The sequence below is a fragment of the Papaver somniferum genome, chromosome 10 (assembly GCF_003573695.1).
Source record: "Papaver somniferum cultivar HN1 chromosome 10, ASM357369v1, whole genome shotgun sequence".
Classification (NCBI taxonomy): domain Eukaryota; kingdom Viridiplantae; phylum Streptophyta; class Magnoliopsida; order Ranunculales; family Papaveraceae; genus Papaver; species Papaver somniferum.
In genome coordinates, this window is record NC_039367.1 from 87,064,767 (window position 1) to 87,136,855 (window position 72,089).

General features: G+C 37.9%; 1 protein-coding gene and 3 long non-coding RNA genes across 4 annotated transcripts; 2 read left to right on the top strand and 2 right to left on the bottom strand.

The window, feature by feature from the left end:
* Window positions 1-18,113: 18,113 nt before the first annotated feature.
* LOC113318592 lies at window positions 18,114-32,186 on the bottom strand. Its single transcript, XR_003344670.1, has 3 exons — window positions 31,932-32,186; window positions 31,338-31,489; window positions 18,114-18,331 (listed from the first exon to the last, which is right to left on the bottom strand). It is a non-coding gene; the product is annotated as an uncharacterized LOC113318592 (long non-coding RNA).
* On the top strand, window positions 23,157-28,629 carry LOC113318591 (phosphate transporter PHO1 homolog 8-like). The gene is made up of 14 exons (XM_026566777.1): window positions 23,157-23,322; window positions 23,890-24,560; window positions 24,729-25,047; window positions 25,138-25,186; window positions 25,383-25,454; window positions 25,900-26,029; window positions 26,126-26,246; window positions 26,386-26,644; window positions 26,747-26,851; window positions 26,933-26,977; window positions 27,063-27,212; window positions 27,556-27,834; window positions 27,929-28,065; window positions 28,346-28,629. Exons 2-14 carry the CDS (start codon window positions 23,975-23,977, stop codon window positions 28,467-28,469), a joined length of 2,376 nt encoding a protein of 791 aa, XP_026422562.1. The 5' UTR covers window positions 23,157-23,322; window positions 23,890-23,974; the 3' UTR covers window positions 28,470-28,629.
* Window positions 32,187-33,586: 1,400 nt separating the features above from the next.
* LOC113316912 lies at window positions 33,587-34,680 on the bottom strand. Its single transcript, XR_003343081.1, has 3 exons — window positions 34,625-34,680; window positions 34,001-34,069; window positions 33,587-33,733 (listed from the first exon to the last, which is right to left on the bottom strand). It is a non-coding gene; the product is annotated as an uncharacterized LOC113316912 (long non-coding RNA).
* A 30,392-nt stretch (window positions 34,681-65,072) lies between these two features.
* On the top strand, window positions 65,073-66,811 carry LOC113317382. Its single transcript, XR_003343482.1, has 3 exons — window positions 65,073-65,405; window positions 65,491-65,849; window positions 66,566-66,811. It is a non-coding gene; the product is annotated as an uncharacterized LOC113317382 (long non-coding RNA).
* The last annotated feature ends 5,278 nt before the right edge of the window (window positions 66,812-72,089 follow it).

Genomic DNA, 72,089 nt, shown 5'->3' on the forward strand with positions numbered 1-72,089 from the left:
TTCAATCTCTAGAAGAAACCTACCAACAAATTCGAAGGGAGTATGAACGTGCAGTTAGTTCAAGAGAAGAGAGTACACAACGGTCTAAGATATTCAATGAGACTTGTGAACATATAAGTGTTACGCTCAGTGAAATTCAAGCACGTTTAGAGGCAGAAAATGAACAGTTAGCTAATGCTGCTCGAAATAATCTAAATTTCCAAAATAGTGTTTCCAATTCTACCCTTGATATCAATAGTGAATATTTTCCCAATCTAGAGGACGAGGTTAGAATAAAATACACTACTTATTTAGATAAGGTTCAATCATCTTTTTACTATTATGATGATGAGGATAGTAGTAATGAAGAATCTGAAATATGTAGGCATAGTGATCAGGAATCTATTAATACAATTGAGCTTTATAATGATTATATTATTTCTAGTTCAAATCCAAATAATTTTTATGATTATTCACTTATTCAAAAGAACGAGGATTTGATTAGGGATACCACCGTCTTAGACGATGTAGTTTTTCCTTTTGATCACGGAGCCGATAGTGGTTTAGAGGAACGGGTTCATTTCGAAAATACTGTTTTAGAGTCTAGCGACTTAGAAACAATAGTCTTGGAAGAAGAAGATAGACCCGTAGAGATGAGTAAAGATGCACTACCTGATAATAAATTAGAAGAATCAATTGACCATTTTCAAGAATCTAATGATCCAGAAATTAGGGAGATTGTAACTAGTCTATCTAGAGACACTAAAAACTCTAAGTTTGGGGGTGATTATCACCTTTATAGTTCCTTACCTTTAACTCTCAGAAAATCCCTTCACTTAGGACTTGATATCTCTGCCTCGAAAATTTTACAAGATTACCTTCATACTCGTTTTCCCGAACCTAATGATGTCCAGGAAGAAGTTCAGTCGTTAGAAACCCATCGTCTGGTTGATGTGGTTTGCCCAGGCTATGATCCCCAGATTGACTTTGTTTTCCCACCAAATAGTTTTCTTCCAACTGTGGGAACGTTTATATTCCAAATGTGTCGAATATTAAGTTGTGAGACTAAACCTAAATGCCTTAGGAAATTAGAATCGACACATTTGCTTAAGAATGACCACTACTCTCACTGTGGTCAATTATGTAATTCAAACCTGATTGACTTAGAGGATCCTCAGTTATTTAGGTTATTATTATTTTGTGATTCTAAGATCATATTTGAGTTTTTCCAGACTCTAGGACCTAATGATTCAAATCCCACCTATGAAGAAACGCAGCCAATGGAAATTTTCTATGTAGACCCTTTCATAGAACCTGAACCTGAACCACAATTAGATATAAATTTCTTAATCAGGAAACTAGGTAAGGGCTTGCTAGTCTTGTTCACTTTCTTGGTTCATTGCAGTTTCTTTTGGTCAGCTCTTTTTGGTTTTCAAGACCCACAGTTATTCCGACTGTTACTTTATGGTTCGAGTTGACTAATCCTTTCCTAAGTCTGGCTGAAGACTTTAAACTTAGCACTTCTTGGGAGGTAACCAATCTCATGCAACCCGGTAATATCCTTCCTTCACTCTTTTGCTTCAAATAATAACTGTCTCTCCTTGTGCATGCTTTTAATTTCATCTTTAGAACATTGAGGACAATTTTAATTTTAAGTTTGGGGGTATTATGGGAGAAACTTTTTAGTTGCATAATAAATAAACTCCAGAGCCCAGAAATTTATGTTTATTTAGGATGGCACTAACCAATCTAAGTGGATGGAAGCATTTTGGTTTTAGGAGTTGAGGGACCAATCTGACTAGATGGAAACATCTAAAGAGTCTATTCATAAAAGCACAGAGCTCAGGTGTTAGAAATAACATGATAGTTTCGCCATATCTCGTTGAGTCCTTTTCATTTCTGTTTTTATTTTTATTTTTAAACTATGTTTCTCTAGGTGATTAGGTGGGGATCACAACTCAAGATGTTACCACTGCTAAGGTAAAATAGAGTGACTGAGTATTAAAAAAAAAAAAAAAGTTATGAAAAAAAAAATGAAAAAAATGTAAAAAAAAAAAGTTTTAGACCAGACCATTTGACCAAACGGAATAAAATTCAATAAAGTTGGCCATTGGAACCCTTGTATATGCCAGTTGTGTTGACCTAGAGTTAGGATTATCGAACACTGGTTCCCTTGTATATACCAGTGATTTGATATTAGTCAGACTATCTCAGTCATTTAGGATAGGTTTATTTTGGCAGTGGCCTTCAGACAGATATGAGAAACATCGTTCACCTAGTTAACATCAAAACCATCTATATTTTTTCTATATCCATCTCTTAATCTATCCATATGATTAGTCTGACTCCGAGTATGATGTCCATCGTGAAACTATCTGAGTAGAGCTCTGTCACTTTATATGAATTTTAGTATGCTTGAGTGCAAACTCGTGTACAGCAATTGGAATTTCGCATCAGGGTACTTCCTCCTATAGTCAATAAGTATGCCAACCAAGGAGATTTTTTTGTGCCTTCCAAGGTTCTGCGTAGATAGCTAGGGTCTGGAGTATTGGTTTTTGTGGGTACACCTCTGATAAACCCACCCGAGATTAACTCGGTCACTTTTCAAGAATAAAATTTGCTCGAGGACTAGCAAATAATAAGTTGTATTTGATAGACGCATTTATGTGTCTAATTTGTCCTCAATGTTTCATATTGTTAGTACTCATTTTCGTCCTAATTTTGGTGTTTTATGTATTTGTAGGCATTTTTGGGAATAAAACATTTTTTGGAAAATTCGGCTCGAAAAGTTGATTTTGGCACCCGGAGGACACATGTTATGCGGACTCTCTGCTTTGGATAAGGGGAACCCACTTGATAAGGGATGACCACTTGATATTCGCATCCCTGAACTGGAAAGGGGGAGGTCATCTCTTTGTTTGAATTTTTTTTTTTTTTGGCGGGAAAGAAGTGTTTCACGTCTGACAGTTAAGAATCGAGATTTTGGGCTATCCATGAAGAGATTAAAGCTATGATTTCTCTTGGGCTTGTTTCTTAACCATCATCAAGCGAGTTAAGGGTCTTGGAATGGATCCAAATTGTCTGGATAAGACGATCAAGAGCTAAACAGGGTATACGTGAATATTCTGGGAGATATTCTCGAGAATTTGTTCACAACAGGGACAGGGAATATCTCTGGTGATTGGTTCGGATATATGGAATTTATTTGAGAATATATTCACTGCAACGTTGGATTCTATGTTTAGAATATATACAAGGAAATCTCGGTGATTCCTGTGAGAGTAAAGAGAAAATATTCTTGCATTCAACCGAGAGGATTCAGAGTTATGACGGGATATTTTCATCCCCTGTTGGCTATATAAAGAGGTTACGAGACTCAGAGAAGGTTGTCGAGAGTTTGGGGTCGAGAGGAGGTCCAGAGAAGCAGAAATCAAGAGTTGATGAAACTCTGTTACTGCTGCTGTTGCTGATGAAGAACACCAAGAACACGAAGAACGGACTCGCGAGGGCAGTCGTTTATTAACAGAGTTTAAGACGCACATCCGTGGGTCGCAGCGCAGTCTAAACAGCAGCAGCACTTGTTTTTTATCGTTCATTCTGTGACGCTTTCTGTGCGTCGCAGCTTACAGTTTTAACCATTTTCTCCTTTTCTCTCCATTGTAAACACCATTAGAGCTATAAAAAAAAATCTTTTGAGAGCATTTTTACTATGATGAGTTAAACCCCAACACTGGGACGACAGAGGAGGCCGAGCTTCATACATGGGTAATTTAATTAATTCTTTTTAAGACTTTTGCATTAAAAATTAATTGAAATATGATTTGATTAAATTGGGTGTTATTTGATTAGATGGGTCATGCTTAGCTTAGGTGATTTGATGTTCCATGCTTAACATTTACAATCAATTTTTTGAGAATCTACTTCGGCAAAATAAGAGTCCATATAACTTATGTTTTGAGCGATTATTGTCGAGACTAATTCATTGAGCCCTATTTATGAAGATTGGCCGAATCATTAGTCCCAGTACCTCTCACCCATTGTGACAAATATTGTGTATATATTTTTATTTTTAAATCTTTACAAGTCCGAGCAACGAACTTTTACTACCACTTTCAAAACTACAACAACTTACATCAGCATAAGAACCAACATCAGAATGATCCATTCATTTTAGCATCACAAGCCCGAAAAGTTTTCTATTCTCGAGAGTCAGATGCATCTAATTGGTTTGTGATGTTGAAACCACTACCTAGGCTTTCCATGAATTAGAGGAATACAATGAACACGAAGACACAAGTTTCCAACCAGTTGATCCTTCAACTCTTGGCTTACAAATGGATGACGAGACTCAGAGTTATACAAGAACCGATGCTGAACCTATCTTAGTGGTTTCGACAAAGAATAAGAACAAGAAGAATAAGAAAAAGAAGTGCCACTGATGGTGGGTTTACTCTTTTCATTTCTACTGAATTTGGGTTTTTTTTCTTTCATTTTTCTTCAGATTGTATTTTTGCTTTTAAAATGACATGTTATTTGTTTCTCTTTAATTATGACTTGCAATATTGTTGGTATGATATGTTATCTGTTTCGCTTGAGATGAACCCCCCCTTTTTAACTCCGCCATTGAAATGATATATCATTCTGTTTCCGGTCTCAAGCCCGGATAAAGATAAAAGGTGATTTATTGAGTTCTAAATGCATATTTTCTGAAGTAATGTGCAGAAATTGGTTACTGAGTCATACACTGGTCTCTAGTTCTGCAGTTGGCTTTTTGTTTTTTGCAGTCAATTTCTTGCTTTTATTGCAGTCAATATATTTCAGTACTTTGAACATTTGCAGCTTCTTCAGGACTGGTGTTTCACCAAAACTTGAATGTGATTGCAGGCCTTGTATAATTCAGAGAATGCCAAGTATGTTTCAGGCAAAGTGATGCATTTTTTTTTTTTTTGTAATGCTCAATTGAAATTTTTTATAATAAAGGAGTAAATGTAAAATATAATCACACATGTAAATGTGGAATAATGGTTTGAATCTTAGACTTGGACAGAGGAGGCTCAATTTCGACTCATCTGAGCTTCATTTTTTTTCAAAGTTAATTTTTCATTTTACAACTCTTATAAATGTTGCATAAGGTATATTTATACTCTTCTTATTATCTATTCAATCTCCCCATCAATTATTCTCCTCCACTTATTCTTTTTTTCCTTCATTTTTTCCTCCTTCATCTCCTGAACCACGAAATTTTAAAAACCCATCAATAAATCGAGCTTAATATTTCTTCACCACCAACACCTTCTCGATCTGTTAAGGAAAAAAAGGTCAATTTATTCACTTACACAAGTCTGATTCTATAATCCATTTTAGGGTTTTATTATTTTTTTGATTTTCCGTTCTGTTTAATTGTTAGTATACTGAGAATGATGATACAGTTAAAATTAGTCAAAGCTAACAAAATTAGCCAACACTGAATTAGGCTTTAAAAACACTTAGGCTTTTAAGTGAATCAGTGGGAACATGTGTAGATTTCAGAAAATTTCTTCAATTAGCCTTTAAAAACACTGAATTAGTCATGGGTGGAGGTGTAAAAGACTCTCCAAGTAGCAGTAGTAGCAGCAATAATAGCAACTGTAAGATGAGAATGAACAAAATCCTAACTGAGTGTGATATGTGTGAACAAGGGAATCATGAGACAAAAGTGTGTCCTTGGCTCTATTCTAGGTGCAAGCATGTTCCTTGTAATGGTGTGAGAGCATTTCTACAATCTAAAACAACTGAAACCTATGGAAAAATGTTTTTCTAGTGCACCATACCTACCTGCACCTACTTTGAATGGTTTAGTGATGCTTCTGACCCTTGCAAAGCCAAGTTGTTGTTGTTGCCATCAGAGAAAATTTGTTATGCTTGTGGAGAAGATGATTACTCTTATAAAATTGTCCACTGCACCATCAGTTGTGCTTCTCTTCAACCTGCAATTACAAACTTAACCTGAAAATATGCAACAATCAACACAATAAGCACATAACTTAGCTTGTATATGAAAAATGTGGAGATTTTACATGGGCTTCAGATGATATCTTCATTGCTGCAAAAGAAAAAGTTAGAGTTTCTACAAATAAAATGGATGATTTAGTTACAAATATAGGGAAATGTCTTCATATGTAATAACATTTCATTTTATATGTAAAACCTGATTTCATTTTATCTGTTTCAGATTCCATTTGTATGACTTATAATATTATTGGTATAATATGTTATCTGTTTCTCTTGAGATGATCCCCTCTTTTTAACTCCGCTATTGAAATGATATCTCATTTTATTGCTGGTCTTAAGCCCGGATAAAGGAGGAGAGAAAAGGTTATTGAGCTGGTCTCTAATTCTGCACTTAGCGAGAAAAACAGGTAACACATTCCTATAAAGTCTAAAACTTTGAGCATTTGCAGCTTCTTCATGATTGGTGTTTGCTTCACCAAAACTTGCATGAATCGGGTACTTTGGTCAAGATATAGATATACACCTCAACTTGTTTCATTAATTTAGATTTTACGATGTAAAATCTGATACTGTGTGTGTTGATTGAAATGTGATTGTAGGCCTTGTATAATTCAGATAATGCCTTGTATGTTTCAGGCAGAATGGCGCATTTGCTGGCCTTTTTTTAAGGCTCAGTTGAAATTTTTGTTGAATATAGATGCACATGTACAATATAATCATACATGTAACTGTGGAAGGGTGGTTGGAATCCTAGTCTTAGGCAGAGGAGGTTCAGGATCGATTCACCGTAGCCTTTTTTTTTTCAAAGTCAACTTTTCATTTTGCAACCCTTGTAAAGGTTGTGAATATTGATCAGATAAAAAAAAGCATAAATTTACCAATATTGTGAATCCGGAAGGATAGTTGATGACTTGTACTAACACATAGTAGGCTTAGGTTCGAATCTCTCTAAGAACATTTTTAAAAATAAATTTTTTTTGTATCTTCAACAACCTTTATGCGTGTTGTTATACATTTATTCACTACCTTTAAGATATGAGTTGTAAAGTCTAAAGGTGGTCACTTCTCTCTGCAACCCTTTTCACACAAAGCGTTATGGTTTTGATTCTCGTCACTACTCTTTGGTCCTCTCTGGTCCTAAGAGTTGGACGTTTTTTACTTTGACAACATTTTGTTTGGAAAAGGTTGTAAAACATGCCACCTTTTACAACTTTAAAAATACGAGTTGTCAATCTACAGTTGTAGATCACTATTTTTCCCGTAATGAGAGAATGATTGGTGTTATACCTATTCCACCAATAACTTCTTTGAATCTTGTCCATCTGATGAATAACAGACTCTGATAATTTAAACACCTACTCTTGGTGCATTCCCATTGTACTCAGCACAACATTTACTTGAGTTGTTCTATCTGCTTGGTCAACAATTTTACTCTTCCATCCTTGTAATCTGTCACTCATGTTATCAGTGATCCATTGAAAATTCTTTTGTCTTGATCTACGCATTAGTTAGAAGAATACACAAATATTTTTCCCTAAGATCTATCACTTACATGTTAATAATATCAGAAATACTAGTCTTGTAATTATTGGAAGTATGCTTACCAAAAAAGATAGTCGATTTATGCATGTTAATAACCTATCGATATGAAGTACGTAAATGTTGAAGATGCATCATTTACGAAGAAGTTGCATGGAAAAATAATAAACAATCATCTGAAAAAAACAGATGATTGATATCTAGGAGATATTGATTATTTTTATTCTTTTAAGATGTCTAGTATCAATATTATTCTGCAATAGTCTGGAAAAAGCTTCCATGCTGAAAAATAAATAAATACGGAGACAAAGGGTCTCCGTGGCGACGACCGCGGGTTGGAGAAAAGTGAACTAAGACTATCATTAATCAGAAGAGAAACATTGGTCGTAGAAATACATTGATCAATCATAGTAATCCACTCATTATGAAATCCTAGTTGATGAAAGATATATAACAAAAAAGACCATTCTACCATGTCGAAAGCTTTCGACATGTTTAATTTTAAACCTACAAGAGTCTGATTAATCTTTGAAGTTTCATAATATGCATGATATTATAATGGATATGTGTACCAGTAACAAAAGCAATTTTTGTGGGTAAAATAAGGTCAGACATAAGAGGTTTCAAACTGTTAGCTAAACTTTTTGAAGTAATTTTATAGATAACATTACAAAGGCTAATATGTCTATAATAAGATGGTGTTTGAGGGTATTGAACTTTAGGGATAAACAGTTGATAAGTATGGTTTATGGCTTTGAGCATATGTTTATTTGAAAAGTATTGAACCTTAGAAATTACATCATTGTTGATAATATCCCAACAATGCTGATAAAAGCCCGCTTGGAATCCATCATTGATCGAATTTTATATAGTGGTAAGAAGGTTGTCGTTCTCTCGGATTTTGATGAATTGATTCTAGGCTTAAATATAAAAATACTAAAAATACGAAATTATATACAAAATATGTTACATGATGAAGAATTTACTGGGACTCGGGATTCCACTTCTTTTCATGTTCATGGGGTTCATAAATTAATCTGAGACATTTATAGCTCAAAACAAAAGAAACAATAACTCCATTCTTTGCCAAAGTAGATTTCATAAAACATTAGTTGTAAGTTGTGAGAATGACGCATCAAAAGTGATTAAAACCAAGCATGCGACATCAAACAAAATAACAAATAATTAATAGAAATCATAAAACAATCAAATTCTATGCAAATAGTTATAAAAGAATTATTTTAATTACCACATGAACGAAACACAGCCTCCTCTATTGTCCCAGTGATGGGTCTAGCTCCGCATGGTGAAAACACACTCAAATGAATTTTTCATTTCTCAAAAAGGTGTTTACAAATGACGGAAAAGGTGAGAAATAATTAAAAACGGGTTTCTAACAATTATATTTGTTACAAACCAAACTGTTACAGAGAACGATAAATATGAAGTGTCGCTGGCACTATAGCAATACGACTGTCTTCTGTGGTCTAATGTTCTTCGTGTTCTTCTTCACCAGCAAAACTGGTTCATCTCTGCAACTTGATTTTTCTCCATCCCCAAACCTCTGTTCTCTCCCCTATCACTCCATATCTCCTCTGTTTGTCTACGTACACCTTAAATAGCCTCCCATAACCGAAAATAATCCTCCATAACTCCAGCAAATCTTCCATTACTTGGTATTGAAGAAAAATATTCTCGGGAATATTTTCTTCCCCTTTTTCACGAGATTCCGTGTATCTTCCTCTTTGATCGAATTAAAAGCACTTGCCAACCCTGTTGTAGTATAACAGGCTGGTATACATCCAAAACAAAAGAAAATCTGACCAAATATCCATGAGTTTAATGGAGAATATCTTCCCATGCACGTACGCCTCTGTCTTCTTCAACACGAGAATATAACCAATTTTATCCGACAAAATAAGCCATACCATGTCTGTTAAGACCAGTCACATCATCCCAACAATTCTCAGCCATTGAGTTTCTCTAAAATGTCCTCAAATCTCGAATAAAAAATTATGCAGGTGAGAAACAAGTTTCCCGCCAAAATTCAGTTTCAAATGAGAAAGATGATGGTTGCCCCTATCCAGAGTATGGGCGCCTTTAACAGCTGGGGGGTATGGGGGTTCCCTTATTCAAAATGAGGGTGCCTTTAGTATTTTTCCGGGGGTGCCCCGAGCAACTTTTCGAGCCGAATCTTCCAAAAATGTTTATTTCCCAAAAATACCTACAAACACATAAAACACCATAATAAGTACGAAATCGAGTACCAAGAATACAGAACATTAAGGACAAATTAGACACAAAAATGTGTCTATCAAATAACCCCAAACTTATTATTTGCTAGTCCTCGAGCAAAACTAATCTAGAAAAATAAAATCCTAATTCGCTAGGTGTCCCTAGCGACCGAGATATAGTCTCGGGAGGGTTTACCAGAGGTGTACCCACAAAACCATTACTCCAGTCCCTAGCTATATATGCAAAACCTTGGAAGGCACTAAATAATCTCCTTGGTTGACATACAAACATTGACTACAGGAGGAAGTACCCTGATGCGAAATTCCAATTATTGTACACGAGTTTGCACTCAGCATACTAAAATTCATATATAAGTGACATAACTCTACTCAGATAGTTTCTAGACATCATAACCGGAGTCAACCAATCACATGGAAAGATTAAGAAGATGGATAAAGAGAAAAATAGATGGGTTAAAGTGAACGGTGTTTCCCATATCTGTCTGAAGTCCTCTGCCAAGAAGAACCTATCCTAATGTACTGAGAAATCTGTCTGACTAATATCAACACAACTGGCATATACAAGGGGACCAGTGGTCGATAAACCTAATTTTAGGTCAACACAATTGGCATATACAAGGGTACCAGTGGTCGACTTTATTGAATTTATTCCGGTTGGTCTGATGGTCTGGTCTCAAATTTTTATTTTTTTATCTCAATCACCCTAATTCACCCTAGAAAAGGTAACAACTTGAATCGTGTGACCCACCAAATCACTTAAGAAATAAAAACAAAAGGGATTAGGATTCAACGAGATATGGCGAAACTACCATGTTTTTTTTAATTCTAACACCCGAGCTATGTGCTTTTATGAATAGACTTTTTAGATGTTTCCATCTAATCAAATTGGTTCCTCAACTCCTACAACCAAGATGTTCCCATCCACTTATATTGGTTAGTGCCATCCTTAATAAACATAAATTTCTAGGCTTTGGAGTTTATTTATTGCAACTAAAAAGTTTCTCCCATACCCCCAAACTTAAATCTAACATTGTCCTCAATGTTCTAAAGATAAAATTAAAAACATGAACAAGGAGAAATTGTTACCACTAGAAGCAAAAGAGTTAAGGAAAGATATTACCGTATTGTATGAGACTGGGTTACCTCCCAAAAAGTGCTAAGTTTAAAGTCTTCAGCCAGACATCGGAAGGAATTAATCACCTCATAGAATCATAAAGCAGTAGACGGAATAATTTTGGGTCATCTGGATCAAAAAGTGCTAACCACAATAAGAGGAAACTACAACAAACCAAGAAGACATCGAACATACCCTTGTTTAAGACAACTACATCTAGTTGTGGTTCAGGTTCAGGCTCTATAAAAGGGTCTAAATAAAAAGATTTCATCGGTTGGATTTCCTCAAAGGCATTTTGAAGATCAGGCTGAAGAGTCTGGAAATACTCAACTAAGAACTTAGTAGCGCATAACAAAAGCCTGAATAATTGGGGATCCTCTAAGTCAATCAGATTTGACTCACACAGCTGACCACAAGGAAAGAGGTGGTCTTCCTTAAGAAAATGTGTCGACCTACTTTCCTAAAGTAATTAGGTTTAGTCTCAAAACTTAATAACCGACACATCTGAAAATCATATGTTCCCACAATTGGAAGAAAATTTTTTGGTGGGAAAACAAAGTCAATCTTGGTATCATAGCCTGGGTTAACCATATCAACCAGAGGATGGGTTTCTAAAAACTGAGCTCTCTTATGGACTCAACTAGGTTCAGGAGAAAGTGTATGAAGATAATCTTGTAAGATGGTTGAGGCACAAATATCAAGTCCTACACGAGGGAACTTTCTAAGAGTTAAAGGTAAGGCACCATGAAAGTGATAATCACCCTCAAACTTAGAGTTTTCAGTGTCTCTAGGTAGACTAGTCACAATTTCCCTAATTTCTAAATCATTATATTCCTGAAAATGGTCAATTGATTCTTCTAAGTTGTAATCAGGTGCATCCTCACTCATTTTTACGAGTTCACTTTCTTTGTCTAAGACTGTTGTTTCTAAATCGCTAGACTCAAAATAAACTCGTTCCTCTAAACCATCATCACAATCATATAAAGTATTAGTAGATAAAGCTTCTAGTAAAGTCTCATTAACTAAGGTGTTAATCAAAGTTACTTCCTCCGATTCACTGATAGGCACATCTAATAATGGATTATCCAACACACTGCAGGCTAAAGGATCATGAACTACATCGTCTAAAACGGTGGTATCCCTAGTCAAACCCTTATCCTTTTGAATATGTGAATAATTATTAAAATTATTTGGATTTGTACTACAAACAAAACTATCATTATAAAGCTCAATCGGAGTAACAAATTCCTGATCAATATGCCTACATATTTCATGTTCTTCATCAATACTATCCTCATCATAATCATCATTATAATAACATGAAAATGATCGAACCTCATCTAAACAAGTAGTGTTACCAATTCTAACCTCTTCATCTTGATTATTATAAAAATTATCCTCACTTTCACGGGTGATATAGGAAAGAATGTATTGGCAATCACGAGTAATTCGAGCTTCTCTTTCTTCCGTCTCTAATTCAAGCCTACGTGTTGACTCAGAAAACTCACGTGTTGACTCAGTTAACTTACATGTTGACTCAGCTAACTTCCTGAGGTTATCTTCTAAAGAAGGTTCACTCATTGTTACAGTTCTTTCGTCTATAACTAAGTCATCTGTGTCCGCTGACTTATGTGTCGACTCATGTAACTTACGCGTTGACTCAAGTATCTTACGTGCCTCATCTAGAGAAAAGGAATTATAGGAATTTTGGACGTATGACCGGTATTCATGTGAATAGTAATCGGGCTCACCATGGTATGATCCTTAACCTTCAAAAGTTTGGTGTTCCCAACCACTATTCACACTATGGTCATAAAAAGAATAATGTTCATGTTTCTCAGTCGAATAATCATTGTATTGGCTATACCAGTTCAACATCCTAACTGCAAGGGAATTCTAAACAAACACAAAGAAGGCTGACTCGACCACAACAAGCCTATTTTATCTAGCAAAAAAAAGCATGATGGCTCCCTTAGATTGTTTCTAGACCATCTTTTATTCTTTCGAAAAAGAATTCGTTACAGTCTGAGCAAACCTCTTTGGAATCAATCCGAGTTAAAGTAAGTTGAATAGAGACGAGGGAAGCTCAGTGGAGCTTTGATACCCAAGGCCTCACCGGCGTTACAAGACGGCGTATTCAACTCACAGAAACCATCATGAACTTCAAAGTATGCTCAAAAGAGTAACCAATATTTTCCGAACGACTTCCTAATAAGCTCGTTACCCTATCGGTCTCGTTATAGTCAAAGTTTTAGGCTTAGTTTCGCGTTTGGTTTCGTTTTCCTAAGACGGGCAAGAAGGAAACAGTGATGAAATCCGAGTCCTTATCTTGATTTAGCCATGCCTTTCCCTTTACAAGAAAATTAAATCCGATGTCAGGTCCTCAACATATATGCATACGAAATCATCCAGTAAACCCGCTGATAGGGGATTCGCGGGTGTTTAGAATTCTTACCTCCCGTTGCAGGCGGGGGATGGACCGTTGAAGTCGACTCGGGCTACGACTCCTATGTCATGTATGAACCCGAGGGGCCGAGGAGATATCGTAATCGTCGTCCTTGTATGCAAACAGTTTATTTAAAACTACCCTTCCGTAGGGTTTTAAAAATAAAGTCCAATGTTCAATGTCCAAAAGAAAAGAAGAAAAAAAATGTCCAAAAATAAAATATTACAAAAGTAAAAACCTTAATTACAGTTTTTAAAAAAATAAAAATAAAATTATTTACAAAATCTTCTTCTTCACTCCTTTTGGACTTCTCTTTTCTTTCCTTTTTGGGCTTTTCCTTTCTTTTAAGAACTTTCTTTTTTACTTTAGCTTAGCTCCAAATCTGAAAGCAAACAAAATTACCAAAACGCGTGAAAAAGAACAAATAAAATAAAACCTAAAAACAAATCTATAAACAAATCCGCATCGGCGGCGCCAAAAATTGATCGAATTTTATATAGTGGTAAGAAGGTTGTCGTTCTCTCGGACTTTGTTGAATTGATTCTAGGCTTAAATATAAAAATACTAAAAATAAGAAATTATATACAAAATATGTCACGGGATGAAGAATGTACTGGGACTCGGGATTCCACTGCTTTTCATGTTCACGGGGTTCATAAATTAATCCTAGACATTTATAGCTCAAAACAAAAGAAACAATAACTCTATTCTTTGCCAAAGTAGATTTCATAAAACATTAGTTGTAAGTTGTGAGCATGACGCATCAAAAGTAATTAAAACCAAACATGCGACGTCAAACAAAATAAAAATTAATTAATAGAAATCATAAAACAATTAAATTCTATGAAAATAGTTATAAAAGAATTATTTTAATTACCATATGAACGAAACACAGCCTCCTCTGTCGTCCCAGTGATGAGTCTAGCTCCGCATGGTGAAAACACACTCAAAGGAATTTTTCATTGCTCAAAAAGGTGTTTACAAATGATGGAAAAGGTGAGAAATAATTAAAACCGGGTTTCTAACAATTATATTTGTTACAAACCAAACTGTTACAGAGAACGATAAATATGAAATGTCGCTGGCACTGTAGCAATACGACTGTCTTCTGTGGTCTAATGTTCTTCGTGTTCTTCTTCACCAGCAAAACTGGTTCATCTCTGCAACTTGATTTTTCTCCATCCTGAACCCTTTGTTCGCTCCCCTATCACTCCATATCGCCTCTGCTTCTCTATGTACACCTTAAATAGCCTCCCAGAACCGAAAATAATCCTCCATAACTCCATCAAATCTTTCATTACTCAGTATTGAAGAAAAACATTCTCGGGAATATTTTCTTCCCCTGTTTCACGAGATTCCGTGTATCTTCCTCTTTGTTCGGATTGAAAGCACTTACCAACCCTGTTGTAGTATAACAAGTTGGTATATATCCAAAACAAGAGAAAATCTGACCAAATATCCATGAGTTTAATGGAGAGTATCTTCCCATGTACGTACACCTATGTCTTCTTCAACACGAGAATCTAGCCAATTTTATCCGACAAAATAAGCCATACCATGTCTGTTAAGACCAGTCACATCATCCCAACAATTCTCAGCCATTGAGTCTCTCTAAAATGTCCTCAGAACAAAAAATTATGCAGGTGAGAAACAAGTTTCCCGCCAAAATTCAGTTTCAAATGAGGAAGATGATGGTTGCCCCCTATCCAGAGTATGGGCGCCTTTAACAGCTGGGGTGTCTGGGGTGCCCTTATCCAAAATGAGGGTGCCTTTAGTACTTTTCCGGGGGTGCCCCGAACAACTTTTCGAGTCGAATTTTCCAAAAATGTTTATTTCCCAAAAATACCTACAAACACATAAAATACCATAATAAGTACGAAATCGAGTACCAACAATACAGAACATTGAGGACAAATTAGACATAAAAATGTGTATCAATCATTTCCTGGAGAAGCCCAAGCCTGACCTGAAAATTTATTGAGCATCAGGCATCTGAACTATACAATTATTCTGAGCTTGAGATATGGATGGAGAAAAAGGCTGCAAAATATCCTGATGAACAGTAGGGTTGGATATATTGGCGATATTCACAAAATGTTTAAGAAAAATATCCTCAATAGCGTTTACGTTATCATACCAAATACCTAAATGACCATGTATAACACCAGTATGAGATTTTCTTTAATTAAAATCGGCAAGGGAATGAAAATAAGAGGTATTTTTTCCAGCTTCAAGGAATTTATCACCTGTTTGTTGCATATAAAACTCTTTTTGAATAGAAAGTCATTCTTGAAGAGAAATACTTAACTGCTGCTTGACTTGAGGGTGAGATGGAGGCAATTTATGGTCAAAACATTGTTGAAGATGATCATGTATATTGTGTAAATTCGCTTAAATGTTGCCAAAAGAAAACCTCTTCCAAAGTTACTAGAGAACTGATGTGAAAGACATCCTATAAATTGATGTTGAGCTCTGAGCAATAATGTCAGTGCAAGAAGCCATTTGAAACCACCATCTGTAAAGTTTAAAAGCAGAGTGTTTGGTAGAACTAGGGATAATATGCAACAAAATGAGACTATATTCTAAAGCAATTGGGATTAAGTGTTGCAGATGAGCACGAGTATAATGATTGATCCAAATCTATTCACTATGCTCTATCTAATCTAACAGAGATATGACTATCTCCATATCTATGATTAAACCAAGTTGTATCTGTTCATGAACAACCCAAGTCAGTAAGACCATTTTATTGAATAATGTCTCTAATATGTCTAGCATGATGAGGATGAGACATATTGTTTGTATGAGTTTCTGAATCATGCATTGTAAAATTTAAATCACCTAGTAACCCCCAAGGAAAATCAACTGAAGAATCCATATCTATAAGATTCCGCTGATTTTGATTATCTATAGCATCATAAGCACCATATATAAAGGCAATAAAAAAAATCCTTATTGTTATCATGGGTATGAATAATGGCATGGATATGTAGTGTGCATAATTTATATATTTATTCCCCGTTTCCAGGCAATAGCAATACCACCAGATTAACCCAAAGAAGGATCAAACCAATTATGAGGAAATTTGGTCCGAGAAAGATAAAGTCTCATATTATTAGCTTGAGTTTTAGTTTCGGATAAGAAAAAATTATCGTGGTCACTGTTGTTTAAACAAAAAGTAAGATAATCTCTAGTATGGGGGTTTCTTATATCTTGATAATTCTAAGAAGTTTTTTTCATTTTGTGTAAAATAAAAAAGCTATCAAAATGAAGATAACAAAAATAGAAAAGTGAAAGAACAAAAAAAATGAAAATTTCAAATAAGAGTGATAAGTTAAGATATACACATGTTACCATGCATCGATGTGATTCTGAGCATTGATAGCATTAGCAGCAACAATGTCCTACACATTATCCTGATCTGCATTAGTGATATCATCTTGAACAGAAACAGTTTCTTCAACAAGAGTAGTGATTGTTTTATTATTAAATTCAGAAAATTCAACTTGAGTCTCAGAAGTTATAAGCAAAGTTTTCACTCGATGATATCTCTTTTTAGTACTATTAGTACTAGCACCATCACCAGTCATCATAGATATGGCCTTATAGATGAAGAAAGTTGAGAGTGGTTGTCTTATAAAGATGAATCTCCAGCATCATAATTAATAGCCGAGAAAATGGATATATGCATACCATCAAAAGGTCGAGGTTGATTTTAAGCAATGGGATGTCTCAATCTATTACGCCTTTGAGAAAAATTATACAAAACAAATTGAGCTTCTTGTCTAGGATTTCTTTGAGGAGGCAAAATTGGTCAGCAAATGCAAAACCTAGAACAATTTCTTTCAATTCATTTCTTCTATGAGTCATATTTGCACAATCATTTTCTTCATGATTAGATACCTTACAATCAGAACAAAAGCGATACGACTGCTTCTCACAAATGAACCCAATCTATCTAGTTACTCCATCTATATTTTCAATAATAATACCAGTAATAAGAGGTGTGTTAAATTAAGTAGGACTAAAGCTCTGTATTGCGAAGAAGTATGAGGGTTTACACCATCAGGTTTGACAACTCTAACCTTACTAACAATATTACCAATCATATTCTCAGGATATCAGCAAAAGTAAATTCAAGTAAGAGATACTTATGTTATAGCCAGTAGGGTAAAACCTATAAATCTAACTGATGATAATTTATAGTTAAATTTCAATCTTTCAAAACTATCGAATGACCATCAAAATTCCAAGCTCCTCCAAAAAGAATAACTTCTTTATCTTCATTAACTTGAAATTTGATAAAAGAAAAATTAGGTACCAAACTACGCACCTAAACGAACCATTGATTATGTCTTTTTAAGTGAAGCCAGATGAATTTAACAACACACTCAACATCTTTCCTGATCATAACACCAGGGACATAAAGTTCACCCGCAAAGACTATACCTCCAATCTCTGACTCCATCTAAATTACAATATTAGAATGCATAAAAACCCTCCTTATAATAGGTTCTTCGCTGATTGAAACTTCCTTCATTTTCTGAGAAATATTTGATATAACAGGTCTAGGCGCCACAAGGATGAAAAAAAGAGGAATATTGTAAGAACAGAGAAGGGTGTGACTGAAAAGAGATTGAATGATGAAGTTTTTATAATCAAAATTTGTAGGAGGTTTCAAATTATTAAGAAGATAGGTGTGGGTGAAAGGTTTAAAAATATAGATAACAAATAAAAGGTTGAAAAAAATCAAAGCTAGCTACTGAAAAGAGATGGATAACGACGAGACTAATTTCCATAAAGGTGAAACATGATATCCAATAAAATGAACCCAACTCAGATAAACATGAAATGAACCGGTAACGATAAACAACGTATGCACCATTGCAATAAAAGGCCAACTTAGAAAATACCAACTTTGAGACTGTCAACTGTAAGGATACCCCATAATGTAATAGTGCATTACAGCTACACCAATTCGTGGAAACAAGCAAGAAAGATTTTAAGCTGCCATTAAAGGATAAAAGATCATTAGAACTAGGGATTACCATAAAGGAGAAGAAACAAGGAAAAAAATAATTAAAATAAAGGATTTGAAGAAGAAGAAAAATTATAAGAACACCAAAATCAAAACATAGTTTATACATAGAAAGATTCAAACAAAGAAAGAAAACAAAAATCGAAGGAATCACATTAGATCCGATCAAATTAATCGAGAGGAATCAAGATTGACTTAAGTTGACTTTTGGTTTGACTATTGGTTGACTATATCCCTAGAGAGGAGAGAGAATCGAGCCGATTTGTGAGAGTTATATAACTCCTTACATTGGAGCATTTTCTAGCTTGGAAACTCAAATCGTGAAATTTGGAAAAAATTCTTTTTATGGTGGACTACTTAAAAATAATATAATCAGAGAATTTTCGGAAATAATTATAGGGTTGTTTTGGTAACATAAGCAAAAGCTAATCCCGTAAATTAGAAGTATTAAAAATTTACTTCACCCAAGAAAACAGATTTTTTTGGTTTTAGAAGTTATTCCGAAATTATGTTCCTGATTCCTGACTTATCTACCTAATTGAGTCCAAAAATAAATAGCTTTTAAAATTGGTATAAACACCATACCATACTTACAGGGGTGTATTGCATTAGGATTTACAAGGATATTTAACTATCCTAAAAACTCAAAGGTATTCAATTAGGATATGTAAGAAATCATTAAATATCCATGGTATTCAATTCATTTAAAATTTCTTTGGATAGTTAAGGGCCAAGATAAATATGGATTGTTATGGATATTTGTAGACAAAATATGTGTATTATTATCTCATATCAATCTCAACCCAAACCACAAGAGTTTGATGGATACTTATGGACATTTTTTTTTCTATCACATTATGCTATGTTTTTCAACCACCACCTATCAACCATCGCCAGCACCACACACCACCAACCAGTAACACCACCACCACCCAATCACCAGCATCGGCCACCAACAACCACCACACACCCACAAGCAACACCTCCACCACCAACCACCACCACCAACAACAACCACCACCAGCAAGTCCACCACCATCACCCACCACTGCCACCACCTCAATTTGTGAATGTTTCTTTTTTTTTCCGATAGGGAAAAATGATGACCTTTTTTTTCAATTATATTATAACAATTTGGTAATCCACTTTAATTCTTATAAATCTAAATTAATCCGTTATAATCCAAATTATATATATCTATAAAAATCTATAAGATTCTTTTAAGAAACATTATAAATCTGCTGGATTCAGGTAAATTAATATTTAATTTTATCCGCATAAATCATCATCCAATACACCCTGATAATGAACACAATCTCTAAAGTCGTCGCAATTACTATGGTGTTAGAATTGAGAATTTTTTTTTGTTTTTACCCACCTGTTTGTGTGCTTTTGGATTGGAAAGTATTCCTACAATTTTTATTTTCTTCCATTACATACGGCACTGACTTTTGTACTACGGTGATCAACAAAATTAAATCGCACTCGGCTTGGGCTTGCTTTGCTATAAGTTCTGGCTGAGAAATGGATATGATTAGTCATGCTAGTGTGATAATACGCACCGGCTGTACGCCACATAACCAGGATGGGAAAATTCTAACCACCAATTCCCACCGAAATCGCGTGATTTGATTTCAGCAACAAAATAAATAAATAAATAAATAAACACAGCTGACCGGGGATTTGGGTAAGCATCCATTAATGCTATTTGGTCCACCACTTTCTGTTGGGATTCTCACACAGTCACTGATATGACCAACGACCATGGAGTTTGACTTTGAACTAGATAGAGCCGATTTATTATTGTATCATTTCCCCCGGTCGTATGTTTTCCCGCTACTCTAAGAAACCACTTGTTGGGTTAGGGCAGCACAAAACCGAACCAAAATCGAAAACCAAAATCGAAACCGAACAATTTAAACCGAACAGAACCGAAACCATATCCCAATGGTTCTTTTGTGATTGTCAGTCCCAAAAAACCGACACTATTGGTTTCGGTTTAGGTTTCTTAAAAAACCCGAACCGAAAACCATATGGTTAACCGATTGTTACTGGCCATAGAATTGAACTAATATTAGCCGTGGATGTTAGAGGGGAGCATTAAGCTCTTCTATTTTTGCCGTCTTTAATTCTCTTTTGAACTAGTTTTGTTTTAATTAGTATGTAGTTAAAAGATATTTGGGGGTTTTCTTAGCTCGATACTGCGAACCTCTATTATTCTCATAATAGAATGAATCTTTTCACACTGATGAATTGTAGTTAATGAATGGTTAGGACTCTTAGGAGGATTATTCGAGTTAAAGTCTTTTGCTGTCATTTTAGTTGCTCGTCATTTATGTCTCTGATATGTTGCCAGCAAACTTTTCTGACGCTTGTAGTATTAGGTGTACTGTTTGTGTAAACTATAAAGCACTGACACATTATTGTTTATAAATCATTCGGTTAACCAAAAACCGTCTGGTTTTTAACAAAACCGAGTAGAAACCGAAACCAATGAAACCGAATAGGCTATATGGTTTTATTGGTTTTCATTATTGGAAAACCGAGTACTTTGGTTTCGGTTTAGGTATTGCCAAAAACCGAACCATGTGCAGCCCCAACTGGGGTAGGGCAGTGGATTAGAATTTTTTTTCTTGCAACAGGGCATGCATTGATTGTCGATATGAGATTATTGTAGAGGTGGGCATCCTAGTTAGTAATTCTCCTAATCATTCCCTAATGATTCGCGAACGTATCCGAACTGGCCGAATCTGAAAACTATTTGAACTCCAAACCAGGTTCGTGGATTATATGGACCTCACGAATGATTCGCGAACGTATCCGAACTGACTGTATCCGAATGATATTTCTGAACTAGAATTCCGAACCTAGTTCGCGCATTATATGGGCCTCACAATTTAAAAGTTTGAATAATTGATTACGTATAACAAGATTCGAGCCCAACCTCGCTCACTCATAAGTAACTCTCTGACCATAATTGTGTTGATTGGTTTTTGTTTGGAATACAATTATTCAGTTAAAATTTTCTTTTGGTAGTTGTTTAACCAGTATTTTATGTGTTGATTTTTGTTTAAATGTCGATAAACTCGTTTTATAATACATTTATGCAATTAAATTGTTTACTTCTTGGTAAATAATCACGTTAAAATGTATTTTTTCATCTTATAAATCGTATACAAATAAAATTAGTCTCGTAATAAGGTCATAATACTTATCAATTTATCATATATGTAAGGCGAATTTGAAGTGCCGAATTCACATTTATAAAACGAATATGCACGTACTTATGCCGTTCCGAACTACTGTCCGAACAACGAACCATTGACCGGATTTTGACCGAATCCGACCTATTCTTATCCGTATAATTTCCGTATGTACGCCATCCCGAACTACTATCCGTATCCAGAATTGCTAACTAGGGGTGGGATTGGACCAGGATGGATTCACCTGGTTAGTAAATGGAAAAATTGCAAAACAGTCATACTATTAAGACCCTATTTACAAAGTAGTCATACTGTTATAAACTATTTACAAAATGGTCGTACTTTCGTTAAATAAAGAGTTAAGTGGTTCATACTATTAAGGGTTCATCGCTTCCCCTTTGGGGTTTAATGAAGATTCTTAAGCTTCCACCACCACCACCACCGCTTCATCACCACCACATCAACCAATTTATTAAATGAAGAGGGTATTTTGGAGGAGGGTATTATGAAAAAAGTTAACACTCTTTTATTCAAAAATGTTAAAATCGGATGGAAATGTGACCATTTTGTAATCGAAATACAAAAGTATGATCATTTTGTGAACGAATTACAAAAAGTATGACCATTCTGTAATTGGCCCGTAGTAAATTCGCAAATTATATCTGAATAGTCCGCAAATGTGTTAGTATCATTTAAATCCGTCCGTATCATTTGTACTTTCGGATTCCTGACTTAGATTTGTAAATTTACATTCCGTCTAAACGAATAATAAGAATAAACATCGGAAAATGGGTCATTTGTCCAAACATTTTTAAAACATGGTTTAAATGGACGAGTAAAAATTAGTATGGGTGAAATGAACACAAAAAAAGAACGGAAGATAGAAACTGGATTCATCCTGACTTAAACTTAAAAAAGAGGGAGGATAAAACTGGATGAATCATGATATAAATTAAAAATAAGAAAAAACATTTGAAAATTGGTAGGATGAAACTCTTTACATCCTGATTATTTTTACATTTTCGTCCATTTAAATACTACCAAATTTTACTTGTCCATTTCACCCAGAAATCGTTGATTTTGATCTTTTTAATCAATTTTATGAATAAACATCACTTCCCTAGCTAATCCGTTGGCATGTTCTCGCAGTAAGTAATCGTATCTATGATTCTAATCAACTATCCCCTTTCATAATTATCACTGTAGTCTACTCTATAGTGTTTGAATATGAATAAACTATTTATTTATAGTATATAGTTTATAAATGGCAAAATGCTTGCATGTGTTTCATCCATTTTTGTTGTTTTGTTTTGACTTTTTCATGTTAATACAAAAAGTGGTGGTATGTGTGCTTTGTTTGTTGTAATTATGAAGCCACTTTACATGCCCCGCACAGTAAAAAAGTCGACGAGGGACTCGCAACACAAAAATTAAATGCAGAGTAGACCCCCGTCCCGTCATATCAGGCAAATAAATACAATATCACGCGCCCCTCCCTCGGGATGTGACAGGCAGCATCGCACAGAATGTTCTGATAAGAAGGACGTCGCAGCAGCAGCGAAGAGTGTGATTTTTTAGAGTAGAGAGAGAAGGCTGAAAATATTCTGGTTCCTTCTTCTTTTTTTTTTCTAGTTGTATACCAAAAAAAGGAAAAAGGTGTAGGAGGAGCTTAAAGCTGCAAGTATACTGAACTCCAAACCAATTTTCCGGCGAAAGAAGAAACCGGAGAAGAAGATGATGATGATGATGATAAGGAGGTATGTTTTCATTTCTTCATAATCTAGTATAATGCTTAGTTAGATTTTAATGTGTTTCTATAAGAAGGATTTGTTAGTGTAGTTTTCTTGTATTAATGGCGAACATAAGTTCCATATAATGATGTTGATTAAATTCCTACCTGCTACTGCTATTAATGGAAGTTGATTTTTGGATTATGGTTCTTCTTTGTATTCTATTACTAGTATATATCTTGATTCTCTTGAATTCTGATTTTGGTTTAAGTGAGGATTACGATTTCTTTTGTATTAAGTGAGAGTTACGATTTCTTACATTGATTAAATTCCTGGTTCTGTTAATGGAAGTAATAATGTAAGTTGATTTTTCGGATGTTTTTACATAATTCTGTCTACTCTGTATGGAGGATTATGATCAATTTCCCTTTCTAATAACCAGTTTAGTTCTTGATTATATTGAAATCTGATTTTATCTCTACTTAACCAGTTTTCAGTTCTCATTACTAACTCTAGCCGATTTCATTTCATTCTTATCCTGATTTTTAGTTTTTTAAAAGCCTTTTTCCTTATTCTTTTCTTCTTCTTTCTCAGTGCTTAAGTGGAAATTCCATTTAGAAACTGCAATTTCATATGTTAATGAGCAATTGAAGCTGAATTGAACTCCTAATTAGTGAAGATGAAGTTTGGAAAGGAGTATTTGTCACAGATGTTACCTGAGTGGAAGGAAGCATACCTAGACTATAGATATCTCAAAACATTGTTGAAGGACATCCTTAGATTCAAACACAAGGAGGAGGTGGAGAAAGGACAAACGCAACAGAAAGCGTTGGTTCGAGATTTGAGGTTGTACAGGTCTTTCAGTGGATTAAACAAAAGAAACAGTGATTTCAGAAATCCTAATGGAGGAGGAGATATTGAAGATCAATTTATAGTGGTCAAGGAAGTGCAAGGAGCAAACTCTAATGTGAAATACGAGACCAAGTTCATTATACCCTCGGAAGATGCAACTGACCAAGAAGTAGTTTTCTTTGATAGACTTGATTATGAATTCAGCAAGGTTGATAAGTTCTACAAGGACAAGGTTGAGGAGGTTATGAACGAAGTCGCTGTGCTTAATAAACAAATGGATGCGCTAATTGCGCTACGGATCAAGGTCGAAAATCCAAGTCTTGATATGTCTGGTGCAGTGAGAGATCTCGTGGCTGATGTTGCTAGCTTGGCTACTTCAACTGTTTCTAACCCAAGCACCCCAAGAATGTCAAGTAAGTGACTGCAGCATGTATAGAATTGACATCACTGTTTTACTGCAATAGCTAGATACAACTATGGAATCTAGTACTTTGCTATGTGCCACCTATAATGTCTCAGAGATTCTACATGGGTTAATCTGGAGATTTTTTCTTTAACTTTGTGATGTTCTAAAATTGCAGGAAAAGAGCAAATGTTAGTGATACACGAAACGGGGACAGCAAATGAAAAAGATCTCGAGGACTCTAATGAAGGTGTCAATATTGATAAAATTGATGGTGCCAATGACAACTTTAAACCAGCTCCCCTAGAAATTCTTGAACATGTTAAAATCAACAACGAACCCGAAACTCCAAAGTCAACTATAAAAGCCATGCTGCACAAGGAATCCAAAGATACAAAGTTGAAATTTAACAGGAAGCAGTTGAAAAATGCCGAAGAGCAACTCAAGCAGGTTTTTATTGAATTCCACTGGAAGCTTCGCCAACTAAAACATTATGGGTACGAAACAAGCAGTAAATTGGCTTTCAGAATTTTTCTGTATATAACTTTGTTTTACTTAACATATTATTTTACTGCTTGATGCGCCAGCTTTATGAATCTGTTGGCACTGTCGAAGGTGATGAAGAAGTATGACAAGGTCAGTAACTCTCATCAGTATATCAATGCTTTCATTTTTTAAGGCAAATTGTCGCAAGGATATGTACTGTCTGGCTAAGGCCTGTGTTTTACTTTTAATATTGCCTGCTTTCCCTGTATGCCAAATAACGTTGACTAGATTTGATGAAGGTTATGCTTACAGTTTATATCTCTGTTTTTGCATTGTATTCATGTAGATTACTTTGAGGGGTGCGTCAAAATCTTACCTAAGAGCAGTGGACAACGCTTACATTGGCAGCTCTGATGAGGTTCGTTCAAATGTTTTCACTAATCAATGATAAGTAGCGCAATTTGGTCAGTCTTTATTATTTATCAATAGAATTGAATGCTTTATAAAGAAATCCCTCTAAAAACATTGAAATTAATCATTCTAAACACAATTGAAGAGCTCAAATTTCCAAGTCAAAATTGTTTCCTCTGCTGTATATGTTTACCAAATTCATCTCTATACCTGGCGACATAAAGATTGCTTCACTCTCTGTTTATGGGATCTTCTTATTGCATTTGGAGCAAATATGCTTCGGCTGCATTTAGTGCAACATGTGCCACCTTGACAGAACTCTAAACTTTGTCCCATATTCCATGACTTGGCTGTTTGACAAATTTCTGTTCTGTATGGTTTAAAACTGTCACAGGTTCAGTTTTTGTAATGGTTTTAGGTGCAGTATCTTATGTGATAGTGTCACTTCACAGATTACTACGATCTTGGACAGAGTGGAGGCCACATTTGTTAAGCACTTCTGTAACTCAGACCGCAGAAAAGGTATGAAATCCTTGAGGCCAACAGCAAAAAAAGGAAAGCACAAAACCACGTTCTTACTAGGTAAATTGAACCTGTTCATCATGAATTAAACTTTCAAAAACAAGTTGCTTTTAATTTAACATCTTAATGAGGCATTAACTAATATACTTTATTCAGGATATTTTGCTGGCGGTACGACAGCTCTTTTAGTGGCTCTTGTTTTGGTTATAAATGCGAGGAAGCTTGTGAATAAGGAAGGAAGAACTCTGTACATGGAAAACATATTTCCACTTTATAGGCAAGTGAAGACATCGGTGGTTTTTTTTCTCGCTCTTTCTTTTCCAATTCTTTCGAGTACTCAGTCTAGTCTCTATCTTTGCTTACGTTATTAGTCCATTTCCTTGTTTAACTGAATTCTTCATATAATTTTATTTCAGTTTATTTGCATATGTCATCCTGCATATGCTCATGTATGCCGTGAACATATACTTCTGGAGATGTTACCGAGTCAACTATCCGTTTATATTCGGTTTCAAGCAAGGGACTGAGTTGGGATACAGGGAAGTCTTTCTCCTAAGTGCTGGTCTGACATTAATTTCACTAGCTGGTGTCCTTGCAAACCTGGACATGGAGATGGAACCAGGCACTCAAAGATATCAGACAATCACCGAGTTAGTTCCTTTGGGATTAGTTACTGTAAGATTTTGAAAGCAGAAGACACCTCTTGAAGCGAGAATTACCTAGGGATTTGAAATACATGACATAACCACAGACCTTTGCTTTGTGTTTTATGTGCAGCTCGTACTTGCCATAGCATTTTGCCCTTTCAACATTATATATCGTCCTGGTCGTTTTTTCTTCATCAAATCAATATGGCGCTGTATTTGTGCTCCTTTCTACAAGGTACATATCCATTAAAACAAAAACTGCAGACTAAACCCATAGCTGAGATGTTTTACAGTTTCTTAATCTTTGCATTCGCAGGTTACACTCATTGACTTTTTCTTGGCAGACCAACTTACTAGCCAGGTATTAATGATGCGAATAATTGGTTGATAACAAAAATAAGGGCATTCTCTTACAAATTAACTGGTGTGCATCAATTACGTTTCAGGTCCAGGCCTTTAGGAGTCTTGAGTTCTATATTTGCTACTACGGTTGGGGAGAGTTTACCCAGAGACGGAACAATTGTCACCAGAGTGCCATCTACAATTCTTTCTATTTCATTGTAGCAGTTCTCCCATACTGGTCTCGGTTGCTCCAGGTATAATCTCATCTTGTGTTGTACTTTCTTTTGAACAGTATTCAAGTGTAATATTGAAGGCACCGATTCTTAACTGTTAGCCTAGGACCACCACCTTTTAAAAATCTTTTTCAGACAAACAAGTTTTTCCGGAGTTGTTGCCCAATTGAACTGTGCATCAATCTTTAGTATGAAAACTAAAAAACTATGATATGTAGCGACAAACAATACTATACTATGGTGTGAACTCATTTAAGATGCAAAGCATACAAATCTTCAATCTTTTTTCCTTTACGTGTGTTGTTTGGGTTCCCCAATGTCCCCATCAAACTATTAACCTTGTTAGTATGTGGTTTTATTATAGTGTCTCCGTCGGTGGGTTGAAGAGAAAGATGTGTCTCAGGCATTCAACGGTTTAAAATACCTCCTGACAATAACTGCAGTCCTAATGAGGACCGCGTTCGATTTAAAGAAGGGAACGAGTTGGAGAGTAGTGGCTGGAGTGAGCTCTGCCGTTGCAGCAATCATGAATACGTATTGGGACATCGTCAAGGATTGGGGGCTTCTTCAACGGCATTCAAAGAACCCTTGGCTGAGAGACAAACTTCTCATCTCACACACTAGCGTGTACTTCATAGCCATGGTATTTATGTATGCTATAGTCCTATCATTAGGCCATGACATTGTATCATCTTTTTAAGCTCGAAATTCTCAAATACTCAATTATTATGATGCAGGTGCTTGACGTCATTCTAAGACTTGCTTGGCTGCAATCCGTTTTGAACTTCCATGTGACATTCTTGCATCGAACAGCCTTAACCACCATAGTAGCATGTCTGGAGATTCTCCGTCGAGGGATGTGGAATTTTTTCAGGTATGTATGTTACTATTGTCTCATTGACCACGTAATGCTAAACCTCAGGATGAGAATATGTGTTGGTGTGGTCCATATTTTTTTTCATTTCTTAAATGAGCCACAAATTATGAGATTATTTGACATGGCATGAGGACATCAGTTGCCAAATCCATGCCATGTGACCTGATAAAATGTTGCATACACTTACCATGTCTGTTCTCATATTTTTTCTGATACAAGTTTTATTACTGTTTTAAAGTTTTAACCAAGCTGGAACTGGGTACTGTGAATAAATCAGGTTGGAGAACGAGCACTTGAACAATGTCGGAAAGTTCCGTGCATTCAAGTCAGTCCCACTCCCTTTCAATTACTATGATGAAGAGAGTAGTGGCAAGGATGAAGATAGTAGCAAGGATGACTAGAAAACTAGCTAACAGTTGAAACGTTACACCACTTGAAAGCCAAAGAGACAGGTGAATGACACTCCCCCCAGCTATTCAAATTTCAGGGGACTTGTATATCTATCGAGCAAACTGTGTAGGCTTCCTGATGATTCAAGTAAGAAAGACCGTAATGATCTAGCGTCAGTATACAAAGTTCTTGCCAATTTCCATCAAGGTTGAAGAGTTAACTGGTAACAGCAAGTCAGATACTGTCACCAGAATGACTGCCCATCCCAGCTCTTGTTTTTACGCCTAACAACATCCAGAAATGATTTGCTAGTCTGGTTGTTCAGCTAAGCACATAGCTAAAGATCACATGGATGGATATCATACTAAAAATGTGAACAATCAATCATAGAGGGGTGAAATGGAGGTAAAAGTTTGTGGGTTTTAAAGTGCTGAAATGAGATACTCCCACATTTAGTTGCATCTTACAGTGCAATCTACAACTACTAGTCACATTTTTTTTTTGTCATTTGCATTGTGCAAATGTTTCCTGCGCCACCAAGTGTCGCCTAAATGACATAGCATCATCGTGACACCCCAAGGGATAGGATCATCGCACTTTGGACACCTCCCACGTGTATCTAAACAAAATCGCAACCATCAATTACTTATGCATCGGTCAGAAGTTACGGTCAGTGGTGAAATACTTGGCATACGTTGGATCATATATTGGACGATCGACAAGACCCCAATTAAACCCTAATACTTAAAGGGCAGACCTTGTGAAACTTACAAGAAGTAGCTTCAGAACCACCACCACAGTGGGCGGAGAAAAGAAAGAACCCTAAACCTACAGAGCCAAAAATAGCTACAGATCTTCATCCATCAACAAAAATCATGGCGATATTCCAACAACAATAACAACATATATCAAAAACATAATCTAACTCTGGCAGCTGTTCAGTTTTGTGGACTTGAGATGTTGATCAGGTAAAATTTTTAATTGCATTTTTTCTGGAATTGTTTGTCTATTATGTGATCTCAATTGTTATGAACTTTTTAAGGTTGTGTTCTTCTTATTATGAGAATTTTATAAGTGATCTGAGTTCTTGTGTTCCTTTCATCAAATGGAGATTTTGCTCAAATGTCTCTTGAACTATACAACAGCAGCAAAGGGCATGATTTTGTTCCCTGTTTTAATCATTTGTCTCTAATTTCTATGTTTTTGTTAATCTGTGTGGAATTGAGGAAGAGGAATTGATTACAGGTCTAAGACTGACTTACTAAACAAAAAATGAATGACTAGTCCTATCCCCGAGATTTGTACATGTGCAGTATTCCTTGTGATAGCAAAATACACTATCAATTTTTATTTTTATTTTTTTTGTTGTGCAAGCAAGTCCAACTTGTATTTTGGGAAACATTAAATAATTCATGTTGTGCGAATTATGATGCAAATGCTTCAGTCTAAAACTAAGCCATGTAAAACCCCTTTGGCAGCCAAAAATTCTGTAGTTGGATGTTCCACAACTTACAGAGCTTAGTATGAGTTGGAATGCCGATATTTGTTTGTACCTCACCGAGTTGTTTGAACATCAATGGCCCAAATTGCTAACACTTTGGATAATTAGAGTAGAAGGATCCGATAGCAATTTCCAATGTGCCACTATTGGTTCGACTTACTGCAGCATATTATTCACCAAACTAATGTGTCATGCACCCAACAACGGTGAAAAAATCCTCTTTTTCTATTGGTCGAAATAAGTTTTTTCGGGTTTTGTGAAACTAACGGTTTTGGTGAGGACACTTCACAACGTATGGTTGTTTTAAAAAGAATAGGAAAAAGATTAAAAAAAGAAAATCAAATTTAATTTGGATTTTAAAAAGAATAGGAAAAAGATTAAAAAAAGAAAATCAAATTCAATTTGGAATTCATAAAGTGACAATATTTAGGTGAGGATACTTGGCAACGTATGATTGGTTTAAAAAGAATAGGAAAAAGATTAAAAAAAAGAAACCAAATTTAATTTGGAATCCATAAAGTAACAATATTTAGGTGAAGACACTTGGCAACGTATGATTGATTTAAAAATTACAAACTTAAAAGGAAAAATCATGGCGAATTGGTGATATGGTTCATTATGACTTGTATCATTATGACTTTTCCTCTGAAAAACTCGGACTTGTCACCATTTTCGTACACCCGGAGGTTGATCAGGTAAAAATGTTAATTGCATTTTATTTTTGTTCCGGAATTGTTTGTTTATTAGTAGTTATTCCTCCTCTTTACTTGATTTTCGGTTGTAACTTCCAAATCTTGATAAAAAAAATTCATTCTCTCTGCAGGTGGATTGTATGCTTCTCCTGTATCTAGCCTGGCTTAATCAGCAAAATTGATGAAGCATACATTTGGGCGTATGTTATCCTCCTAACAATTAAGTTGATTAGCTTAGGAAGTTGAGATTTGCAGCATATTCTAATTTCTTATGTGGTATTTTTTTGAATTCATCTCCCAAGAGAAGAAGCATACGAATGATTGGACATTAGTAAAAGTTCTAAAATTGGAATGAACTTTTTAATTTTTACGTTATTATTATGGTAAATAATGAGTCAATACTATAGGCAATTCCACGAAACATACATATCTAGACCTTCAGTGAAAGTTAAGTTAGCAAGATTAACTAAGTGAAGCCCTTAACCGTTGTCTTTAGCAGTTTTTTTTTAGCTATTTCTAAGAAGATGAAGAAGCATTGCAGATCTGTGTCATTAGGTTTTACATTTTCATTAATGTATGTTAAGACTTAAACCAAGAATGTTACTACAAAATCATAAATGCTCACACAGTCATTAACAATGTAAAACAATACTGTCAATAATCATAGCAATGATCAAATTTTGTACCTGCAACTCTGGAAACGACTCTAGCAGCATGTATTCTAGTCCAGAAGCACGGATGGGCCTGCCGCTTCGTTGTAAAAACGCGAAAATTTTCATTGACACAATTTTTTTTCCAAACCCATCTCTTTACATGATATACATACACGATTCAACCACTGCATTACATATAGTTAATATCTTAGATATCCCAATTCCATAAGAAAGTCTACTCAATGTTCAAGCGAAGCCATTGCTTAATGTCCAGTAAACTGATTCTATTCTAGAAAAACCCGTTAAATGAGAACCTAACATTTTCTATGCATAAAAATGTCTCTTAATTTCACATAATTGTGCAGAATCAAAACAAAACTCACCCAATAAAAATTAAATTCAAAAGCAAATTAAAGTTAACCAATTACTGGAATACCAAATCTCCGAAAACTCAACAATTGAAGAAACCTATTTCTACCTAAGAATAATGATTTTTTTTTGCACAAAACAACATTCCAGCTAATGACTGACAATTTTACAAAATTGGGTATACTACTATACTGATTGTTACACATGCACATGATTATGTTATCATGTAATCTATATACGTCATTAGATGACACTTACCTGAAGAACTTTGATTTGGGAAGAATTGTTTAATCCATTGAATTTAGGTTTGATGGAGAATGAAGTTGGGGACGAAACCAAACTTTGAGTTCCCAATTCCAGTCGGGAAATGGGGTTTCTTGTAATCAAACAAATTTGTGACGATAATCTGTTCAGTTGAAATTGGAAAAAAACCCTAATAAGATTGTCTATCGACGTTGAGTGTTTGATTTAATTGACTTTGATCGAGTGATGATGTTCCATTAAGATTCTCATAGGGGGAAGGAGGAAGAACAAAAAAAAGAAGGGTTAAAGGACAAAATGCCCCAAAATCGACCCCCTAGGTTTGAAAATGCCCCGGACGTTAGTCAAGAAATCAAAATGCCCCATTCCGTTAGTTTTCTCTATTTTGGTCAAAATGGGGCATTTTGATTTCCTTTGACTAGTCAACCGTTAGGTGAAATGTCTTTTTTTCCCTTTATCCCAACGAAGCGTGTAAGTCTCTTTGACACGTGTGCCCCAAAATCGATGACACGTGGGCATCCAAGGTCCCGACACATGCACCTTAATCGACACATGTTCCACCCGTGTGGTTCGTACGTGTGCACCAGATCTTATCTTCCTCCTGTCGAACCTAAACCACACAGACCAGAGATAGAGAGAGAAGCTGAGAGAGACAGGCGAGTGAGGAGAGAACCCATGAGAGATTGAGAGGGTGGAAGAAGAAGAGAAGATCTTGCTCGATTAGACGTATTGGATGCAAGGCAAGGTGTTCGTGGACAGGTGAAGAACAGGTAAAAGTTAACCTAACTTTTGTTTTGTATTTTGATTACGAGCAAAGGTTTTCACCATTGTTCTTCAACGTTTCAGAGAGAGATTGATAGACAGGACGGCGATGAGCTTCAGGAAGACGATGTACACAGGAAGACGGTGAGAGATTGAGAGACAGGAAGACGAATTGGGTAACTTCCTTCAATTTTTTTTTGGTTTTACGATTTAGGGTTTGGGTTCTGTAGGATGGGTTTCTCGATTTACGATTTTTTTGGGGTTTTATGATTTAGGGTTTCTGTAGTAGAGGAAAATTAGGGTTTGACGAATTTAGGGATTATAATTTGGTGGTTTTCAATTTTTAGGGGATAATTGAATTTGGAATTACTGTAAAAGCCCCATTTGTAATTTTATTAGGGAAAAAAATTAAAATTGCAGAGCTATTATTACTGTATAAGCATGAGCTATTTGAGCTAAAATGGAAATTATTACTGTGATGGTGTAAAAGCATGAGGTATTTGAGCTATTATAACTGTAAAATTGATTGATTAGGTGGTGATGTTGAACTAGAGCTGGCAAACGGGCGGGACGGGTCTGGCTTGTGACCAACCCGCGGGTTACGGGTTAATACAAGCCTGAGCTCGCGGGTTGAAATTCTTCACGGGTGGTCATTTATCCCACCCGTGCCCGTCCCGGGTAAAGCTCGCGGGTTTACGGGTGCTCACGGGTTACCTGGTTTTTGTTGAGTCAACTCGCCAGAAATCGATTTCTGGGCTATTTCCTTCCACATTCAGGGCATCTAAAGTTCCTTTCCTACAAGCTACAACCTAAGTATCTAACATTCATCCAATTCATTTGGTATATCAATTTAAAAACTCAAAATTGCAAAACTAAACAAATTAGTCTTCTTAAAGAAACACAGACACAGTCACACAGATACTATCATAGTATCATACATTCATAACATCTCAACATCATCATCTTCATCATCAGCACTCATAACATCCTTGAAATGGTCTGGTTCTGGTAACTCTTGCTCTTGTACACTTGACATCCTGAAATGGATGGAGCGGCCACAAAGAACAAGTCAAAGAGTCATTCAGAAACATGAAAATTACATAAACAGAAATTGAAAAAATACATAGACAATGACATCCAACAAAACTATTATAGTACATGCATTTTCAAGTCATCCAAAACAATAACATCTAACAAAACAAACAAATCAAACAAATCCCCTAAATCTCTGTAAAGAATGAAAATTACCATAAAAGATAAAGAAGTCAAATTTTATCTGATTTAAATTTACAAAATGTACTTACAGATTTAGGGGACAACCACTTATCCAAACTGCTCAAACCAAAATTTAAAGATTTCACTAGAACTCCAATCTACAAAACAAAAAGGATGCAAGTACAGCAGTAACAACACTGGTTTAAATGTAGAAAAATGCTGGTAATATGAATGATACTTCGAAAAAGATAAACAAGATAAACAAAGAAAGACCTTTTGTATATGATTTCAATCACATCAAGCATGTTAAATCTCAACCAAAATTCAAACTAAACTCATTCAATTTGAAGCTCATACAATTAATATCTCAAATTCACAAGCAAACTCTAAACTGCTCATTCAATTCCAACCCATTACCCATAGTACCATTACTATCATTTCAATTTCACAAGCAAAACTGTTGAATACGAATACAACAAATAAATCATGGAAGTATGGAACTGAACAACATGAGTACATGACCAAATCAAACAGATCTTGTATATATAATCATCAGATTCATCACCAATTACAATCATACAATAAACTAAAACATGTGAAATTCAAAAAAATCTTAATCAAATCAAATTCAAAATCAAACAGAATAACAGATCTACTAAGAACAAGTCAAACTGAAGACTGAACTCAAATCGAATGAAAAAAAAACATCTTACATATTATTAATCGAACAGAAAATCAATTCACTCTTCACGAACCCAGAAAATCAATTCATTGTTGTATTCCTCCGATCTTCACGAGCCCAGAAAATCAATACGCTCTTGTATTTCTCTTCAAGACTTCAAACAATTTGTTATTCAAGCAGGCTAATCAAAAAATTAATATAAAGAAGAAAACAAATAAGAAAATCTGATTACCTGTCTTTGATCTTTAGATGAATCTAATAATTTTTCTGTCACTTCTGTGAATCTGTGAAGTTTACTCAAGAGAGTAGGAGACTCAGCAGCGCTGCAGCAGGGTCAGGGAAGAAGAAAAAAAGAGGAAGAAAGAAGAGGAAGGCGAGCTAGGGTTTTTTCCTTTTATATGAAGAGGAACGAACATGTTACATGACACGTAACAGATAACTGTGTCATTGTGTGACACGCAGCAGCCTAAGTGGCAGTGGGTGCGGACCGAGCCGGGTTACCCGCGGGTTGCACGGGACGGGACGGGTTAACCCGTTTCTTCACAAGCCACTAATTATACAACCCGCGCCCGTCTTGTGTAGTTACGATCCGGGACGGGCACGAGTTTTCACGGGACGGGACGGGCCAACCCGCGGGTTTTGGCTCGGATTGCCAGCTCTATGTTGAACTGTGTTGTATTCAGGGTGGAGCAATTGGTTAACTGTATAAGCATGAGCTTCTTGAGCTATTATTACTCTTTTCAATATCACTGTGATTGTGAACTGTGTTAACTAGAATGGAAATGGACATTAGCATATTTGGGTGATGTTGTTGTAGTCAGGGTGGAGCTGAAGTGTTGTGACATGCTGTTTGTTTCATCTTATTGACATGCCAATTTCTTATTTGCCTAATGTACATCAAGATGAGTGTCATCCTGATGACAGGCCTGACTTTCTCTTTAAGGACTATGATGAGGAAGAGGATGGTGAAGATGAAAGTGAGGATGAGAGTGGAGATGATAGTGAAGAAGAAGAAACACAAGAAAAAATGAATTATGAAGATTGGGTTTCTATGTGTCATAAAGGGATGGAACATTTGAGACTTGTTACAAAAAAACACCACAATTGGTCATAGCTGCTACCTCATTGAACCCAAGGAGCATAGGTCATTTCAGCTGGTCCAAAGATGATAAAGATAACAGATTTGAGAGTCTCATTTTGGCGTATAATGCACAGATAAAATGTTTTATGAATGGTTGTAGAATGGTTATTGGGTTAGATGGAGCTCACCTAACTGGTAAGTTTGGTGGTGTGATGCTTTCAGCAACATGTATAGATGCTCAGAATGGGGTATTTTCTTTATGTATGATGATTTGTATGAGTGAAACTGAAGAAAATTGGTTTATGATGTATAAATACCATTACAAGGAACTAATTTACACCTTGTGTAGATCCAATGACAATCAATTGATTGATGATTTCTTTCGTTGCACATCTCACATTCCTGGCTTGATGTAGCAGCCATTATGCAGTAAAAATTTTTTTTACTGATTTTTGGTTGGATCATCTTCACAATTTATAAGTCAGGGGAGACAAAAAAAATGACCGCTGGGTTTTACAACGGTCGGATTCTCACAACGGTCGGAAAATCTAGCCGTTGATTAGCTAGGATGTTCCACGTGTCGCGATCCTAGCTAATATGACACCGTGGTCATTTAAAAAAAAAGAAATTCGGTAAATGTAAAATCCAAAAATCTCTCGCCGTCCATTTTTGTAATCGACACGTGTGGCAATCTCAATAAATTACGAAAATACGACCCTATATTTTCATCTTGGTGGACAGAAGGGTATAAATGTCAATCGATTTCCACGTGCGGGCCACATGCTTACGCATTTGACCACTTAACGCTCTAAAACGGAAAACATAACAGAATGGGGCATTTTGATACGATTTTGGGGCATTTTGATTTCTTGGCTAACGTCCGGGGCATTTTCAAACCTAGGGGGTCGATTTTGGGGCATTTTGTCCTTTAACCCAAAAAAGAAACGAAGTCGAAAACGTTGGCTACCCTTGGTTTTGTACGAGAGTAACAGATCCGACGGACGGCTGTAATTAATTTCCGTGTTTTTAGGTCATCAGATCCGACGGACAGCATAAAAAATCCACACGTAAATTTGAGGTCGTACCAAAAAAATCTCTTTTCTTTATATCAGTAAGATAAGATGAGAATCAGTTCTTGTGTTTAGTGTTTGCTTTGTTTATCTTAATGTTCCTTCATCTTGGAACATAACTAATGTTTCTAGAAGTAGAGTAACATCAAAGGATCAGTTTGAATACCATGATGTCGTTCGTAATTTATATGTTCTTGTCTATCGGGTTGGAATGTAATGCATGGTGGAATTTGTGAACACAAAAATTACGAAGCCAATCATGTGTTCGCAAACAATATTCGCATACGTCCTAATTCTAGAATCGTACATTGTATACGTATTGGGATGATTATATCGATTCATTGATTCAAAGTCTTCGGACTTGTCATTGTCTAGTCAGATATGATCATAAATAATGTTCGTATAAAGAAATAAATCAAGAATCAAGTGTAAATATAAAGCATATGAAGTCCAACGCTGAATGTAAGGTGCTAAAATATAAATGAGACGGATTTACGTGGTTCGGCACTAAGGCCTACATCCTCGGGGCTTGGTGTTTTACTATGTACTGAATGGTTACAAAGATAGTCGAACGACTTTTGAGTATCTACAGGTCTGCGGAAGTAGGGGGATTACTTACTCTTCCTATTTATCTCTCCTATGCTCTCCTCTATTTGCTCTCCAAAATGTTCTGCCCTTTCTCTCTTAGTGGAGAGGGGTATTTATAGGGAAGGAATGCGGGTCCCATCTCTGAGATGCCGTTGTAATCTTATCTTCTTGTGCTTTGTGCCTTTTACGCAGAGGTCTTCGGCGTATGCCGCGGCCTGAGCTTGAATACAAAGGGTTTTCCTTGCTTCTTCCACGAGCTGATAGACACGTGTATGTCTCTTTGGTATTTAATGCGGGTAGATGGATGTATGCTCGTGTTAGACAAGTGTCTCTTTGTCTGGTCACATCCGTGTCATCCAAACCTCCTCTCGGCCGTTGATCTGGGATCCTCCTCGGGATTGGGTTTGTTAATACCCAAGGGGTATTATCTGGTGCTCCTCCGAGCCATCGTACCTCTGTGGTCCTCTTCCCCTGACCGTCAGATCTGCTGACCGATGGCATCCTGCTTGCTATCATGTTTTGATGTCTCGCTTTGCATGCCTTCCACGTGTCTCTTTCTGTACACGTGGATGATGATGAAAGGTGTACATACAATTTGCCCCTCTTCTTCTAACTTGGGCGTATTTTGCAATTTTGAAGAAGAAAGGTAGTCCTACACGTTTCCCACTTTGCATTAACTTCTCCCGTAACTGCTCCTTGGTACGAGGAGCAATTATTGTCTTCTCTAGCTTCATAAATAGGAAAGAGAATGTGAAAAAAAACTTTTATCCTCTTCTTGTCAGTGTTCATTCTCTTCTTGTTCTCTAGCCATTTACTATCGCCGTTCTTGTGAGGAATATAGCATTCAATTTTCTGTTTCTTTCTTCAGTCTCTTTCGTTTTTGGATTGTTGCTGCTGTATTTGTTGATATCTCCGATCCTCCTTTCTTCGACTGCGGTTGGTGCTTGTCGTCCTCTTCTATACAAGTATGGGATTTTTCATCAGTTTTTCGACATTGATTTATCTGTGTATCTATTCGTTTGTCTCCTGCTGCCGTGTTCTTGGTTTTACGATGAAGATCATATATGTCGAAGCATATATGCTTGCCCCTGTTCTTTGTTATTGCGTCTGTGAGTCGGTATGAGTATTATTCCTGGAGTCGGATGGAGTATTTTTCAGTTTCTTAGGGTTTTTCATGTTCTTTTCATGTTTATCCGGATGAACCATCAATTATGGGTTTTCTGATCTTTAGTGATCTCCTCGTATTCTTCTCTAATCTGTTTTTGTGTTTCCTTGTAGATATGTATGATCGTCCGCGGGCTTCTTACCAAACTCCGCCATCTAGTCCGCCAAGATCCCCTCCGCGTAGAGATCCTGACAGATCTCCACTTGGGGAAGGCCCTTACAAGTCTTCGCAATCGGATCCTCGGAATCATAGGGTTTTATCTTCCTCCGGTGCGAAGATTAAGCCTTCTAAGAAAGGGGACATGCCGAAGGGTCCTTCTGGGTCCAGGTATGCTGTGAACCGCGCCCCTTCTCGTCTTCGTGAAGATTCCAGGAGTGCGCAGGCTCCTCCTCGTGATGACTCTAGGAGCACGCTGGCTCCTCCTCCTCGTACAGAAATAGTGGATGCTCCCCCCCTTCGTTCAATGGATCCTCCTTTAGTGCCTCTGCAGAAATCTTTGCCACCTCCTCTCGTGGTTTCTTTCAAAGGGAAGTACTCCAAGGGATCTATGCCGAGGGCTGATCCGTCTATAAATCTTCCTTCTAAAAGGAAAGCTTCGGAGTTGGGTCGTACTTCTGATTCCACAGACGAAGAAGAAACTGTCCCCGTGATACGTAACATTTCAGTTGGTAAGAAGAAGATCACTTTCAAGCAAATTGATATTGAGGTGTTCAAGGAAAGACACGAACTCCAAGCTTTTGAGGTTCGCTTCTATGCTCCTGACGATGATATCACCTACGAGCTCCTTGCTAATTATCAGTTTGACGAGTTTCATTTGTTGACTACGGTTGGAGCCTTCGAGGCGGGTCTTATGTTGCCCTTATATAAGTCGGGTGACTCCTTTTATTATGACGTGTTGGCTAGTCGTGAAGGATCTTCCACGAACACTCATAATCGCTCCGTGTCATAATTATCTGAGAATTATCTTCGTTCATTGAAGGAATGTTATCTGCGGAGCAAGGGAGAGACTACGATGACCTGCTATGTTCCGAACCCTGCTGAGAGAGAGTGGTACACTCCTCAAAACTTTAACAGTTATTTTGGGGATTATGTCAACAGCATAAACCGTAATCCGTGGAGTGTTAGCCTTCGTAATATTGCTGCTCCCCGTGGTGAAATTCGCCTTTTGAGTGAGGTGAGTGATGCCAAGCTGAAGTATGTTCTTGGTACTGAGGGACCTGCTAACCGGAAGCTCTTTCCTGCTCGTGAAAGGATTAAGCGCGACCATGATTATGAATGGCATGCTACTGTTATTGAGGTACTTGGTCCTTGGGCTTACGGATGAATTCCTGGTCCACGTGGTTGGCGTCCTTCTGAGAATAGCAAGCCTCGTGAAACTCCTCCTGCTCGTTATGGAGATTTCTGTCCTTGGCGTCCTAATTTTGCGGGTATGAATTTCCCTTATTCTCTTGATGTCGTTGATAAAGATGAGGAGGAGGGTTCTGGTGCTATCCATCCATCAAAGAGTGCTGCTGCTGCCAAGGTATAGTTTTTTCTTATATTCTATCTTTTTGCCCCTTTTTCTTTGCTTGGAATAATTTTGATTTTTGAAGTGAGGGAAAAAATGAGCCTTTGTGGGATGTATAATGGTTTGTAGGTGTCGAAGAAGAAGAAACTTGGACCCAAACAATCTTCTACTGCGGTTGTCAGTGAGGTTGAGGGTTATGAGGAGGTTACGAGTCCCGTAAACCAAGGGTATGGCGAGGATGAAGAAGTATCCAACGGAGAGGAGCGTACCGACACTTCTCACCCTGATGACGAAGGTGGTAATGAAGAAGAAGTTGCCGCTGGTGGTGATGGTGAGGCTGAAGTTGCCGCGGGTGGTGATCTTGAAGAAGAAGTTGTCACGGGTAGTGATGGTGAGGGTAATGTTACCGTCGGTGGTACTGGTGGGATTGGATCTTCCCCTGTTGGTGATGACATTGTTGGTGCGGGTACTTTGCCCGTGATTTTCCCAGAATTTTTTTTCGGCAGGATATATTCCGCGGGGGAATCTTTCGATGTGACTGCTGCCATGTGTCTTGCCGAGGACTTATCATTGCTTTCCCAACATGATGATTGAGATGTGCTTGGGGACCTTGGAAAAGAAGGTACCACTGATCCGCAAGCTGAGAACGCAGGTGATCATGCTGAGGGTGGTAACGTCGAGACTTGTGCGGGTGAGGAGATGACCGCCAAGGGGAAGTCTGTGGTTGAGTCTTCTTCTGAGGAGTTTCCTTTCTCGCTAATTCCTGAAGGTGAAGATGCCATTTTGGCTTGGCTAAAGAAGAAGAACCTGATGTTCATCCCTAACCCTGCCCCCGTAGTTGCTGGTGAGAAGAATTCCGACGCTTATACTCGTCGAATGATGCAACTGTCTTCGGAAGCCCGCGTTGCTGAGATGTGGGACAAGGATCTTAGAGCGTCAGAAGCTAATTTAGTGGTTGACCCTCCCGCATCCGTTGCTGATATGATGGCCATAGCTGATGGGTACCAGTACGATTTTCCCCAGCAACGTGTTTTAGAGGTAAATCCTTGTACTCTTTTTATGTTATCCGCGCATTGTGTTCTTCGTGATATATGATCCCTTTGGTATAATACTGTTTGTTGTTTGTGATACAGATGATGAGGAGCAAACATTGTAACCATGTTCTATACCAATTCTTTAAGGCCAAGTCTCTAAAGTTGGAGGCCAAGCTTCGTCATAGGGAAGAGGAACTGTATGCGGCTGAAGCGGAAATAAATGAACTGAGGGGCCGTCTTAAAGAAAAAGAAGAGTTGGGTAAGGCTGAGGAGAATCTTTGTTCAGAACTTGCTATAGTCCGCAACGAGTTGGAGCAGACTCGTAGAAGCGTCTCGTCCTTCACAGGTTTGTATTTTATGGATTTTTCACTCCTTGTGATTCCCTCTGTATTTTGGTGTTCTGTCTGAGTCTCCCCACCCTATCTTCAGTGGGTGGAGTCCCCGAGTTGATATGGCTTCGGAAAGAAAGGGAACGACAGAAATCCCGTATTGCAGAGTTGGTGGGTAATTTGAAAAGCGAAGCCCTGAAGTGGAATGCTCGTTCTGATGAGCACAACGCCTTAATAACTGAGTGGCGTGAAAAGCGAACACTGATGGTTGATATGCAAAACAAGTATAATCATGACCGTTGTTTGTTTAATGGTACGCTGCTATGGACGCGTGACAACCTGCGTGATGCTCGAGAACATGCATCAGACTTAGAGGCTAGAGTGCGCTTTTTAGAAGGAGAATTGCAACAGGATCGTTCTTTCTTAAGCCCCGGGGTTAGGAATAGTATGTTGCGTCTTTCTGAGGAAAGAGATAATGCTAGGGCCGAGGTTGGTGCTCTTAGTAAAGCCCTAGCAGCGTCTCGAGCGGATGTTGCTCGTCAAGTGGAATCTGAAAGAGATCTTGAGATGAATGTATATCGACTTCATAAAAGGATGGGGGAGGTGAATGATGAAGTCAACCATCTTCGTCACTTGGATTCGATGAAGCAGGTAGATTTAGACGCCAGTCAATTTGCTCTTACGAACCTTCACATGGATTATAAGAAACTATCCGCCGAGTACGACTTTCTTGATGAGGCTCGGGACGCAGTTGTCAATGAGTATGAGGAGGCTTAGGCTAATGTCGAAGGTATAACCTCGTTTTATCGAGTGTGATCCTGTTATTTCTTCGTTTTAACCCCTTGGTATTTCTTTTTTTTTTGTTTTCAGCATTCGAGGGACAGCTTAACGCAGCAAACGATGAGCTTAAAAAGACTCAATATGCCTTAGTGCAGCAGGAAGGACAAACCAACCATTTCAAAGGGTTGGCCGCGTCTCGTGAGGAAGCCGCGGAGATTTCCTCCAAAGAGGCGGAACGCCTGTCTGCATTGTTGTCTCAAGCCCACCAGCGGACCGCTGTTATCACTTATAAGGCTCAATGTCAGTTGGCTGAGGAGACCAACAAAGTCCTGGATAAGATTGAACTTGGCCTTAAATTCGAACATGGTCTTGTCAAGAACTATCCGCGCCGTCCCCTTCCCGCGCCTTTGCCTGGTTCTTCCGGGCCCTCTTCAGGTGGCAGCGTACCTTCATCTCGCAGAGACAACCCTGTTGATGGAGCTGTGTCGTCCAAGTAGTTTTCTTTTATTAGTCATAGAAAGTTGATCCTTGTTGATTATATAATTTCGGATCATTTTTTGATGTGTTTCCTTCTTTAATCTTATTTGCCAAATCTTGTAATCAACTCTTTATGAAATGGATCATCCTTTTGGCGTACTTGCGTTATCAATTCATCTTTTTATTTTAAAGTATTGTGAAGTGTTAGACTAGAAATAACTGTTTTTGTAAAAAGTTGAGTGTTTGAGTGCGACACCGAAGGTAAATACCTTCGTGATTGTCTTGAGACCTGTCACCCCGCTGGCGAATCCTGGGCCAGAGGATTCCCAAATGGTGGGGGCCGAGGCAGCGTTATAGGATATGGAATGCTTATTCGAAAATATTTACATGCACCCATTCCGTCGACCCACTGCCTTGAAGTTGGTTGGGTATCTCTTTCTGCTGGGTGTCTTTCCCCTGGTCTTACACTCATAGTCACTGATAGGGGAGCCCTGAGAGATTGTAGATTAACTACTTTCCCCAATATTGTTAATAAATTTTGTTTACTTGAAGGTTTCAAAAATCTTGTTTGATTGATAGGTTGAGGCCTGCTACTCCTCGTCCAGAGATAGAAACATGTGAAGCGGTTACGCTGCCTTGTTCTTCTGGTATTCTTCATGCAGATGCAAAGCTGCGTTTCTCCTATGGGTAGTAAGGTTTGAGCCACTTAGCATTCCAAGGATGCCGGAGGACCTCGCCTTTCAGATTGCGAAGATAGTAGGAACCGTTTCCCGCAATGTCGTGTATTATAAAAGGTCTTCCCCATGTAGGTGCTAACTTTCCTCATTTCTTTTCTCGCTGATACTGTGGGATTGTTCTTAGCACATACTTCCCCTCTACAAAATTTCGAAGCTTTACCTTTTTGTTGTACTCCCTTGCTAGTATTCGTTGATAATTTTCCATCTTCTGCAATGCTGCTTCCCTCCTTCCTTCCAGGTCGTCCAATCTCTCTAACATCATGTCTGTTGTGAGATTTTTCTCCCATGCTTCGGTATTTGTGGTTGGAATGAGGATCTCTGTTGGGATAACTGCTTCAGCTCCATAAGTGAGGAGAAACGGGGATTCCCCAGTGGCAGATCTTCGTGTTGTCCTGTATGCCCATAATTCATTGTGCAGCTGTTCACACCATCACCCCTTATGTTCGTCTAATTGCTTTTTGAGGATAAGGGCGAGGGTCTTGTTAGTGGCTTCCGCTTGTCCGTTGCTTTGAGGGTATATGGGGGTGAATTTGTTCTTCCTTATTTTGAAAGTGTCGAAGAGCATGTCTATATTTCCCCCCTGTAATTGCTTACCATTATCGGACATGATTTCCGCTGGTATGCCGAACCTGCAAATGATGTTTTGGAATATGAAAGTAAACACATCCACGTCTCTGATCTTGGCTAAGGATTTAGCTTCCACCCATTAACTGAAGTAGTCCGTGGCTACTATCAAAAATCGTCTTTTCCCTGATCCTTCGATGAAAGGCCCGACGATATATATGCCCCATTTTGCAAATGGCCACGGGCTATCTACAAAATTTAATGTTGTTGATGGCGCGTTATCTTTTTGGCGAAACGCTGACATTCTTCACATCGTCGGGACATTCTTGCGGCATCTTGTATCATTGTGGGCCAGTAATATCCTTGCATTTTTTCTTTGCCGGCTAGTGATCTCATGCCGCTATGATTTCCTGCGTCACCATAATGGATGTCGTTTAGAATTCGATGCCCCTCTTTCCTGGATAAGCAACATAGTAACGGTCCGAGGAAGGATTTCTTGTACAGGACCCCATCCCGAAGATCATATCTTCCTACTTTGGAGAGTATTTTCCTGGCTTGTTTATGATCCGCGGGTAAGGCTCCATCTTCGAGAAACGCATGGATCACCATTCTCCAATCATCTTCGTTGCTGAAATCTTCGTCTTGATTTGCTCTTGACAGGATATCTTCTTCGTCAAAATCGTTATGTATGTCTTCTCCTACCTGATCTTCGATATTTTCTTCCACTGTATCTTGATTGGTAGCAAAGGATAATTGCGATGCAATTGAAGGCTCGTATACCCTTGTTATTTTAATAGCTTCGATGCTTTTGTCCTTCAGCATGGATGATATATATGCTAGGGCATCCGCGTGCCTGAGATCCCTTCTGCATAAATGCCGGAACTTGATGTTCGGAATTTGTGATGCCAATGTTTGGACCAAGGCCATGTAAGCTGAGAGGGTGTCGTCGTACACATTGTATTCGAGCCCTATTTGCCGTATGACAAGCTGCGAATCACTTGTCAGTCTTACATCAGTTACCCCCATCTCTATTATTAAGCGGAGGGCATGTACGACTGCCTCGTATTCGACGATGTTGTTAGTATGCTCTTTGAATTCTAACCTGAATGCTTGTATGATCCTTTCTCCAGTTGGGGTAGTGACGACAATGCCTATTCCTGCCCCTTCCTTATTTTTGGAACCATCAACGAAGACTTCCCATTTTCTTTGTCCCGCGGGTTCGAGGACATCAACTGGATCCTTGCTTCCTTCGCCGGCTTCTGGTATTCCCCTAATCTCTTCGTCGTTGTCCAGGGGGAGATCTGCTAAGAAATCCGCTAAAACTTGGGATTTTTTGGAATGTTGAATTTCATGTATGATGTTGAACTGGTTCAGGTGGGTGTTCCACTTGTCTATTCTTCCTAATTTTCCCGCGCTTTTGAGGACTGCTTCCAGTGGTGCTTTCCATGGGACGCAGATGAAGTGAGTTAGAAAATAGGTTCTCAACTTTTGAGTAGCCCACACCAATGCCAGGATAAGTTGTTCGATCTTCGTGTAGTTCCTTTCCGCGGAATTGAGGGTCTTACTGACATAATAGATAGGCTGTTCTATCTTCGTATTGGTTTTGACCAACACTGCACTAACTGCGTCTTCTTTCGCTGCTATGTACAATGCCAAAACCTCATCAGGATCAGGCTTCTGCAGGATTGGAATTGAAGCTAGGTGTTCTTTGATTTTCTGGAAGGCTTCTTCGCATTCTGCGGTCCATTCAAACTTACTCCCTTTTTTGAGAATATTGAAAAAATGTTTGCATTTGTCTGAGGATCGGGCAATAAATCTGCCCAAGGCTGTTATGGACCCATTGAGCTTCTGCACTTCTTTTAAATTTTTCGGAGACCGCATTTCTACTATGGCCTGAATCTTCGCTGGGTCTACCTCAATGACCCTTTTTGTTACCAGATATCCGAGGAATTTCCCTGAGGTGACACCGAAAGTGCACTTTTCTGGATTTATTTTCATGTGACGTTGTCTCATTGCTTCGAAAATATCTCTCAGATCCTGGTGGTGATCTTTGCGCAGCTTACTTTTGACGAGCATGTCATCAACGTAGACTTCTAAGGTGCTACCAATCCATGGCCTGAAGATAGCATCGACCATTCTTTGGTACGTTTCCCCTGCGTTTCGAAGTCCAAAGGGCATTCTAGTGTAGCAATAAAGGCCATGCAGGGTGTAGAATGCTGTGTGTGGTTGATCTTCTTCTGCCAGGGCTACTTGGTTGTAACCAGAATATGCGTCCATAAATGACAGCTCTTCGTAGCCTTCCACTGCTTCAACCAACTGATCTATGCTTGGCAGGGGATAGCTGTCTTTTGGACATGCCTGGTTGAGGTTAGTAAAGTCGATGCATATCCTAACCCCTCCAATTTTTTTTTGGAACGACGACCATGTTGGAGATCCATGTAGGATACTTGACTTCCTTGATGAAGCCTGCTTCCAGTAGTTTCTGAAGTTCTCTTTCCACTGCCTTATGATACTCCGGTGCAACTTTTCTTGTTTTCTGCCTGAAAGGTTGAGTGCCTGGTTTGATGCGTAGCTCGTGTTGGATTATTTTCGGATCAATCCCGGGCATATCTCCTAACTTCCAGACGAATACATCCGCGTATTTCTTAAGTAAATTGGTTAAGGAATCTTCTCTTCTTTCGTCCATTATGGTCCCTATTTTGATCATTTTCGGGTTTTCTTCCGTTTCTATGTTGATTTCTTTTACGGGCTCTACTGGTGTGAACACCGGCTTCGGGTCCCCGAGGATTGTGACGTTCTTTAATTGCTATTTGGTGTGTTTCTGTCCTTCGTTGGCTGCTGAAGTACTTGTATCTGTGTTTAGGACATTATCCTCTTTTGTCGAACCCCTCCCTGTGGTTTTCTTGAGGAACACGTCTATGGCCTTTTATTTCGCAGCTTCTTTATTTTAATCCTTCGGGTTTTTCGCTGCTCTTCTTGTTTGTTGTTGATACGATCCTGAGTGATCTGACACTCTTTTGCAGAGACCCGATCTCCCTTGATCTCCATCACTCCCTCGGGTGTAGGTGATTAGAGATTTTTCGTGGTTATAGTAGTGAAGGTTCAAACTCTCGGATTTGTGAAGGATAATTTTTTTTAGACTTAATAAAAATAAATAAATAATTTTATATGCACAATATTAACAAAATATGGGAGAGAATTTTTACCGGGGATCAGGATTCCACCATTCACCAAAATTTATGTGATTCAATAACAATTCTTATCATGCAATTCTAGACAATATAACTCCAATCAAAGGAAATTGTGATTCTAATCATTGCCTAAATTAGATTTTGAAAACATCCACTGTTAATCGCGAGCATGAAGTATCAAAAGAAATTTACTAAGCATACTCCATCAAGAGAAAACACAATTGATTAATAAAAATCATTTACTCCGTTTTTATTCGGTGCAATTAATCATAAAAGAGTTGCATAAATAAATTTAAATAAATTTTACCACATAAATTTTGGAAGAATGGCTTCCTCCGTCACCCCTGGGATTGGGTTTAGCTACTCATGATGAAAAACCTCTCAAATTGATTCATTGATACTCAAAAGTTGTTTACAATCAAGATAAAATGGAGAAAAACGGTTTACAACAGTGTTTGCGACACATGTAAAGCGTTCAAAAAGAACGATACAACTGAGGTGTTGTTGTTCCAAAGTCGGGGAAAGGAATTGAGTATTGTCGCAATTAAGCGACACTAATCAACGACTGTCCCTGAGGGTATTATGTTCTTCGTGTTCTTCCTTGCACCAGCAGCAAGCTTTTCTCCTGCGTGACTTTCTTTCGATACTTCCCGGCTCCTAAACTCTCCCAAAGACTCTCAAACTCTTCTAAACTCTTTAGCCTTGTATTTATAGTGTTTTAGAAAAAAAATATCCGACCATAACACCGTATAATCTCCCATTAATCCCGTCATTTCTCGCTGCCCATATTTAACAATAATTTCCATTTTTGGCTTCTACACACGTAAACTTTGATCCTGCACGCTCTAGTTAACCTTCCCCACGCCTCCAAAGTCATCCAACTCCTCCAAAACACTCCATGCATGGCAAACACACAATCAAACTCGTGTTACAGGACACGTTGCTCTGTTTTGAGCTCGTGACTCAAACCAGGATTTCCAGCCAATTCCGATCGAATACGATGCCCACAATGTGTTCCCTATCCCATATCACAACTTTCCACCAAATTTCAGCGATTGAATCGCACTAAAACACCTTCATTTTCTCGATCACAAATCTGCCAGTTTTGAATATATTTTTCCTGCCAAAAAGCTGTTTTTGAATTTAAAGAGAAGATGGATGCCCCTTAACCAGAGCTTGGGTGCGAATAGCAATTGGGTGGAAATAATAATTTTTATGGGTTCCTCCGGGACATTTATGGGATGCTTCCGATGCATTTCTGGGGTGCCTACGATACATTTCTCCGGGGTGTAAAACACTGCTTTTTGAGCCCATTTCGCCGCAAGGGCTTATTTCTCTAAAAATTCCTACAAAGACATAAAAGAACACAATAAATACAAAATTGAGCACTAACAATACATACAATAGAGACATATTAGACACATAAATGCGTCTATCAACACCCCCGAACTTATTATTTGCTAGTCCTCGAGCAAATTTATTCTAGAAAAGAAAATCATTTGAACCCCTAGGTGGCCCTAGTGGCGGAGTGTTGTCTCCGGAGGGTTTACTAGAGGTGTACCCACAAAACCTTTACTCCATACCCTATCTATCTACGCAAAACCTTGTAAAGCACTAAAGAACCTCCTTGGTTGGCATACAATTATTGACTCTAAGAGGAAGAACCCTGATGCGAAATTCCAATTGTTGTACACGAGTTTGCACTCGAGCATACTAAAATTCATATAACTGACAGAGCTCTACTAATATAGTTTCACTATGGACATCATACTCGGAGTCAGACTAATCACATGAAAAGATTAAGAAGATGGACAAAGAAAAATGTAGATGGTTGAAAAGCGAACGATGTTTCCCATATCTGTCTGAAGGCCTCTGCCAAGATGAACCTAACCTAAATGACTGAGATACCGGTCTGACTAATATTAACACACTGGCATATACAAGGGAACCAGTGGTTAATAATCATAACTCTAGGTCAACACAACTGGCATATACAAGGGTACCAGTGGTCGACTTTATTAAACACACATTTATTTAAGAACTAACAACATGATTGGACCTTGTGGACCGAAGCGCATGTTTCTTGTCAGCAGATTACATGGTGATTCCCGTGGATCCTGCATTCCACGCTTGTTTAGGCGATGGAGACAGGGAGAACACACACATATTGCTATCCAAGTGTTAGTATTTATTCCGATTGGTCTACTGGTCTGGTCTAAATTTTTTTTTTTTTTTTTTTTAAAGGTAACTCAGTCACTCTATTTCACCCTAGCAAAGGTAACAACTTGAATCGTGTGCCCTACCAAATCACTTGAAATAAAAGAAAACTAAAAATAGAATAGTGAAAAGGACTCGACGAGATATGGCGAAACTATCATGTTAATTCTAACACCCGAGCTCTGTGCTTTTATGAATAGACTCTATAGATGTTTCCATCTAGTCATATTGGTTCCTCAACTCCTAAAACAAAAATGTTTCCATCCACTTAGATTGGTTAGTGCTATCCTTAATAGGCGTAAATTTCTAGGCTCTGGAGTTTATTTATTGCAACTAAAAAGTTTCTCCCATACCCCCAAACTTAAAATTAACATTGTCCTCAATGTTCTAAAGATGAAATTAAAAGCATGAACAAGGAGAGACAGTTACTATTTGAAGCAAAAGAGTGAAGGAAGGATATTACCGGGTTGCATGAGATTGGGTTACCTCCCAAGAAGTGCTACGTTTATAGTCTTCAGCCAGACTAAGAAAGGTTTAATAACCTCGAATCATATAGCAATAGCCGAAATAATTGTGGGTTATCGAAACCAAATAGAGCTATCACAAGTAAAAGGAATCTGCAACAAGCCAAGAAAATGAACATGTACCGCATACCCTTATCTAGTTTCCTGATTAAGATACCTATGTCCCATTGTGGTTCAGGTTCAGGTTCTATGAAAGGATCTTGATAGAATATTTTCATTGGATGCACTTCCTCATAGCTAAGATCCAACAGTTCAGGTTTAAAAGTCTAGAAAAACTCAATTAAAAATAATAACAACCTGAATAACTGGGGATCCTTAAAGTCAATCATATTTGACTTACACAGCTGACCACAAAGAGAGTGGTGGTCTTCCTTAAACAGATGTGTCGACCCTAATCTCCTAAAGTACTTAGGTTTAGTCTCAAAACTTAATAATTGACACATCTGAAATTTATATGTTCCCACAATTGGTAGAAAAGTTTTTGGTGGGAAAACAAAGTCAATCTTGGTATTATTGCCTGGGCTAACCTCATCAACCAGAGGATGGGTTTATAACAGTTGAGACTCGTGTTGAATATTATTAAGTTCGGGAAAACGAGTACGAAGATAGTTTTGTAAGATGGTTGAGGCATTGATGTCAAGTCCCACGTGAGGGATTTTTGTAAGAGTTAAAGAACATGGAGAATGATAATCACCCCCAAACTTAGAGTTTTCGGCGTCTCTAGGTAGACTGGTCATAATCTCCCTAATTTCTAGGTCATCAGATTCCTGAAAGTGGGCGATTGATTTTTCTAAGTCAGGTTCATCCCCGCTAATCTCTACGAGTTTATCTAAGACTATTGTTTCTAAATCGTTTGACTCGAAAACAGTACTCTCAAGATAAACTGGTTCCTCTAAACCATCATCGGTTTCGTAATCATCGTCTAAAAAGGGGGTATTTCTAGTCAAATCCTCGTCCTTTTGAATAGGTAAATAATTATTAAAATTATTTGGATTTGAACTAGAAATATCATTATAATCATCATCACCATCCTCTCCTCATCATCATCACAATATAATTTTTGATATTCACGAATTCTCAAGCTTTGTTCCCAACTACATGGTCTATGTTTATAATATTTCTCATAGATCGTTAGAGGTGATTCCTCAATAAAAGTTGGAGTATCCATATATCGCTGCCCACGCATATATTCACCAAGAGTCATTTCCGAAGACGTCTCTTGATAACGAGAATTTCTAGACATATATTCTCGTAACGTCATCTCAGGTGGCGTCTCTTGAAAAGGATTCATCACCGAGGAAACACAAACTACAGAGGAATTCTACACAATCACAAACAAGGCTGACTCGACTAAATCAAACCTATAAATTATAGCAAACAAAAAGCATATGGCTCCACTTAGATTGTTTCTAGACCAGCTTCTATCTTTCGAAAGGGAATTCGTTGCAATTTGAGCAAACCCCTCGGATTCAAAGTAAGTTGAATAGAGACGAGGGAAGCTTAGTAGAGCTTTGATACCCAAGGCGTCACCGCATTAGAAGGCGGCGCAGTCACGCATTCAACTCACAGAAACCATCATGAACTTTGAAGTGTGCTTAAAGAGCAACAAATATTTTTCGAACGAGTTTCCTGTTAAGCTCGTTACCCTACAGGTCTCGTTCTAGTCAAAATTTTAGTCTTAGGATCGCGTTTGGTTTCATTTTCCTAAGGCGGACAAGAAGACAACGGTGATGAAATCCGAACCCTTATCTTGTATTGGCCAGGCCTTGCCCTTTACTAGGAATTTAAAACAGCCGTATTCAAGTCCTCAACATATATTCACCTTAAGGAAAACAGTAAACCCGTTTGCAGAAGATTTGCCGGTGTTTAGAAGTTTACCTCCCGTACCAGATGGGCGAAGAACCGCTGTAGTCGACTCGGGCCACTGACTCCGGTGTCAGTGTGCGAACCCGAGGGGCCGAGACGATATAGTAATCGTCGTCCTTCCCTGCAAACAGTTTGTGTTTAATTTTTTTTTAATTTATAACCCTTCGGTAGGGTTTTAAAAACAATGTCCAATGTTCAATGTCCGGAAAAAAAAATAATGTCCAAAAGTAAAAGATTACAAAAATAAAAACTTTAATTACAGTTTCTAAAAAAAAAAATTAATAAAAAAAAAATCTAAAAAATAATAATAAAAAAAGTCCTTCGTCTTCTTTCCGTTCTTTTTTCTTTAAGCTTTGCTCCTAGTCTTTATGAAATCGCCAAAAATCTTTGACAACTTCTTCTTCTTCTTTTTCTTTTCGATCCAAGCCTCAAAACCTGTATCACATAGACAAATACCCAAATAACGTAAAAAAGAACAAAGAAAAATAAATCTAAAAAAAAAAATTCTACCTAAACACAATTCCGCGTCGGCGGCGCCAAAATGATTAGAGATTTTTCGTGGTTGTAGTAGTGAAGGTTCAAACTCTCGGATTTGTGAAGGATAATTTTTTTTAGACTTAATAAAAATAAATAAATAATTTTATATGCACAATATTAACAAAATATGGGGGAGAATTTTTACCAGGGATCAGGATTCCACCATTCATCAAAATTTATGTGATTCAATAACAATTCTTATCATGCAATTCTAGACAATATAACTCCAATCAAAGGAAATTGTGATTCTAATCATTGCCTAAATTAGATTTTGAAAACATCCACTGTTAATCGCGAGCATGAAGTATCAAAAGCAATTTACTAAGCATACTCCATCAAGAGAAAACCCAATTGATTAATAAAAATCATTTACTCCATTTTTATTCGGTGCAATTAATCATAAAAGAGTTGCATAAATAAATTTAAATAAATTTTACCACATAAATTTTGGAAGAATGGCTTCCTCCGTCACCCCTGGGATTGGGTTTAGCTACTCATGATGAAAAACCTCTCAAATTGATTCATTGATACTCAAAAGTTGTTTACAATCAAGAGAAAATGGAGAAAAACGGTTTACAACAATGTTTGCGACACATGTAAAGCGTTCAAAAAGAACGATACAACTGAGGTGCTGTTGTTCCGAAGTCGGGGAAAGGAATTGAGTATTGTCGCAATTAAGCGACACTAATCAACGACTGTCCCTGAGGGTATTATGTTCTTCGTGTTCTTCCTTGCACCAGCAGCAAGCTTTTCTCCTACGTGACTTTCTTTCGATTCTTCTCGGCTCCTAAACTCTCCCAAAGACTCTCCAACTCTTCTAAACTCTTTAGCCTTGTATTTATAGTGTTTTAGAACAAAAATATCCGACCATAACACCGTATAATCTCCCATTAATCCCGTCATTGCTCGCTGCCCATATTTAACAATAATTTCCATTTTTGGCTTTTACACACGTAAACTTTGATCCTGTACGCTCTAGTTAACCTTCCCCACGCCTACAAAGTCATCGAACTCCTCCAAAACACTCCATGCATGGCAAACACACAATCAAACTCGTGTTACAGGACACGTTGCTCTGTTTTGAGCTCGTGACTCAAACCAGGATTTCCAGCCAATTCCGATCGAATACGATGCCCACAATGTGTTCCCTATCCCATATCACAACTTCCACCAAATTTCATCGATTGAATCGCACTAAAACACCTTCATTTTCTCGATCACAAATCTGCCAGTTTTGAATATATTTTTCCCGCAAAAAAGCTGTTTTTGAATTTAAAGAGAAGATGGATGCCCCTTAACCAGAGCTTGGGTGCGAATAGCAATTGGGTGGAAATAATAATTTTTATGGGTTCCTCCGGGACATTTATGGGATGCTTCCGATGCATTTCTGGGGTGCCTACGATACATTTCTCCGGGGTGTAAAACACTGCTTTTTGAGCCCATTTCGCCGCAAGGGATTATTTCTCTAAAAATTCCTACAAAGACATAAAATAACACAATAAATACAAAATTGAGCACTAACAATACATACAATAGAGACATATTAGACACATAAATGCGTCTATCAGTAGGGAACCAGAGATATTGGTAGTAAGTTGCAGCCACTCCCTTGAGTTTATGTAACCACTTTCGTCCAATAATGGCGTTATAGGGGGATGAGGCGTCAACCACGCTGAATCGTGTCTCTACGTTCATGGGTCCGGCGTTCACCTGCAGCACGATGTCTCCCAATGGCTTTGTGGGTGCTCCATTGAATTCGTAGATGGTGTGATAAGAGGTCATTAGTTGTTCATCATGGAGCTTCATCCGTTTGAATGCGTCGTAGAATAGAACGTTCACTGAGCTTTCCCCGTCTATGAGGATCTTTTTGAGGTTACATCCAGCCACTGGTAGAGTGAGGACCAAGGGATCGTTATGATCTTCCATATCTTCTTCGATGTCTTCAGTATCGAAGATAATAGGCGCGTCCATCCACTCTTCGTGCTCATCCACCTCTATGCCATCGATCTTATATACTTTGCAGTAGTCTTCGAACTGCTTCCGCAACCTTTTTCCTATCTCCGTTGTAAGGGAGGGCCTCGCGGGTTCGGAACACGAGATGGTGTTGATTGTGCGGTTTCCCTCTGGAAGTTGGACTTGCTTGGTCAGTTTGGATCTATCCTCGGTGACCTCCTTTCGTATGTAATGTTTGAGTTCGCCAGCATCAATCAAATTTTGGATCATTATTTTGAGGTTTTTGCATTTCTCGGTCTGGTGTCCATTGAAGCAATGCTACTCACAGTAATCTTTAGATTTCTCGGTTCTTGGGGGCTGTTTTCCCTTAAACCATGGCCAATCCAAATTTTCCCTTCCTTTGATTTCTCGCAAGATCCGAGCGTAGATAGCATTGAGCTTCGTGTAAACCTGATCTTCGAATTTTCGATCGTCTTTTCGTCGTTCATCCCTTTGTTCCTTCCTATTTTCGTGAGGCCGTTCCACTGAGCTATTTCTTTTGGCCCCGCTGGTCTATTCTGCGGAATTGGTACGATGGGACCTCTGCGTGTGTGCCCTCGGGTTCTCACGCTGGATTTCTTCAAGACGAGCGATCGGAGATCTCCTTCTGTCTTAGGCACACTTCCATGAATCTCGACAAATAGTGGACTCATTCAGTCTAATCCCCACTTGTAGCAGTTGATACTTACTACTGGGTCCACACTCCCTATGGATTGGCAGATCTTGTGCCATCTGTTGGTGTATTCCCTCGTGTTCTCCTTGTAGCCAATTGCCAGAGAAAAAAGTTTATCCATTCCAGTGTTGACAACTTTGTTGTACATGTATGTCCTAAGAAATTTCTCTGCGAGTTGATCGTAGGAGTTGATGAATCAGGTGGCAGGTTGTCAAACCAAGACAATGCCGATCCCTTCAGACTTGATGGGAAATATCTACAGAGGACGGCGTCGTTCTGACTCCATCGGGCTAAGATACGGTTATAATACCGGATATGTGCCGCGGGATCACTGGATCTGTCGTAGCAATCAAAAGTTGGGACGGGGCACTTTAACGGAATGGGGGTATTTGCCAGACGATGTGTTAGAGGTGTGGAGTTAGCTTCTTTCATCACCTCTTCAAGCCATCCTCCGCCTTGTCTGGATTTTAACTGTTTTATCTCAGCCATCATCTCATCACGCAGCTCTTCCATTGCGCGGTAATGTCCCATGTTCTCATACCCAGTTGGGAGTTTCTTCCTTCGATCTTCTCTGTCATAATAGTCTAACTCTTCGGTGGCGTATTTCGGTTCGGATGCGCTGCTTCCCCTGGCGTCATTTGTCAGGATGATTCTTCGGTCTTGATTAGGCTCCGGTGCTTTGGAATTTGCTTCGTCCAGTTGTTGGATAGTCTTCGTGCTTTGGGAAATCTTATCTTTCAAGTCTTGGTTCTCCCTGGCCAGAAGAGCTACGGCATCTGCGTAGACCTGCTGGCTCCTTTTCAATTCTTCGAGCTCTACCATCATTCGGTGGGACTGGTTTGATCCTTGATTGGGAGTTCCGACTGGTACTCCTACGTCCATAGTTCCCCCTTCGTCTACAGTGTGTATTAAGGGTGGCCGAGGATCAGCTTCAATCGTTGGTATCTCCAAGTTTGGTCCCCTCGTTTGAGATTCCACCCGTGGTACTGAAACCACTGGTATGGTTTGATTGTGATCATTAGTTGACGGCATTCCGAAGATTGGTGGATGTGCGGGATGATGTGTCATAGAATCTGCTACCCCTTCTTTTTGTTGATGGATTTGGCTTGACACCAGAGTCTTGTTAGCTTCTGTATCCTGGAGGGTCGCAACAGTCTTCGTAGCTGCTGCCTTGAGAGTCGTGGCTGCAATGGAGTTAGTGTTCATAGGTGAAGTGATTTCCGCAGCATCCTTCCTTTGAGTAGTTGCTTTAGCTTTGTCTCCTTTCTGCTTGCTTCGGGTCATGACCGCGGTAACCCTCGGTGTCTCCTTTGATGAGGCTTTGGTTTTTTCTGCCTCTAGTATCTTCTCCATTTTTAATCCTTTCCTGCGTAGGGGAATAAACAAGGAGAACGAAAGATATCCACGAGGATCGGGTTAGCGCCATTCACACTTGCAAGGATATTGGAATAGAAGGAAAATGAGCTGCCCAAGGGTCCTAATAGAAGAAAAATGTAAAGACTTCATTGGTCTAGTTTTTAAAATACAAATCCTCTTATAAACGATCATGAATCAGACTACTTTTGAAAAAGAACTCTTGAAAAGGAAGATCCGTCGCAAGGACTTACGAATCTGGATTATTAAATCTTAGTTGAGGAAAACCTCACGCGTGCAAATCTGTGATAGATAGATGCAGGATTGTCTGCTTGTGAAAATGAAGAACATGAATCCAAAAATAAAAATAAAACAAAGGTTTTGAAAGAACGCTGAACCCAGAATAGGGTACAACCATAATCCGCGTTTTAAGATGAAATCACAGGATAAGATAAATCTTTTACCGGGACAAAGTCCCTGTTTCTAGCGCCAAATTGTGAACAAAAAAATTATGAAGCCAACCATGTGTTCGCAAACAATATTCGCATACGTCCTAATTCTAGAATCGTAAATTGTATACGTATCGGGATGATTATATCGATTCATTGACTCAAAGCCTTCTGGCTTGTCATTTTCTAGTCAGATATGATCATAAATAATGTTCGTATAAAGAAATAAATCAAGAATCAAGTGTAAATATAAAGCATATGAAGCCTAACGCTGAATGTAAGGTGCTGAAATGTAAATGAGACGGATTTACGTGGTTCGACACTAAGGCCTACATCCACGGGGCTTGGTGTTTTACTATGTACTGAATGGTTACAAAGATAGTCGAACGACTTTTGAGTATCCACAGGTCTGCGGAAGTAGGGGGATTACTTACTCTTCCTATTTCTCTCTCCTATGCTCTCCTCTATTTGCTCTCCAAAATGGTCTGCCCTTTCTCTCTTAGTGGAGAGGGGTATTTATAGGGAAGGAATGCGGGTCCCATCTCTGAGATGCCGTTGTAATCTAATCTTCTTGTGCTTTGTGCCTTTTACGCAGAGGTCTTCGTCGTATGCCGCGGCCTGAGCTTGAATACGAAGGGTTGTCCTTGCTTCTTCCACGAGATGATCGACACGTGCATGTCTCTTTGGTATTTAATGCGGGTAGAAGTATGTCTGCTCGTGTCAGACAAGTGTCTCTTTGTCTGGTCACATCCATGTCAGCCAAACCTCCTCTCGGCCGTTGATCTGGGATCCTCCTCGGGATTGGATTTCTTAATTCCCAAGGGGTATTATCTGGTGCTCCTCCGAGCCATCGTACCTCTGTGGTTCTCTTACCCTTACCGTCAGATCTGCTGACCGATGGCATCCTGCTTGCTATCATGTTTTGATGTCTCGCTTCGTATGCCTTCCACGTGTTTCTTTCTGTACACGTGGAGGATGATGAAACGTGTACATACAGAATTGATTAGAGACCTAAGACTAATCCCATGGGTGAATTTTCCACCACCTTTAGTTGGGAGTGGAAAATGATTTTCCAAAACAAAACGCAGATCATTCATACTAAAATTATCACTATATCTACTTTGACTATGCTCTTTAGAGCAACTGCAGTGGTGCGATCAAAACCAAAGATCAAAGATCAAAAAAAAGATCAAATTTTGGGTTTAGTCCGTGTTGTCACGTAACGGTGGCGATTAAAATTTGGTCGCGTGAAATTTAAAGATCCGCCCCAAAAAAATTTCATCGGGCGTATCTCAAATGTCCGCCCAATCAATCACCAGACGGACTTTAAGTTTACGCCTGTCAACAGGCGTACTTTAAGTTTACGCCTCATTTTTTTTTTTTTTTTTTTTAATTTGGATTTTCATCGGGCGTAATTTAAATCTCCGCCCGTTAACAAGCGTACTTTAAATTTACGCCCAGCAACAAGCGTACTTTAAATTTACGCCCGACTATATTAGGATTTGGTATTTGGTCGCGACCAAATATGGTCTGGAATTTGATCTTTGGCTGGGATTTGATCTTTACTCCGTCCCACTGCGTCACGATCTCATCCCAAATTTTTGGTTATACTCGCCCACTGTGGATGCTCTTACTTCCTCAACCAAAAGTCAAACTTAGAGACCAAAACATTCCCAGGAGTTAAATGAGATCACCAAGCAGCATCAAGCTCTATTTGAAACTCCGCTTCATAGTTCAATTTCTCTTTCATATCTCAAGGACTTCTTTAGTTCAAGAAATCTGTTTTTCAAGAGCTAATTTCTTGATTCCCCTTTTTTGTTCGGTTGTAATCACTAGATTAAGCTATCCCTTAAATACCTTTTTTCAATCAAATTTCTTTTTGACTGATCAAGGAAAAAAAGCTAATTTCTTCCCTTTCAGGTTACTCTTCTCGAGCCGACCAAAAAAAACAAAAACAAAAAGAGATTATTCTTACGTTGAGAATAATCTCACGTTGTATGGGTCCCACAGGTGAGTCAGACGGATGGTTTCTTGGGCAGCTTGAAAATTGTACCAACAAGAAGCTTGTTCCTTAAGTTTGTGGGTTTTAAACTGCTGAAACGAGATATTCCGACTTTATTCTGTCGCATCTTACAAGCTCAGTGCAATGATCTACTAGTCACATTTTTGTCATTTGCACTGTGCAAATGCTTCCTGGGAATAGCCTAAATGTTTGACAATTGGTCATCTCCCGAGGAGTATCCAGGTCCAGGTGCACAATCACCGTCTCTATTCTCATCGTGACACCCCACGGCTTGGTCATCGCACTTTGGATACCTCACACGTGTATCTAAACAAAATCGCAACCATCGATTGCTTTATGCGTCAGTCAGAGTTACGGTCAGTTGTGAAATACTTAGCATCTGTTGGATCGGATATTGGACGGTCGAAAAGATCCCATTTAAACCCTAATACACTAAACGGGCAGATATTGTGAAGCTTATAAGAAGTAGCTTCATAACCACCACCACCACAGTCGGAGGAGAAAAGAAAAGAAAAAACCCTAAACCTACTGAGCCAAAAACATCTACAAATCCATGATCCATCAACAAAAATCATGGCGATATTTCAACAACATCTATCATCATGACTTTTCCTCTCAAAAATGTAATATCACTCTTCGATTTATTTGGTTTGCACACTCATCACTAGGTTGATCAGGTAAAATTGTGATTGTATTTTTCCTTGAATTGTTAGTTTATTTGTACTTATTCCTCCTCTTTGCTTAATTTTATTTGTAACTTCGAAATCTTGACAAATAAAATGAATAATCACTCTCTCTGCAGGTGGTGTGAGTGTTTGAATTCTGTTCCCTGAAGATGCATTTGGGTCTCTACTGTTGTTCGTCCATCTCAAGAAGATGAGATTTATTGTACTTCTTTCCGCATGCCTTAATTTTCCTAGTTTTTTTTATTATTACTTTTGTATTTTGTTCCGCGAGGTTATGAACCACTGGAAGATGAATAAGCATAAAGCTAATTCCCATGGGCTAGATTGAACTTTTACATTGTCCAAAAAGTATTGTAAATCATGAAAAAAGTGTAGGGAAAAAGTTAACATTTTTTTTGGATACTTCTCTCTCCTAGCATTTGCTCGCTGTCCAACTAGCAGCGAGATTGAAACGCTGAACTATTCAGCGCTCAAAAAGTGGTCCAAACGCTGAACAATCCAGCGTTCCGCGAATATTCCGTGGCATCAACGCTGAACAATTTAGCGTTATTTATCGATGCTGCACCGTTCAACGCTTGACCTTTTTTCACCAACGACTATTTTTTTCCAGAATTCCATTTTCTATTGCTCCGATAGTTGTAACAAGATTACAATGTCTTTTGAAGAAATTAAAAGAATTCATTAAAATTAAAATAAAAGGGCTCGTGAAATTGAAATTAAAAAAAAGTAATTGAAATTGAAATTTTACTTCTACATAACTTAAAACATACAAAAAAGTACAATGAAATTGAAATCTTACTTCTAAATAACTTAAAACATACAAAAAAAAAAACATTGAAATTGAAATCCTACATCTAAATAACTTAAAACATAAAAAACTACATTGAAATTGAAATCCTAAATAACTTAAATTATTACTAATATATCACTTTAGTTTAGGGGATAAGGTCCATTCCATAACGGGCTAAAATCTCGTTCTTCCATATTTTGTAGACGAGTTTCTCCCATTCCTGTAATTCATCCAAGGGTTGTCGTAGGATTTTCATGTCCGATTCTCTTTGCTACGTTTGTGCCAAGATTGAAGAGGTTTCTATGTTCTTCTTCAGATACACTTCCTTTGTTTCATACTTGAAAGCTCTTTGTGTTTGTGCCTTTTCAAGAAGTTCGATGAGTTTATCCATTTTTTCATCTGATTTCTGCGATGTTTTAGCCTCACGATCCATTTTCTTTGCTTGATCTCTCCCTTCACTTCTAACGTCATCTGTTTGTAGAAATAGCATCTTCTCTTTGATATGTCCGAGGTTTCAGAATTATGAGTAGATGAAGTGCTACCAAACCTTTCCATATTTTCAAAATCTCCATCCATATTATCAGCTTCATTTTCTTGAGTGGCTTGAGTCTGTTGAGTAGGTTGAGTGGAAGTACCGACTCCATCATCATTATTCGCCGTTGGGTTGAAATCGGGTTGATAGGTCTTCAGGATCTGAAAAACCGATTCGTGCTTTCAAAGTCTTCCAGTCTCTGCTTCATAATTCTCTCGTCCACGGACGATACTGGGAAAAAATTGGAAGAAGAAATTCAGAGAAAGAAAGAAAGATCAAAATGGAAGAAAGAAAACATTAATTTTTTTTGAGGTACTTACATAATCCGCCTCCGTCATCCCCGTAGGTCTGTTTCGGAAGTAGGGCCTAACATGTGCAAGATATCTTCTCACTTCGGATCTCAATGTGTTGCAATTTTTTTGCAATGCCTTTTTATCTCTTTCGACACCATCAGGGCCTTTTCTTTTATTGTACTCTTCACTAATCTTACCCCAAAATATTGCACCGTTTTGATCTTTCCCATGATTCAGATCGTTGCTTGCTATAACCCAACCATAAATTAATGCCTCTTCTTCTCTTGTAGTAAAGTGTGCCATATCTCTATCATCAATTGCTTCCAAATTTGGAGGATTTGCCGGGACTACGATCTCACCTGAAATATACCTTTGGAGTCTCTCTGCCAAGTAACAACTAAATCCTGTGCGTTTTTCAAAGTCAAAAAACATAACTGTCTTTTTGGATACATCTAGTGCGTACTCATATTGGTCTCTTACAACATACTCACTATCAGCCCATGGTTGCCAAATACATGATTCACTTGTTCTGGTGTCAATCTGTATTATTGTGCTTTTGACTGAGTGTTTCATAGTATCCTTTTGGCCTTCTTGATGTCCTCTCTTCCTTGATGCAATCCTATTCTTCATGAAGAGACAAATCTTTGGGAAAATATCATAATGTCCTCCAGGTGTCTGACAAAGCAAGGGTTGCATGTTGCGAAAGTAGTAATAGTACCAATACTCAAGTACCATAACCATGCCAACTAAATTCGTACCCTTAGTTGACCAATCGTCGAGATATTTATAGGTATTACCTAATGAAGCTAGACCCCAGTCATACTCCTCAACCCTATCTAAGTCAACAAACAACAGAACCCAACATTTATCTACTTTTCCAGTAGAATGCGCTAGAATAAAGTGACCCAAACACCACATAAAGAATGCTCATGTCAATATCACTACACATCCAATATTATTCTGGTTTTTTTTTACTATCAATGTAGTTTTTCAAGACAGCTAAGGAAAATGTATTAGCCTTAGAGTCCCATGGACCATGATTTTTGATATCTGAAAAATATAAATTATCCAAAGCAGGATATGTTATATCACTAACCAACGGCGGCATAACTACTGGTCGTTTACTAGGGTCACCAGTGGGAATTCCCGTTAACATGTACCAATATAAAGGAAGGAGGCCAATTTCAAACTCCGGAAAATGAAAGCTCTTGGTACTTTTCCACCATCTCTCAGCCATGGATTCAACTAATCCTCTATCCCCATTGACAATATCAAACTCAAAAACAGAGGAAAAGCCACAATTGTCACAATATTGTTTTGCTATCGGATTATCTTGTACAATTTTGTAATTCGCTTCAATTTCTTTCAAACTACCTCTAAAGCTTATTCTGCGAGAATTTTTCGTAACATCTTGACATACATGTCTATCACAATCCTTTGACGAAACTATATCCAACCGGTCTAGCAATTCATCCATACTCTTACAATCAATAACAAAGTTGAAAAAAAATATCATTATCATTCATTTTCATCCATACAAACTAAATTATCATTACCAATTCATCCATACAAACTAAATCATCATTATGATTCATTTTAATCATACAAATTATCATTATAGTTCATTATCATTCATTTTCATCATACAACTAATCAAATAATCATATAAAATTACCTACAAATTTTATCTACAAACTAATCATACAAATTAGTTCATTTTCATCACAAAAAAAGAAAAAAATCATTTTTCGTTCATCACACATAATCAAATTAAACCCTAAAAATTATAAAAATTAATTTCAATCACATATCATTCAAATCACGTAAATATATCATCTAAATCATGCATTATATCAAATATCAATCATCAATTTCATCAAATTTTCATCATAATCAAAAATCAAGAAGAAAAAACCTAAAGTTTTAAATCCTTACTTCAATCAGTTTCGTGGACGGAATTGAATGAAAATACTCTCAAACGATCAAGGATTCAATAGAGAACAAACCCACAGAAGGAATTGAGAAACAAATGTCTGGAATCATTGATCTACATCATGCATTTTCGGGTGTGTTTGAGTGAGAAAAGAATTGGAGAAGAACTGAGGGAGAAAGGGTTCTGCGCAGAGAAAACCCGGTTCTCATACGCTAATCCGTTCAGCGTCGTCAACCTAGCTGACCAAGTCAAACGCTGCTCGGTTCGGCGTTCACCTGGACGCTGAACAAATCAGTGTTTCGCTGCTAGATTCGCCAACCCATAGGACTTAGGAGGTTTCCCATGCTGACGTGGATGACCAATCTAGCAGCTAGATATCTAGCCCATAGGACTTAGCCTAAGAATGGGGCATATCAAGTGTATCGGTAGCAGTAATCATGAAATTCGGTGAAAAACAAAATGTCATGTGATATCAATTAGAATCAAGTTTTTAGTTTTGTGGTCTTAATTTGTGAGAATTTTATAAGTAATCTCAAGTTCTTCTTTTAATGATATGGAGATTTTGCTCAAATTTTAGAACATAGCTGTTGTCTCAAGAGCTACAACAGCAGCAAATAGTTACAACACCATGCTTTCATTCTATTGTAGTTTATTTCTCCTAATTTTTGTTTTCCTGTTTATCGTTTTGGAATTGAGGAGTTGATTAGAGATCTAGGACAGATTACTAAACAAATGAATGACTAGTCCTATCCCTGAGATTTGTACATGCAGGTAGCACTAGCTGCACTCTTGCAGTACTGGTGATCAATCCTTGTATGTTAAACGTACGAGTCAATAGGAAATACCACTTGAAACATGCATGTCTAGGAGCAAGTCAAATTAGCAAGAACAAGTAATTCCAAGTCAAACTGTTGAGATGTGCTCTAATCTGGGTTACTCGATAAGAGTTTCGAGTTATGAGTGTTATAACGCAAATGATAAGTCTAGAACTAAGGCGTAAACCCCTTTAGCAGCTAAAAATGCTGTAATTAGCGGGGAATTGGATGTCCCACCGAGTGTTTCCATGTCTTTAGTTACAATCGACTTTCGAAACATAGGCACACACTGACCTACGACTACAAGCGAAGGCGGTGGTTTTGAATATTTTGAGAACGAGACCAAACTGTTTAACGACATATAAATGTAACCCCTAACCGTGATAGCAAAATACACTATCAATTTATTTTATTTTTCTTGTAGTGCAAGCTAGTCCAAGTTGTATTTTGGTAAACATTAAATCGTTCATGTTGTAGTGCCATGTAATTCTGTTATTGGATCTCACCCAGATGTTTTGAAGATCCATGTCCCAAACTGCAAACACTTTGGATCTCACCCAGATGTTTGAACAAAGTAATTTGTAATGTGTAAATCAAGAAAACAATTCTCCGGGAAAATCCGGTAAGCAAATAGCCTAGAACAGTCTAGGCATGTCTAGCTAAGTTTTGTACTAGTCTAGCCACATGAGAAATCCAGCTAAAATGTAAACAAAGAAATAAATATTCTAGAGGTTCCCTGGGATGTCAATTGTATAATAATAGAGCTCTCTAGATACACCTAGAGTGGTCGGTCTTGTAAAGATGACTCTAGAGAGTCAGCAGTGATTGCTGTAAATAGCCATGGTCTGTATCATTTGTAAGCAAGCAAGCAAGAATCAATTCAATAGAAGAAAGTAAGCAAGTAACACATCAACTCAAGAGAGTTTAAGAGCTACTTAGTCTTGCTTCACAACGCCTCTATGCTCATATATCTCCGCAAATACTGCTCGAGGGTTCCAAGTTCTTTATAAAATTAGGAATTTCCAACGGTTCTTGTTTTATTTTGTCAATGAAATGCAAAATTCTCCAAGGGTTTGCGGAGATGTCCCATTTTGCAGCAGAAGCTTCAGCAGTTTAGGAGTGTGTTTGGAAATCACAAAGTGAAGCCCGGTTACAAACCCCATGTTTACAACATACACAAGGGTAGCTTGGTAATTTCATTTCCAACTTAAAAACCTAAGCTTATAAATTTACTTTACTTCACTAGACAGACAGCGCCGCCCTCATACTTTAAATCTAGATCTATACTTCAGAGTTCACACAAAACCTCCCTCCGTTGAGCGTTTATTTCTGTGCCGAAATGATTATGGAGATCAAGGTTATAAATGATCTAGTGACCGTCATACAGTCATACTTCAAATGGAGTATATCTCATATACTATGGAGGGGAGAAGGGAAATGGTTTGATTTGGATGCTTGGTATGAGTGGAGTCGGAAATTGGGTTTTTATTTGTGTTCTTCTTAATTTGATTTCCTGGTTGTTCAGAGGTTTAAGGTGTAGTTCCTGTTCTGGTAAGTGAAAATGAACAGAGTGTTAACCACCAACAACTGCAGAAGCATCGGAAGAGTAAGGATAAGCAAGTACTCAAATCAGTTTCAAATTTAATTTTTAATGACCTAATCTTAATTAGTTCCTCTTGTTCCTAATGCAGAGCAGCGGAGATCTCGCCTGTGGAGTCAATCGTACCCCCAAACTGAGAGTTCCCCCGAAGAAAATCTTAACTAAAGTAAAAAAGTATTAAAGAGCTACATCCCTGCCATCAAAAGCATTTCTAAGTATTAACAAATTCACTCTGTTTACAGATTTTTTTTAGCAAGTCATCCTGCAATTTTTTTTAGTAAGCATTTCTAAAAGTATTAAACAGCTTAAAGACGTGAAGTGTATGTGATTTTGCCTCGTCCTGCAATTTCGTTTCAAGCTGGCTAGAAGAATTGTAGATGTTAACATTAAATTAAAGGTTCCGATGATGATACCGTTTTCTGATTGGGATTTTGGCTACTTCTATCATTAGTAAGTTGTATTTTTCTCATTTTGGTTGATGTTTATCTATATTTCAGTTGTTTTCTGATTTTGGCCTCAATAACAAATTGTTAGTAAACTTTTTTCCAACGAGTATTGTTTGACTTATTTATTACACCGAGTCTGAGTATGTAATCTCATTTAGTTTAAATTTACCGCAGCATGAACAGTAGAATGTTCTTGGTAATCTGAAACATAGAGCAGAGGGATGTTTTATTCCCTTATTTCTGCTTTCGTTATTAATGGTGACTCATGATAAATAAGTGATACAATGATGAGATACTTAAATCCAGTAGGTATTTGCTTACACCCATAGTGTATCTCTAATTGCTTCACTTAATTTCCATTAAGTTGCTGGATTCTGTGCACAGCCTAGTAGAGAATCGATCCTAAGTCAGCAAACTAGTTATAGCTTGTAATACATCCAGAAAAAAGTTAACTAGATTACTAGATACAAGTAAAGCAACTAGCATTGCAATAGCATTTGTCTGTGACAGTAGAGATATGTGAATTATTCCCACAGTCGACTAATGTCAATTGCACCGAACCTACACTACTAAAAAGATGTCTGATTTTGTTGAGGAGGTTTGGGGTTATTATTTGATGATTTTGCTGAGGAGGTTTTGGAGTTAGTATTTAATTTCACTAGCATTTTGATTTTATGCAGTTTGTTAATTGGTTTTTCGTGATTCTTTCTGTATATGCAGAATAATCAAAGGATTCAAACAGCTGAGGGAGTAAAGAATCAAGTTGGCGAGTCAACAACAGAGGGAATTGAGATGAGTTTAGAGAACTAAGTTGAATATTCAATGACAGTGCAAACTAAGAGTAGTTCACTAGAGGTCCTAACAATGATGTAGTTTTCTGATTGCCATTGTGACTTCTCCACTTATGAGTAAGTCTTGTTTTTCTCATTTCATTGATTTTTGCCTAAATTTTAGATGTTTACTTGATTTTTGTGAAGTTGATCTAAGTTGCTCGACCAACCTATCACACCAAGTCTGAGTAGGTAGTGCAGCTAGTTTGATTTTAATGTTCACCTTGTACATTAGGAAGTCCTTGAGAAACTCGAACATTGAGTAGGGGAATATGGAAATCCTTTCTGCTACATGTAGTTGGATGAAGATTACAATGAAATAGGGACTTCTAAAGATTTTCTCATTGTTTTAGTGTTGCTTTCTGGAAATTCTCACTTCAACTTGTTTACTGCTTGAATTTATTAGCTTTTGTTCGTAACAAATTTACCATACATTTAGAAGGCTTAGATCATAGCGTCTTTTACTTTGAGTAGAAATGTTTGCTCAGTGAAGTTTTAGTTTTGCGGAGCTTATTGAGTAACATTAGATTCTTATTGATTCTCTCTTGATATTTATTTTTGTACAATAGAGTTTCCGCTAAATGCCTAAATTTATCATATCAAATGACTGTAATGGTTGCATCTATCTTAATTGGCACAAATGGGATGATTGAAGTTGTCTTAAAGTTGATGTGAAAAAATTGTTAAAAATGTAAACTTGATCTTTTATTAGCCTAGAAGAGTCTAGATAAATCTAGCACTAAGCTAGCTAAGCCGGTAGTCTCGAACTTGCTAGACAACTATGTCTAGAGAGTTCTGAACGTGAAAAGAAAGTAGATAATATAGATTATTCTAGAATAGCCTAGGAACTCAGTTTCTACAAATCTACTCTAGAGTATTCTAGTGTAATCAAAGTCGTTAGTTGGAGTATTTGTGTAGAGGTGGCTAGAGTCTTCCTAGGTCGGTGAAGCTACCCTAAAAGGGGATAGTGTGGTAGCATTTGAGGTGTAATCGAGTGAAAAGAAAGTTGAGTGGTAAGGTGAGAAAAGAAGTCAGTAAAAGTGTCTTTGTAAGTAAGGTATTGTACGATTCAAAGTTTTTGAAAAGTAATAGAAGTTCATCTCCATAAACCACAATTGAGTTATGTTTATTCATTTTCATTACCCATTTAGCCTATTAACCCCAAATCATTTCCAACAAAGTGGTATCAGAGCCATAGATCCTATGGCTACTGAGATGTTTCCCTTCCAAATTCCTAAACTCACCAAAGATAATTATGAAAATTGGAGCATTCAAATGAAGGCGTTACTAGGCTCGCAAGATGCATGGGAGATAATAGAAAAAGGTTATGTCGAACCGGAAGATGAAGCGGCGCTACCACAAAATGAAAAAGATACGCTACGTATTTCGAGAAAGAGAGATAAAAGAGCTCTTTTCCTTAAAGGCATGGATGGGTCGTCCTTCGAGAAGATATCAAGAGCCGCTAATGCAAAGCAAGCATGGGAGATTTTGCAAAATTCATACAAAGGCGTGGATAAAGTGAAGAAGGTGCGGTTGCAAACTCTAAGAGGCGAGTTTGAATCTCTCTCCATGAAAGAGTCTGAATTAATATCAGATTATTTTTCAAGAGTTTTAGTTGTTGTTAATCAACTAAGAAGAAATGGTGAGGTCATGAGTGATAGTCGTGTGATCGAAAAAATATTGCGGTCACTCGTTCCAAAATTTGATTATATCATCGTCGCAATTGAGGAGTCCAAAGACGTCGAATCCATGACCGTAGATGAGCTCATGGGATCGTTACAAGCCCATGAAGAAAGAATAAGAAAGAGAAGCAATGAGGGAGAAGTAGAACAAGTTCTACAAGTGAAGCTCACATTGAAAGGAAAAGGAGAGAGCTCTAGTAGTAATGCTAGAGGAAGAGGACGAGGCTACTACGGCGGAAGAGGAAGAGCCAAGCAGAATAACGATGATCAGAGGGGCCAGAGGTCAAGCTTCACAAGAGGTCGTGGCAGAGGAAACAATTCATGGCACAACAATAATAGGCCAAGGTATGACAAATCTCAAGTTGACTGCTATAATTGTCATAAGCGTGGTCATTATGCTTCGGACTGCCGATCTTCTTCAAATAATGTCGAGGAGAGAGCAAACTACGCTAGTAAAGAAAATCAAGAAGACCAGACCTTGTTAGTGGCGTGTAAAGGATGTGACTATGATGAAAATTATACATGGGTGCTTGATACGGGAGCAAGCAACCATATGTGCGGCACGAAGGAGAAGTTCGTGGAGCTTGATGAATCAGTTTCCGGTAACGTGACGTTCGAAAATGGAGCGAAAACTCCGGTGAGTGGTCTTGGAAAAATCTTGATTCGGTTAAAAAATGGAAGTCACCAATTTATTTCTAATGTTTACTATGTCCCTAACGTAAAAATGAATATATTAAGTTTAGGACAACTCTTAGGAAAAGGCTATAGGATGAGTCTGGAAAACCTTAGTCTTTTCATAAGAGATAAGAGAGGAAAACTAATTGCCAGAGTGCCTATGAAGGGAAATAGGATGTTCTATCTGAACATTCAAAATGACGTCGCAAGATGTCTGACTGCTTGTGTGAAAGACTCGTCATGGCTTTCGCATCTTAGGTATGGACACCTCAATTTTGGAGGATTAAAATTACTGTCCAGACAAAATATGGTTAGAGGTTTGCCAAGCATAGACCACCCGGATCAACTTTGCGAAGGATGTTTACTTGGGAAACATTTCAGAAAAAGTGTTCCTAAGGAAACGTTTTCAAGAGCCACAAAACCGCTGCAGTTGGTTCACACAGATGTTTGTGGACCAATAAAGCCAAGCTCGTATGGTGGAAATAATTATTTCCTTATATTTGTCGACGATTTTAGTCGAAAGACATGGGTTTATTTCTTGAAACAAAAATCGGAGGTTTTCTCCAATTTCAAGAAATTTAAATCCCTTGTGGAGAAAGAAAGTGGCTTTGAAATTGTGGCAATGAGATCAGACAGAGGAGGAGAATTTACTTCGAGGCAGTTCGGAGTCTTACTGTGAAGACAATGGAATCCGTCGGCCTCTTACGGTTCCATATACACCTCAACAAAATAGAGTTGCCGAGAGGAGAAACAGAACAATTCTCAACATGGCCCGAAGTATGCTGAAGACAAAGAGAGTGCCCAGGGAGTTTTGGGCAGAAGCAGTTGATTGTGCGGTTTACCTGATAAACCGTTGTCCCACAAAAAGCGTGTGAACATGACTCCTTTAGAAGCATGGAGCGGAGTGAAACCGGACGCCTCACATTTACGAGTATTCGAAAGTATCGCATATGCTCATGTGCCGAGTCAGCTAAGAACGAAATTGGATGAAAGGAGCGCCAAGTACATATTTATTGGTTATGACTCTCGATCCAAGGGATACAATTTGTACGATCCAATCAATAAAAAGGTCGTCACAAGCAGAGATGTGGAATTCGATGAAGAAGGCTTCTGGGATTTCGGTGTTCAAGAAAATGATTATAATTTTCTACCCATCCTAGAAGAAGAAGAACAACAACAAGAACCAGTTGCTCCATCTACTTCACCACCTATATCACCTCCAGCAATGCAACACAATGATCCATCATCATCATATGAAAGTTCAAGCGAAAGGCCCTTACTGACAAGGAGTTTAAACGATATCTACGGAGACAATATATCTCTCTTTTGTCTCTTTGCAGATAGTGAACCAATAACTTTTGACGAAGCCGTGGAAAGTGAAAATTGGAGAAAGGCGATGAACGAAGAAATGAAGGCTATTGAGAAAAATAGCACCTGGGAGCTTGTAACACTTCTGAAAGGACAAAGCGCAATTGGAGTAAAGTGGGTGTACAAAGCCAAGAAAAACGCTAAAGGTGAGGTTGAAAGATACAAGGCAAGATTGGTTGTAAAAGGTTACAATCAAAGAGAGGGCATCGACTATGACGAGGTATTTGCTCCTGTCGCTCGTCTTGAAACTATAAGATTAATTATTTCTCTAGCCGCCCAAAATAAATGGAAAGTCCATCAAACGGACGTCAAGTCGGCCTTTCTAAATGGGCATCTTGAAGAGACGGTACCGTATATGTCGAGCAGCCGCCAGGATACAAAGTAAAAGGACCAGAAAATAAAGTCCTGAAGTTGAAAAAGGCTTTATACGGCCTAAAGCAAGCGCCGAGAGCATGGTACAGCATAATCGACAAATACTTCCAAGAAAATAATTTCAGTAAATGTCCGCATGAACATGCTCTCTATGTGAAGGTGAATGAAAAAGGAGATATGTTGCTTGTCTGCCTATATGTGGATGATTTAATCTTCACCGACAATAATCCAATAATGTTCGAAAAATTCAAGAAAGCGATGACGAGAGAATTTGAGATGACGGACATCGCTCTTATGTCATACTATCTCGGGCTCGAAGTAAAACAACGGGAAAATGGAATTTTTATATATCAAGAAGGATATGCGAAGGAAATCCTTAAGAGATTTAAAATGGATGAGTGCAATCCAGCAATCACTCCCGTGGAATGCGGAATCAAGCTATCAAAAATCGATGGAGGCGAGAAGGTCAATCTGACTCTTTACAAGAGTCTTGTTGGAAGCTTGAGATAATTAACTTGTACAAGGCCATATATTCTCTATAGAGTGGGGCTAATCAGTCGCTACATGGAAGCACCCACGACTACACATATGAAGGCTGCCAAGAGAATTTTGCGCTACTTAAAAGGTACGCTTGATTTCGGTTTATTTTACTCGTCGTCAGACAAGTACAAACTCCTTGGATATAGTGATAGTGATTGGGCCGGAGATTTAGATGAAAGTAAAAGTACTACTGGATTTGTATTTTTCCTCGGAGATACGCGCTTCACTTGGAGTTCGAAGAAGCAACCGATCGTCACACTTTCCACTTTCGAAGCTGAGTACGTCGTAGCAGCATCATGTGTCTGTCACGCCATATGGTTAAGGAGTTTAATGAAGGAGCTTAAAATGGAGCAGGAAGAACCAACTACAATATTTGTAGACAACAAGTCGGCTATTGCTTTAGCAAAGAACCCAGTGTTCCACAATCGCAGCAAGCACATCGACACACGCTACCATTTTATCCGCGAGTGCATATCGGAGAATAAGGTACAACTGAAATACACCAAGTCGCAAGACCAGGTTGTGGATATATTCACGAAACCACTAAAGCACGAGGTCTTCGTCAAATTACGAGAGATTCTTGGAATTACTACAAATCAAGTTTAAGGGCGGCTGTTAAAAATATAAACTTGATTTTTTATTAGCCTAGAAGAGTCTAGATAAATCTAGCATTAAGCTAGCTAAGCTGGTAGTCTCGAACTTGCTAGACAACTATGTCTAGAGAGTTCTGAACGTGAAAAGAAAATAGATGATATATATTATTCTAGAATAGCCTAG

Bases quoted from the DNA above. Each gene is read 5' to 3' on its own strand.
- LOC113318591 (XM_026566777.1), top strand. From the start codon at position 23,975: ATGAAGTTTGGAAAGGAGTATTTGTCACAGATGTTACCTGAGTGGAAG. The intron at 24,561-24,728 runs GTAAGTGACTGC...CTAAAATTGCAG, and splicing joins AAGCACCCCAAGAATGTCAA to GAAAAGAGCAAATGTTAGTG. The intron at 25,048-25,137 runs GTACGAAACAAG...TTGATGCGCCAG, and splicing joins CGCCAACTAAAACATTATGG to CTTTATGAATCTGTTGGCAC.